The sequence below is a fragment of the Lepus europaeus genome, chromosome 4 (assembly GCF_033115175.1).
Source record: "Lepus europaeus isolate LE1 chromosome 4, mLepTim1.pri, whole genome shotgun sequence".
NCBI classification, from domain to species: Eukaryota; Metazoa; Chordata; class Mammalia; order Lagomorpha; family Leporidae; genus Lepus; species Lepus europaeus.
The window spans coordinates 64,355,710-64,427,798 of NC_084830.1; the positions used below are offsets into that span (position 1 = coordinate 64,355,710).

Below are 72,089 nucleotides of genomic sequence, written 5' to 3' on the forward strand. Positions count from 1 at the left end.
AGTGAAACCAATTAACAGGCTGGCTAGTGATCTGTGATGTGCATGTCATAGCTTGAAAAGATGTGCTGATAAAGTGCTGTGTGCTAGGAATCTGAGCCACAATTCCTCATAAATTTGCCAAAATGACTCTGAAATACAAAGGAAGTTGTTTAGTTTAATTAAGTTGAGCAATGGTAAGATAAAGGAGTGAGGAAAAAAAAGCTATATAGTGAGTGAAGGGACTGATGAGCTAAAAATCATGGAGGTTGACAGATGGGCCAATCCTTTGAGCTTCCTCAGGAACTAACCACTTTCCAGTTCTAAATCACATGTGTCTCATACAAAAACCCTATTTCTCAAGGTAACTTAGAGAGATCTCTATGCCTTACATATGAAAATGTTATTGAATTTATTTTACATGCATGAATGAGAAATGAGGAATAAAAAGCAAATGTGTTATGAACATTAGGCACTATTTTAAGAAAGTAAAATTAATGTGTAAACTTTGCCTCTGTGATCAAGACAAAGTAGTTGAGTCAAAAGCAAACAGGACTTTATTTCAAATAAATGGACCCACAGATTGGAGATTAGTGGCCAGGCGAGCAGTCTTCTGAAATGAGAAAACTGCTCCTTTTGTGTTAAACTCAGGTGAGGGAAAAAAGTCTGTTTGCTTCAACTCTAAATCATGTTGGCATGGTATAATACTTCTTTGAAAGCTGAATGCTAAAAAATACTTAATTTGGTGAGTGAGTTTATATGGCTTTCTCAGAGAGGAATGGGGTAAAACTATTATCTCTTGCTTTTATCTCTAACTTAGGAGCCAAATAATAAACAAGCATTCAGATTAGATGTGTAAATCAGACCATGTCATTCTCCTATTCAAATTGTAGTCTGAATAAGCCAAATAATCTAACAGAAAGCTCTAGAAGTTAAAGAGTATTCAATAAAAAATTAAGATCAATAAACCAAAAGGTGTGCTCATAGATCACTTTACCAATAAAATCATCTCTGTCTCTGAACACTCATCTAATATTGTAAGCCACTTCCAACCTCCATCTTGTCTACCTTCTAGCCACCCTCCCACTTTCTCTACATAGCACTGTCACAATTTAAGATAAAGTATATTTACTTACTTATTGCTCTTATTTTCAATCTTCTCCCACTGTAATATGAACTTCAAAATGGTAGACAATGTTGACTGCTTTGTTCACTGTATCTAGAAGACTGTCTAGCAGTACTTCATTTCATCAACATATAATTATAACATAATTATATAATATAAATAATATAACAATAAGATCTATATTATTATATAATAAGAAGTTATATCACTTAGAACCTGTAAGTATAAGGCATTGTGGCCTTCCGTTGGTTCACTCCCCAAATGGCTGCCACGGCCAGCGCTGCACCAATCTGAAGCCAGGATTCAGGTGCTTCTTCCTGGTCTCCCATGCGGGTGCAGGGGCCCAAGCACTTGGGCCATCCTCCACTGCCCTACCGGGCCACAGCAGAGCTAGACTGGAAGAGGAGCAACTGGGACTAGAACCCAGCGCCCATATGAGATGCTGGCACCTCAGGTGGAGGATTAACCAAGTGAGCCATGGCGCTGGCCCCTAGAATATCTTCTTGAGTGAAATTCAGGAAAAATAATTTCATTAAAATTTCACCTAGAGTTGACAGATCATTATCAGTAATAAAGTCATTATAAAAACTATCTTAACTCATTGAGTGGAAGTTTTCAAATTTGTGAATATTTTATTACAAATATTACAATATTTATGTTAATATAAATGGTATACTTAATGCTCCAATTAAGTCTTTATAGGTGTCCTATAAATTGGACAATACATTTGTGAATGTCAGAAAATAATGGAAGAAGTAGCGAGTTTAAATAAAGTATTGTCAGGGCCAACAACGTGGCATAACAGGGTTAAGCCACCACCTGCTGTGCCAGCATCCATATTGACACCAGTTCTGCTCTAACTGGCTGCTCCACTTCTGATCCAGCTTCCCTGCTAATGTACCTGGGAAAACAGCAGAAGATGGTCCAAGTGCTTGAGCCCCTGCCACCCATGTGGGAAACCCATAAAAAAGCTTCTGGCCCCTGGTTTCAGCCTGGCCCATCCCTGGCTGTTGCAGCCATTTGGGGAGTAAACCAGCGGATGGAAGATTTCTTCTCTGTCTCTCCTCTTTCAAATAAATACATACATATGGCTTCGTGCAAATGATTTTTTAAGAAAACCCTATTTACTTTTTAAAGATTATACAATAGCATTTAAAAATTGGCAGTATAAAAAATATTTTTAAAGCTTTACCAAATACCCTTCAAGTAAAAACAAGCATGATGTATTGAGGAATGTACTTCAAGTCTTTTATTTGTATAGTTTTTTATATAATTGGAATCATCCTTTATGCACATATGCTATTTTTAAACTGATTTTCTCTTAAAGTATATCTTTATATGTCAGTTATTTGAAAGTGCTTTAATACCTAATTTGCTAAATTTTCTTCAACTTTTATCACTATACAGTACTATAAGTCATGTCCAACATAAATATTTTTCTATACTTCAGAACACATCCCCATGAGGTATATCTTAGATACACAATTACTAGGTCATAAGGTATAAGTATTTAAAAGGTTTTAAAAGCAAACTTAGTCAACTTTTTCAAAAACCATTATCAATTTGTATTATTAAAAACAGTAGATAAGGGCTTTTTTTTTATTAATATCATTATTGAGAGGCAGGTAGATAGAGAGGACATGATAGCATTCCCATCCCTGGCTCATGCCCCCAATGTCCACTAATGGAAACTTAATTCAAGTCTCCTGGGTGGGTGACAAAGTGCTCAGCCCTCCTGGCCATCTGCTTTCCTCTAGTTTATGACTCCAAACTCTACCTAAGATTAGAAACAGAGTGCCTGGGCTGAAAGGAGGTGGGAGACTAAGTTATGTGCAATAAGACCAGTTTAACCTCTGTCCTCGAGCAGTAGAAACAGTTTATATTTTAGAAATCCAACAGGCCCCACCACATGCAGGCTTCCAAAGCCACTTACCTTTTCTCCACCAAAAAGTAATGCAGCTCTTGCTTATATTTTACTAGGTTTCATCCTAAGCAATGGACAGAAACAAAAAACAAAAACTATATATATAGTCAGTTGTATAATTTGTAGTGAGAAGAAGCTCTGTTTACCACTGCTGTAGAACTCTGTCGGCACCTTTATGATAAACAAGTTTTATTAAAGTGAATAAGGGAGTGGGCATTTGGCGCAGAGGTTAAAGGTTCTGCTTGAGATGCCCACATCCCATTTGCCTAGGTTTCAGTCTTGGCTCCACTCCCAATTCTAGTTTCCTGACAATATGGACCCCCGTGATATCGGAATATGGGGCGCCATATATCACCGTGTGCTTACTAATAAATTCCCAATATTAATAGGCCTGTGTGGGTTGTTGCTTAATATTCAGAGAAGAATTCTGAATACTGGCATAAATGAACAAAGAAGCATAGTAAGTTTTTAAGCTTTTTATTCAGCGAGAGGAATGCATAGGAGTGAGGGCCCTATCTAAAAGAGAGAGGGAAATCCGGATTCATACTGAGTACCAGGAGCCAGCCACGTGGAGGAGCATGCGGGCCAGGAAGCATGGAGCAGGTGGCCAGAAGGCCATGCGCTCTGGAGGCGCAAGGCAGCACAGGCCCACACTGGGAAAAGGCTAAAAAAAAGAAAGGGCTGTGCCCATTGTGTCCCAGGCCTTTTACCTACTACCAAAGGGGAGTGGTTAATTAACCTGATTGGCCAGTGGACACACAGGTGTGGTCAGGTCACACAGGGCATGGTGAAGGCACGGTCTTCCAGCTCACAAACCTGACCAATTTTATCTTGTATGCCTCCCTGCATCACCGGAAAGTCGCAGGCAATGGCTCAAGTATTTGTTTCCCTGCCACCTCTGTGGAAGATATGGTCTGGGTTCGTGGATCCCAGCTTTAGCAAAGTGAAGCCCCAGCCCTTTCAGGCCTAAGAGAAGTGAATCAAGAGGTGGGGGCTTTCTCTCTCAATTCAAAAAATAAGATTATTTTTTAAAAAGGAATCAATTATTTTTGCCCTAATTTGTAATCATTTGTTTACACATCAAGCTACTCCAGATATATCTCAACCTAAGAAAGATTTAATCTCATCAATTGATTCTCTTGATACACAGGATTTTATAGAATGAAGAGTACAAAAGGCACTTTTTAAATGTTTCTAAGCATAAAGCTTTAACTTAATGTATCCTATATTAATTGGCATAGCCACTACTTTACCAAGTATTATCTAAATAGATGCAACCTTCATATACTAGATAATGTTAATTTAGGCTAGTTGACTAGGAAAAGAGATCCTTATGTTAAAAGAGATGGTAAATTACTAAACTGCACTACAACACAGATGTAAGACTAATGCCACTATTTCAAGTATTTGGTATATCAATGAGTGATATGGTTGACATACATAATTTTGCTAAGACAATATTGTAAAGTATAAATGTTAACTGTTTCTATCAATTACAACAATCATTTCTATCAACTACTCCCAATCACTGGGACAGGGAAGAAAAAAATTGTCAAAAAATAAAAATATTGCTAAAGCCTTTAAGATAGAAATGTAGGCTAGCAATTACATTATCCACAAGCACCCTCTAGTGGCTGAAAAGCAACTCACACATTACCTTAAGCAAAAATGTATGCATTTACATTGGCATCCTGAGTATTTATCTAATTATTCTAAATGAAAATAAAAAGGAATATGGCTACCAATAACTTTTTGAAAAATAATTCTGTTCTTATATTCAATAATATAGTCAGCTGGCAAAAAAAAGAATCAACCTTAGGACTCAAAATACATTTACCATAAAAAATACATATACATGGAATCCAAAGAGTTTTGCTGATTTTTTTCTATGTACTGCTGGTATTGTTTCGATCCCTGAAACTTTACTCATACTTTTACTACAAATAGTCTCTAAATTTGTTAATACGGTCTAAATCATTAAATATTTATCACAAATGGTTTTTGCCATTAAATTATAGTAGTTAACTCTAAATATCTGCTCCCTATCAACTGTGACATCCCTAATGCTCTGAATTGTTAAATTTATTAAGTATGAAGATAATGTCTGCATACCTAAAAAAATTTTACAATGCTTTGAAGCCCTAAAAATAATGCAATAACTAGTAACAAAAGTTCTAAAAATACAAGGGCCTTAAAAAGCCAATAAAAACTACCTTCTTATTTTTAAAAATCTGTACCTTTTACTTCAAATATTTTATCTGTAATCAATGTTTTTATTTTTCTATTTATATAATGCTAAAAATCAATGAATGCCAAATAGCATTTTTAAGCTTCATGTCTTTATTGAAGTGACTCAAAAATGAAGACATTATTTGTAATAAAAACACATAAGAGACAACATAGCCACAATTATCTTACTTTTTCAAGCTAATGACTTTTGAATAATAGATAAGCAATTTTTACATTTTTAATTTAAGCTTATGATCATTTTTTTTCTACTACACAGTATAATACTGGTGAAAATAAATAAAATGGTGCATAGAAAGATGTCTCAAGAACCATTGCACAACAAATCAATGTGAGAATAAAATATGCAAGTAATATAAAATGCATTTAAATTGCCACAACATGTTTCATAAGTCATAAATATATTTCACCTACTAATTGTATATAACAATCTCTGAGGTCTGAATTGGATGATTTCTTACCAATTCATTTCCATGTAGTACACTACAACATTTACTTGCTACTGTAAAATTCAGTGTAAAATTCAAACACGTGCCAATTTATATAATTTAAATTCCTTTATCTACCCTTGCTTTAAGCACACGAAAAATTATGTCTTAAAAAAATATTTGAAAGAAAATAGTGTTCATTCCTAAGATAAAACAAGTGTTCAATGTTCTTCATGTGATTTTTAACAATTAGGACAGAATAAAAGTGACTGAAACGGAAATCTAACATGTACACTAGTCTTTTAAACACATTACTGCTTATTCTAGCTGATGGATATCTTCTATTTTTTTCTTTTATCAATATGATTGAATATGATAGCCAGGAAAATATTTAAAAATCAGGAAAAAGAAATAAGGTACATAAAATAACAACTCCTATGTCACTAAGTTTAAACTTCTGCCCAAAATTAAACAAAAAGCAGCTAACCAAAACCAAAAAAGTACATTTCAGAAAAATTACACACTACAATTTTCTACATTGAACCTTACAGTTGACCAGAACCATAAAGGAGCTAAAAATTACATAAATATAGATGTGCTTATGCCTTTATAAAAGCAAAGCTCACTTATGTTTGTCTGAACTGAAATTACTACAAAATTACTGATTCCCTTCTAAATACATTACATTGAAAGTGACAATGATTAAAAGCTCTCTTTTAGTGAAGTTGAAGAGAAAACATAAATTTCTGTATATGTTTAGTTACATAACAGGTCAGTTATGCGTAAGACATTTTCCATGACTTTCATTGAGATGTGAATAATGATTCAACACTAAACACTCAAGAAAATGAGTAGGAAAACTTTAATATTATTTTATCCTACTCATAACTACATTTAAGTATACATCAAGGAACTAATATTCAAATATTTTTGACCTGCATGCCCAGCACTAATGATTAATACTATGGTTATTACTTATTAAGTGAGGCGGTTTGTTTTAAAATGCATTAAAAATAACTTTGACTAAATTCAGTTACACAGAAACAAAATCTTTTTAAACATGTAGGATACAACAAGGAGTCTGTAAAAATGAAGTAGTTAAATTAAAACTAGACAGGTTACGGAAAAGAAAGAAAGTAAAATTTGGGAACATAATCAGAATGTAAGAAGACTATATATATGTTCAAATAATTCACACAGAAGTTAAAAAAGCTCATTCAGTTATAAGACATTTGTATTTTTATATTTGTGTTTCTGGAAAGGAAATGCATAATTACATTTTCACAGAATGAGTAAAGATCTTTATATAATTAATAATATACCAAGAGCAACATAAACATGGGGCTTTTTTCTGTATTTTTTTAAGATTTATAAAATTAGTTATTAAAGATCTCAATAGGAAAATGACCTCACAAACCTAAACAGTTAACAAAAACCATTATCCTCAAATACAAAATACCAAGTTTCCCATCCTACTACAACACCATATGAAGACAAGTACCAATGATAAAAATGTTCATTCTGATTTTTTGTTCGAAGTTATGGTTACCTTAAATTTGAAGAGCTAAGCATACAGTCTGAGAGTGTGTGTACATATGTACTTAACATGCTTTAACAACAAGAGAAATGTAATACCTAAGTTAATGATTCCATTTGAAATGATTTTCTGACAGATAAGTGAATATTTCCTTGAATGGCACAGTTCAGGGTATCAGGTATTTATTATATACAGTATATGTACACATTTATACAGATTATACAGCCTTAAGATTATGTGCTAAAAATTACTTAAAAATGTATTTTAAATATTTTTAGCACAAAGTAACTAGAGGAAGTGCTCTAGCTGTCTAAGCAGCAATAATCAGAGAATTCTGAACCTGGTTTTTTTTCTTTTGGGATGCTGTTCACAGAATCATTCTCCGAATGCCACATTCACAACAGAACTTTGCCCATTCTACAGGGTATTTAGTCCCACACTCATGGCAGAATTTTGGTAAATGTCCAGATGAATTTCCTTCAAGGCCTTTAATATTTCCACCATTAAGTGAAGATGTATAGTCTCCATCTGGCCTGAAGAAGTATAGAAAAAAACAGAAAGTTAGTTCACATCAAAAGCTTTCAATCTATAAGCCTTAAGAAACAGGATATGAGAAGTGTTATTAGTAACTTAATCTCATTTTTAACGGTCTTCTATTTCAAATTAAGAGAATTTCTGTAGGTAAATACTGCAATTCTGAATGTTTCCTTCAACATATTTATCACTGTCAGGAGAATTTATCTTGACCAAAGGCAGTCAAGCTTTCCATCCCTTTTCTGTGTAGGCATTTAGTACACAAAAACATCTATTTAAAAAAGGGGGAGAGGGGACCCAGCACTGTGGCATAGCGAGTAAAGCTGCCTGCAGTGTCAGCATCCCATATGGGCGCCGGTTTGAATTTTGGCTGCTCCAGTTCTCTGCTATGGCCTGGGAAAGCAGAAGAAGGTGGCCCAAGTCCTTAGGCCCCTGTAGCCCACGGAAGACCTGAAAGCAGCAGCTCCTGGCTCCTGGCTCAGATCACCCCAGCTCTAGCTATTGCAGCCAATTGCGGAGTGAACCAGTGATGGAAGACATCTCTCTCTCTCTCTCTCTCTCTCTGCCTTTCAAATAAATAAATAAATCTATTTGATTCCAACAAGAATGTCTTTACTTCCCTCTCTCTCTTTATGATGTTTATTTTAAAGCCACCATAAAGCAAACTTTTAGTCACTTGGAGATTATAAGCTTGATACCACTGGAAAATAAAACATTATTTTCCCACATAGGTATCCTAGGTGATTCACATTTTTGGTATGACTTTCATACATTTTAGAGGTAATAAAGAATCACTTTTTAAAAGGTGGAGGAGACAGGCATTGTGGCCCAACTGAGGTAAGCTGCTGCTTTTGGGATACACACATCCCGTTATCAGAGGGTCTGTGATCAAGTCCCAAGTCTGTTTACCATGCTGTTAATGTGTACCCTGGGAAGCAGTAGATGATGGCTCAAGTACTTAGGCCCCTGTCACCATGTGGGAGACTCTGATAAGAGTTCCAGGCATCTGGCTTCAGCCTGGACTAGCCACTGGCTGATGCAGGACATTTAGGGAGTGAACCAGCAGATGGAAACACTCTCCACTCACTCTCTCTCACTCTCTCTTTCTGTCTCTCAGATGAAAATAAATATTTTAAAAAAGAATCAATGTCTTTATAAATAAAGCAGTGGAGATCTAAAAGTCACAGAGATGAAAATCAAGTGAAATATCAGGATTTTATGTATTTGAATACTTTTTTCCCCTCTTTAAGCCCCACTCGAGAGAGGTAGGAAGAATTATTATCATCTCCTGCATTAAGAAGCATATTCCTTTTTTTTTTTTTTTTTTTGACAGGCAGAGTTAGACAGTGAGAGAGAGAGAGAGAAAGGTCTTCTTTCCATTGGTTCACCCCCCAAATGGCCGCTACGGCCGGCGTGCTGCGTCGATCTGAAGCCAGGAGCCAGGTGCCTCCTCCTGGTCTCCCATGCAGGTGCAGGGCCAAAGCACCTAGGCCATCCTCCACTGCACTCCCAGGCCACAGCAGAGAGCTGGAATGGAAGGGGTGCAACCGGGACAGAATCCGGCGCTCCGACCGGGACTAGAACCCGGAGTGCCAGCGCCGCAGGTGGAGGATTAGCCTAGTGAGCCGTGGCGCTGACCAAGAAGCATATTCTTATTGAGAGCAAACTTATAGCATCAGCATAATTCCTTTAAACCACAAAGAAAATATTAATGAATTAAAAGATGTAACTCCAGTCAAGGAAGAGAACCAATGTTAAATAGGCTAGCATTATTGTCAATAAAATATGTAAGAACTTCTTCAAAAGATAAAAGATTATTTCGATTCTGCAATAGGCACATTTAGGGAAATCAACACTTATAACACCAACATTAATAAATATCTGTCAAAATCTCAAAGCTTCTACTTAACCAGATATCGTCAAATTTCTCTACAGACCGGTTAGTAAAATTTATACTCTAGTGCCATAATGTTTCTCAATATCATAGTTTAACAAAATTTGTACTATGTCAAGAGTTTGATTTTTGCTAATCCAGTGGAGACGAAATGGTAGACTACTGTGGATGTCACATACTTTTTCCCAACTGCTTGTGGGGCTGATCATGTTTTTTTCATGATCATGTTTTTTTCATGTTTTCTTGCCACCTGAATTTCTGTTAATTGTCCATTTTTCCAATTCCCTATGCCCCAAAAATCCAGATATTTTTGTACTGTATAGGTTCAGTTAAAATCTTAAATGTAGAAATCACCCAAATATTCTTGACTTGCTATGTACACTGTTAATTTTCTTTTCCAATCCATCATGTTATTTCACTCCATCCATCCAGTCTTTTTCAGTATTAGTTTTTTACTTTAATTTGATCAAATACATCAATCCTTTGGACACTTGCTAAATTAACTAAGAAATCCTTTCTTAGCTCACAGTAAGATTTTTCTATATTTTAAAATATTGACAGCTTTCTTTCCACCTTAATTTACTAGTAATTGATTTTTCAGACCTTATATGGTGTATGTATAAAAAATTTTCTCTACATAACACATGTCCTATAGTCCTAGTACTTTTCAAATTTCCAAATATTCATTGCTACCTCTGAAATGTGACAAATTTCCAGTTATTTGTGGGACTGGGATCTTTTTACAAATGTCAATTCTGATTATTCCATTTGTCTATCCTTGAGGCAATATAACAAAGCTGTAATTATTGTAGTTTCATACATCAGTCACACATTATTCTCTTTAACTTCTCTGCTAATTTTGGTCTTTTGTTCTCCACTGATTTTGGAAAACAGCTTGTCAAGATACATGAATTTCGTTTGAAAATTGCACTGAAGTTGCGTGTTAATTTGGGAAAAGATGTGTTTATGAGTCAACTTTATGATATTAAACATTCTATTTTATGGAAAAGGCATGTCTTTTTTCTTGATGTTGTTGAGGTTTTATAATGTTCTTCATCAAATTTAAAATTCTTGCTTAGCTTTGTAACTGATTCCTAGGGACCTTACATTTATGTTTGTGTAAGAATCTAAACACCGTTTTAGGCAACAAAAACTTTTAATATACTGATCTGATATGCAGAAAATTTACTAAGATGTCATTATTATTTACTCAATAATTTATCTTTTTAACGGATATATATCTCATCCTATTTTTGGTAAATAATAGCTTTTTCTCTATCCAGCATTTTTAGGTGATTTTAGAACTTTTCAAAGACATGTATTCTACCATGTTTTAATAGAAGAAATCACTGAGATTTCTTCGTCTGTTATAACTAGATTTATTTCTATCTGGCTGGGGGTAAGGAGGTAAGTCCAGCAAGCAAGGGACAGGGGTCTAGGTTTCCCATTAGACATCAGTCACCTTTCAAAAAATATAAGAACCCAAATTTATTTCTTAATGTGATTTTTGCCTCTGTCTTTTGGATTTGTTTTGCCATCTTTTTGGAAAGATAAGATGACCCTTTTATTTAGGTAGATTATTGCATATATGCATACATATTTATCAAGTTTTCCATTTTCAAAAGAAAACTTTAGTCTTACTTAGATTAAAAAACAAGGCCATATTATGCAACATAATAGAACCATGATTCAGAACACAAGGTTCTCTCTCTCTCTCTCTCTCACACACACACACATACACACACAAACACAATATGACCATGCTCTAGGCCTCTAAGAAACTCACTTAAATTTTAATATTTAAGATGTATCAAAAGTAAAGAATCCAACTGGAAATAGAAATTTACACATTACTCTATGGTTCTCATCCTTTGTTATGCATAAGCATCACTCTCATAAAGCTTTTGAAGTGGCAGATGCCCAGATCCCCACTGTCCAAACAAAAGAAACCAAAATCTTTGGGAGGAGGGGTCTGGTGCTGTGGCTTAATGAGTAAAGCCACCACCTGAGGCGCCAGCATCTCATATGGATGCCTGTTGGAGTCTTAGCTACTCGACTTCAGATCTAGCTCTCTGCTAATGTGCCTGGGACAGCAGTGAAGGATAGCCCAAGTCCTTGGGTCCCTGTACCCATGTGGGAGACCCAGAAGAACCACTGGGCTCCTGGCTTCGGACATGCCTGGCTCTGGCAATTGCGACCATTTGGGGTATAAACCAGCAGATGGAAGATCTCTCTAACTCTGCCTTTCAAATAAATAAATAAAGGATCTCCGGGAGGGACCTGGAAGTGTTTTTTTTTTTTGTTTTTAAGATTTATTTATTTGAAAGTCAGAGTTACACAGAGAGAAGGAGAGGTAGAAGTAGAGGCAGAGGCAGAGGCAGAGGCAGGAAGGGAGGGAGGGAGGGGGAGGGGGGAGAGGGGGAGGGGGGGAGGGGGGAGAGGGGGAGAGGGGGAGAGGGGGAGAGAGAGAGAGAGAGAGAGAGAGAGGGAGGGAGGGAGGGAGGGAGGGGTTTTCCATCCTCTGGTTCACGCCCTAGTTGGCTGCAAAGGCTGGAGCTGCGCTGATCTGAAGCCAGGAGCCTCTTCTGGGCCTCCCACGTGGGTGCAGGAGCCCAAGGACTTGGGCCATCTTCTGCTGCTTTCCCAGGCCATAGCAGAGAGCTGGATTGGAAGTGGAGTGGCCGGGACTTTAACAAGTGCCCATATGGGATGCTGGCACGGCAGGTGGCAGCTTTACCTGCTATATCACAGCGCCAGCCCAGAAAGTGTTCATTTTTTTGGAAAACTATTCAAAAAGTTCTTATGGCCAAATAACAAACTAGTATTCTAAATTTTTGAAAACCTATCTCTGGATTAAATCAGAATAATGACTAGTCAGGTATGATGTATACTTTTGACAAAAGCAAGGATGTACATTGACATAGCACATACATCACAAGTGGCTCTGGTGAATCATAGGATACTGCATTATTGGCCTATATGGAGGGTATATTAAGAAAACACTACAGGCACAGGTGTTCAGTATAATGGTTAAGACTCCACTAGGGACATCCACATCCCATATTCAAAGTGCCTAGGTTCAAGTTGCAGTTCTGCTCCAGAGTCTAGCTTCCTGCTGATATCCCATTTAGGTGGCAGTAATCACAGCCAAAGTATTTGAGTCCCTGTCACTCATATGAAAGACCCAGATTGAGTTCTCAGCTCCCAGTCTCAGACTGGCCCAAACCTGGCTGCTTTAGGAATCTGGAGAGTGAACCATACATGGGAGGGCTTTGACTTTCTTTCAAATGAATTAAATTTTTAAAAAAATTTAAAAAGAAAACACTATGAAATTCATTTCCATACCTACAGTAGAATATTAACAAGCTTCCCATTACATGATTCAGTATGCTCTGTATGAGAATAATCTACAAAAGATCTTTTAAGGCCTCAGAAGCATCTACACTTTCTTTTTTTAAAGATTTATTTATTTGAAAGAGTTACACAGAGAGAGAGAGAGAGAGAGAGAGAGAGAGAGAAAGGTCTTCCATCCGAAGGTTCACTCCCCAGTTGGCCACAATGGCCGGACTGTGCTGATTCGAAGCCAGGAGCTTCCTCCAGGTTTCACACATGGGTGCAGGGGCCCAAGGACTTGGGCCATCTTCTTCTGCTTTCCCAGGCCATAGCAGAGAGCTGGTTTGGAAGTGGAGCAGCCAGGCCTCAAACCGGCACCCATATGGGATGCCGGTGCTTCAGGCCAGGGCTTTAACCTGCTGCACCACAGCACCGGCCCAGAAGCATCTACACTTTTCTAGAGAAACTGATTGTGTTTCACTTTTAGACATCACAAATCACGTAACTACACCTATCTTGTCCTATGTTTGGACTGCTACAAAGTTTAGACCCCAACTTGTAGCCAGGCATACAGGTTCTAGCTTATGAATAAGGTCTCATGACATTTTATAGATGAGTATCACTCATTTTCATTGTATCTTTTCTCATTTTCTCCCTATTCTTCCTAATTATAACGAATGCTGTATCTCATGGTACTTTACATATTTATGTACCTTTCCTTAAAAGCTTCTGGAAAAGGGTGAGAGAGATAAAAACAAATAGCTATAATTAAGATGAGTTCATTATGTTTAAAACAGTAATGTAAAAGATAAGTAAATATTACACATTAGAAAAGGAGGTATGTAAATAATCAGCTCAGAGGAGATTTACATATTAAAATGTTGCTGAAAATCATAATAGCAGTAGTTTGAAGGGTCTATTTCTCCATTTGTAGAAGTAAAAACCATGTTGCAGTTAGAATTAAAACATAAAAATGCAAATGAATTCAATAAAATGAATAAACTGAGCATTTATAACTACAGTTATAACAATGAGGTAGAGGAAAATTTTAAATTCAAACTATGTGTTTAGTGTACAATTTAAACCAAATAGCAAAGGAAAAAAATCATTCTATAAATAGCTTGTTATCTATTTTTGTATTTCTTCCTGGGAATCTAATCTCATTTTTATTTATCAGAATAGCAGGATGGATCGTACCTTGCATTGTAACTGTCAGCGTATGTCTTTCTTTTGCTTGTAAGCGCACCGGAGGCAGGGTTTCGTGCCAGACTAGGTGGTGTGGAATTTCGAGGTTTGATGTTAGTTCTAGAAGAAAAAAAGAGATGGCATAATGAAAAAGTCTTGAATAGTAAGCATTTATTTCTCAAATTGCCTATGTTTGACTACAAAAGTAATTAGCAGCTGCAGAGAAATTCAAAACATTAAAGCCCAATTATTTGAAATATGAAAACAAACAGTAGTTAATACCAAGGGTAAATGAACAAACATCTTGCACTACTAACATCATTCTCATAATATCTAAAATCGATTCAAATATGTACACATGCTTTATATGAAATTTATGTTAATCATCTTGAAAGGCTTCAAATTTTCTTTACAAATGTAAATTTATAGTATTCTCGAATAGGCAAATTCTATTTAATACCTAAGAATAGGTACAAATAATACATTAAACAAATTTTATCATTATCATAAGCATGTGAAATGTGGCTGATAAAATGAAACACTACTTATTTCAAAGGATAAAAATTCAATTTAGAAACTTAAAGGGGCTAATGTAATTTTTCCTTTAAGGATTTCATTTTCTCAATTGCACAATATAAATTATATGGCATTAGAGAAGGTTCTGGTTGGATCATCACTTAATTCTCACCTTGAAACTTCAGAAATTAGAGGAAGTTTACAAAGTTAAATGATGTAATTCTAAAGGCTTTGGGATTTAGATGATCCTAGATTCAAATCTGAACTACTATTAACTAGCTTTGTGACAGTGGTCAAGTTCTCTCCAAATGAGCTCCCTTATTTATAAAATGGTAACCCTGGAGCTGGCGCTGTGGTGTAAAGGTAAAGCTGCCACCTATAGTGCCGGCATCCCATATGGGTACCAGTTCGAGACCTGGCTGTTCCACTTCCAATCCAGCTCTGGGCTATCACTCCTGGTTCCTGGGTTCTGATTGGTACAGCTCTGGCCATTATGGCCATTTGGGAAGTGAATCAGCAGATAGAAGACTGGTTTCTCTCTCTCTTTCTCTGACTCTCTAACCAAAAAAAAAAAAAAAAAAAACCTTTATAAGGAAGGCTAAAAGATATAAATTATAATTTGTATAAAAATTTAGCATAATTGATGGTAATACTAATGTTATTGCTAATACTATAAGTTAGCATTTATATGCTCTTGTTTACTACATGCCAAACACATTTCAGGTTATCTTGCATATATAAGCTTATTTAATCTTAATAATCCTATGACATATATAACAACTAGTAATTCCATTTTATAAATGAAGCAACTGAGGCAAACAGCCCTTCAGTAACTTGTTCAAGGTAATACAGCTAGTATGCTGCAGTCAGGAATCAGATGTTCAGCAAAGCATTATTTAACCCTCTTCAAAGATTTAGTCAAATCTTTACATGCGTAAGTAAGCAATGTACTGTTATTATATGAACAAGGAGAATATTTTTAAAAATTCCTTTCACTTAGAACTTCAAACTTTTGCTAAAATTCTTCTGACTCTATTTATGTGACCAAGATAGAATGTTCTAAATTTTAAGTGGCTACTTCCAAAATACATGCAGGTAGTAACAACGTGGACAACTTGTCAAATATCCACTACATGCCAAATATGAACTGTATCTACCTCATTTTATTTATTTCTCCAAAATTTCAGAAGGTATCTTTCCATTTTAAAGTTGAATAAAGCTTGGGTTCAGAGAGATTATGTAGGTTGCAAAGCTCTTCTGTGATCAGAGTTGTATTTGAACTTTTACTTAAGTGGGTTGTATTACAAATCTCATATTCAGAATCCATGCCTTCCTTAAGAAAGCAGTTGCTTGGAGTAAATCCCTTCAATTACTTCTAAACTTCCACAAGCAAAGAATCACCTTTGTGCATGCATAGGATGTCCTGGAACTCTTCAAACTGTCACTCCTACTCCATCCATGTGAGTTAGTCTACTCTACTTTTGTAGATTCCTTCTATATTTTGCAGAACTGCTACTGTGCCTTTCTAGGAATTCAAGCTCTACAAAAATCATTGTCAAAGAATTGCATTTGAATGACAAGGGTGCTTTTTTCCCTTTGCTCTAGAATAGTCTTATTAGAAATCCTATCACCTTTATGTAAATATAATATAAACATGAGCTATGCAAGTGATACAAACATACTCATAAACATGATAATTTCATCAGATAAAGTTCAAAAGGTTTACATATAGAGGAAAATATAAGAAATTATCAACATTAACAGCACTCATATTAACTATCATTTATATTTAGTAATATCTTTTAAGAGGCAGAATTTGAATGTCAAGCATTATTCTTAGGAAATTGAAGAACTCTCTGTCCTGATTGATCAGTATTTGAAACATGTTGCTTTTTAGTATCAGTCATGCATTTTCTTCTTCCTGGCTAGAATCGGATCTGGAATCCGCCTATTATAGCTCAGATAAGTGATAAAAGAAGGTTTAACTTTAGAATTGTGCTTAATTTATCTTTCTACTAGTGTTTCTTAAAGGTCCACTTCAGAAGGTACAGAGTCGTAATCACAACAAAGAAAAATGGCTCAGAGCACAAAGTCTTCCTTCTAGTATTTACCAAGAATGTTTCAAGTAAATGAGTTACTGCCACCCACTGGGGGGTCCCTGATAGAGTTCCTGGCTCCCAGCTTCAGCCCCAATTGAGGGATACTGCAGATATCTAGTGAATGAACCAGCAGATGGAGTGCTTTCTCTACCTCTCAAATAAATTAAAACAAAACAAACAAAATGGCTGCTGTCATATCTTAAAGACTTCTCTCACCTTTATTTTACTGTGTGCTAATTTATTAATATTTTTCATACACACATAGTAGGCAAAATGTTGTAGCAGGAATTGGTTTAAGAGGTAACTGAGTATAATAATATGCTGTTAACAAGCAAATTAAGTTATTAGGCCCTAATTTCACCACTTAAGATAGGGGATAGATTTGACAGTGAGGTCCAAATTGTTAAGCCTTGAAGACTCATGCTATAGTTTTAAAATGACATCACTGGCACATTTTCTCAGTCAGCTAGGCCAGAAAAGAGTGTTTCTGTCTTTTGTGATATTTACAATCTACTAATAAAGAGTAAGGGTTGCTAGATTTAATGTGTTCTGAGATCTTTTGTTCAGGCAATCTATACTAATTCATCATTTGCTTCACTAAAAGGTAGTCTGGCAAGATAATACAATACATGAGAACACTTCAAAATGTTCATAGAAATGGAACTAAAAGACATTTATTTTGTTGCAGAAGTTTTTTAAACACCTGTATAGTTTTTCCATGATACACATTTTCTGTGAATATTTTGAAGACCCTTTGTATAGGAACATCACTTCCTATACTCTTCTGCTTAAAACTATTATTCTAAAAAAAAAAAAAAAAAAAAACACTTCATGAAAACAAGTATAGAAGATCGAAGGTGATGCTACTGAAATTCTCTATAAATTTATAGTTGAACGATTTTAAAGCAGTTTTATCTTATGACACTAGAAATGTTGATCAAAAATCACAGCTTTAAGTCCTATAAGATTATTTAGTGGTTTTTGACTTAAAAAAACTTAAATATAAAAGCTAAAAGTCATAGTATTCTATATAAATCCTTTAAAGAAATATCTGAAAATGATTAACCAAACTGAGTTACAAATACTTACTTGTAAATGGGTAATAACTCATGTCTTTTGTTGGCACTGTTTGATTTTGTATCACAGTCATACAACCTTTGCACATTTCTTCCAGTTCGAAGTGGAGGGCCTAACATGCCCATCTTACTATTAAAATATATAAAGGTGTACCCATAAGGAGATTGCTAATGTTTCTTTATATATAAAGAATTAAAAAAAAAAAAAAGACATACTGGTTTATCAGAAATCCACCCCCAACCCTTAATTATCTGACTGCCAGGTGAAACCTAATATTAAAAACTAATCAGAAAGTCACACACTGTTCATGATTAGATTTGAAAATTCTTACTATTTAGGCCACCCTGCCAGTTTGGTGCACATCCAAACAAATGCTACATTCATACATAGCAGGGGAATGGAATCAAAGGAAAGACAATTACTATTCCAAAATCAGAAGTGATCTACAATTTATGATTCATACGTAAATAAACTCTTCTTCCCTGAATTCTTTTTCTTCTCTATTGTTTTGTGATTTCCCTATATTTAAAATCCAAATATAAAATAAGAAATCCAAGACTGTTTATATCATTATCCCATCTGATTTTCTAACAAAGAGCTTACTTATTTCTGAAATTTACCTGGAGAAAAGTAAAATGACTTTATGTGAAAAAACATGGATGACAACTGTAAAATCCATATGTAAAAGTGTTAACTGACCATGCCATCTGAAACTTTCTATTTATTTATATTTTACCCAAGTGTATATGATCTCCCTCTAGAGGATAACAGGACAAACTGCACATTTGTAAGCTTTTGAATTGCTTTACAACAACCAAATAATTTAACCCCATATACATCATCAATCTATTCCCACTCATAGTATGGAGTAGGGAAAATTAGGAAACTAGAAACATTATCTTACATAACTACTGAATAATACATCATTGTTGTTAAATTGAAAAGTACATTATTTTTTAAAGGATGCTTAGTTTGCTCGTTCATTTTTTCCACTTACTCACTGACTTAATAAACCCTGAACATCTACTATGTGTCAGACACTGTGCTGATTTCTGTGGATATATAAAGGTATGCAAGATCTGATAGTGGACTTATTGAGATTAGTAATTAAAAAGAATTTGTTCATTTTTCTGGGGCATAAGGATCTCTGATGAGGGACTCATTATACTCATTTTTATGTTCTTTCAGTAGTCTACACGTAAAGGCATTTTGTTGTAGAAGGTGATATTACTATTCTGAAGGTGGTGGTATTTACATGAGTATTTAAGGTTCAAAAACTGCCTTATTATTAGATTATATTTTGACACATAGTTTCTAAAATGAGGTAAGTTTGTTTTTAATTTGTGAAAGATCACTGGAAAATCTTCTTATTTGGAATTTTTTGTTTTTGTTTTTGTTTTTGTTTTTTTTGACAGGCAGAGTGGACAGTGAGAGAGACAGAAATGTCTTCCTTTTTTTTCCCGTTGGTTCACCTCACAATGGCCGCCGTAGCCGGCACACCGCGCTGATCCGAAGCCAGGAGCCAGATGCTTCTCCTGGTCTCCCATGCAGGTGCAGGGCCCAAAGACCTGGGCCATTCTCCTCTGCACTCCTGGGCCACAGCAGAGAGCTGGCCTGGAAGAGGGGCAACCGGGATAGAATCCGGCGCCCCAACTGGGACTAGAAACTGGTGTGCCGGCACCGCAGGCGGAGGATTAGCCTATTGAGCCACACCGCCGGCCTTATTTGAAATTTTAATTAATCAGATTTTCTTTGGATCAGTATTAAAGTTATTAAACCACTATTTTTTCAAAGATTGGTTACCCTTAAATAAAGATATCTAAGGTTTTGTAAGATATCACTTTCTCAGAAAAAAAATTACTGAAATTAAAATTTACAAAATTTTAAACGATAATTTTAAAACAGATTTCTCTAATATGATGATATCCATGTTAAACAGCAGAGTTCAATTTGAGAAAGAAGATGTATAGAATCTGAAATTAATTGCCCAATGGAAATATTACATATATTATGTATACAAAAGCATCACCAATAATTTCAACTTTTAAAGCCTAATAGAAAAGTATCTTCCAATGATAATATATGCCATATAGCTGTGTTACAAAATGCAATCAATTTATATATGTGTGTATGTTCAAATCCTGTTAGTATATATTGTTCTTCGGCTAAAATTTTGTATTCTACTGTTATTTATTACTGTTAGGTTATATGTCAAAACTAGAATTTATAAAGCTCAATAATCAAGATTTTATATATGTATGTGTATGTATGCACTTTTGCAGGATTTCAAAATACTCATGGTGAAGTAAGAATTTTGAGTAGTATTTGATGATATTGAGGATTTTTCAAGCACCTGTTGGTCATCTGTTATGTCCTACTTTGAGAAATCATCAAGGAAATTCAATTCAAAACTATAATGAGCAATTACCTCATTTCAGTTAGATTGGCTATTATCAAAAAGACAAAAGATAACAAGGGTTGCTAAGAATGTGGAAAAAGGGAAACCCTTACAAACTGTCAGTGGGAATGTAAATTCATACAACTACTGTGGAAAACAATACAGAGATGCCTCAGAAAATTAAAAACAGAACCATCATCTTTTCTGGCTAGCCATACTACATATATATCCAAAGAAAATGAAATCAGATTGTTGAAAAGAAGTCTGCACTTCTATGTTTATTACAGCACTATGCACAAAGCCAAGAAATGGAAACAACTTTAATGCTATCAACTGATGGATACAGCAAATGTAGTACATATACACAATGAAATACTATTAAGCCATAAAAAATGAAATCCTGTCATTTGTCATAACATGATTGGAACTGAGGTGTTTATGGTAAATGAAGCAAGCCAGGTAGAGAAAGATAAGTACTACATGACTTTATCATTCACAGAAACTAAAAAACTAATCTCATAGAAGTTGAAAGTAAAATGATAGTGCTCAGAGGCTATGGCTAGTAGTAGAGAGGCAAGGAAGAAAGAGGAAAGTTTGGGGCCAGTGCTGTGGTGTAGCAGGTAAAGCTGCTGCCTGCAGTGTGGGCAACCCATATGGCTGCCAGTTCAAGTCCCAGCTGTTCCACTTCCCATCCAGCTCTCTGCTATGGCCTGGGAAAGCAGCAGAAGGTGGCCCAAGTCCTTGAGCCCCTGAACCTCCTTGGGAGACCTGGAAGAAAGCTCCTGGCTCCTGGCTTCGGATAGGCCCAGCCATTTGGGGAGTGAACCAGTGGATGGAAGACCTCTCTCCCACTCTCGCTGTGTCTCTCTCTGCCTCTGACTCTAACTCTGAATTCCAAATAAATAAATCTTTAAAAAAAAAAAAAAGAACCAGGAAAGGTTGATTAATGAGATTAAGTTACAGTTAGAAGAAAGAAGTTCTTATGCGCCATTGCACAGGTTGCGTGACTAAAGGCAACAACATATTGTATAGAACTGCTAAAAGGTAGAAGAAAGGACTTTTGAAAGTTGTCACCAAAAATAACTACTTGAGATCAGTATATGTATCCTGATTTAAACATTATACAACATACACATATATGAAATAAATGTTAACCTATGAAAGGTTCTCATTTAATGCTGAGACCATGAGAGTGAATTCACTTAGGAAATAAAGACGATAGTTGTAGCAAGCATAGTAAATTAAGATGCAATTAGAAGATGACTTCTAAAATATTACTGGGGAAATTTTTATCAGGTTTTATTTTGCATCTTTGTGGACTTCTGTAGTTATGACTTTCCGAGGCATTCCAAGTTTTGAAATGTGTCATACATCTACTTCTGATCATAAATTCATGAGTGCTACATAGATAATTTACTAACTTGATTCCATGGCAAAATTAACTCCATAATCCAATATCTTCAATTATTTTTATCTACATAACAGTCAAGACTCTGTTATCTTAGGTTGTCTAAGGAACTTCTAGATCCATAAGAAAAGACAGAAAAATTCACAAAAATCTAAATAATGTTCTACACATATTCAGTTCACACATAGTAAAAGACAGGCTTACCAAAGCCAAAAAACCCAGTAAAAACAAACAGGTTCCATCATATTAAAATGTAGTTAAATATCTATAGGTATTTTATTTCCTATTGGTTTTAATAGTATTAAGTATGAAATAACTTTAGTTTTTTAATTAAGTAAGTGTACCATACATGTATTCTGTGGCTCTGATTTTACCATATCTATTATATTCAAACTAAACGTGTTTTTCATAGTAATTGAACAGAAGTAAATCTTTGACATGCAATGCTTTAGCTATTGAAAATTATCTGCCAAAATATCCATTTGTACTGGCAATTAACCATTAAGAAATGCATTTATTTGGGTGGGAATTTAGTGCAGCAGTAAGATGCTGCTTGAGATGCCCATGTACCATATTCGAGTGCCTGGGTTCAAGTCCTGCTTTGCTGCCAATTCTAGCAACCTACTAATCTACACCCTGGGAGGCAGTACGAGATGGCTGAAGTAGTTGTGTCTCTGCCACCCATATGGGAAACCTGGTGTAACTTTGTAAAGTTATCCAGACTTGGCTGTTGCAGGCATTTGGGAAGAGAACTAGCAGACAGGATATCTCTATCATCCTTTCAAACCAATCAAATAAACAATTTTTATAACCTATTAAAAAAAACCCACAATTCTCAAGGCACAACTGTGTAAATTCTTTGACAAAATTTAAATGTTGCCATATTTATATAAAAGTTCTGTGCCTCATATTTCTAAAATTTCTTAGGATTAAAGGTAATTGTTTAATAAGGAAAGCTTTTCCACTAAGGTGTGCTTATTTAAAAAAAAAATTAGTTACAGCTGATCCACAGGTTGTCTACATGCTAACTACCAAACATGAACACTTTTTTCTAGTACAAAGATAAATTTTTCTATGCAAGTATGATAAATATTTCAGATCACTACCATGCTTGATTAAAGTGAACCATAACAAATATTATGAATATCAGACTGTTAATAATTACAAGAGAATGAGAAATTATATCATTTACTGATCTCAGCAGATACTTAATTTCTTGAACTTGACAGCTAACTAGATACCTTAATTCTACTTTCAATCAACCTTGAATCAACTGTGTAAATGGAAAAAATGGTTGCTATACAAACTTCAAGTAAACCAAGACCACAATTCTATGATGTGCCAACAGATTTACAGATGAGAGATTTAATTTACTAGTTCCTTATTTTTCACTTATTCACCAAAAATGTATTGCTGACTACATATACGATTCTCTAGTTATTTCTGTAAAGCAAGGCAGACATTCTCTCGGCCATCATGGAATATTTATCCAGCAAGGAAAACAAATAAATCATTAACTCAAGAATTCTGACAAAGGAATGAACTCTGCCACTAACAAGTCAGCTAAGTTTCCAATATGCTATAATAACATTACAGTTAATATAGCAAATATGTAGGCCAGTGACAAACACTATCAATCTCCTTTCAGCAGTTAGAAACCCTCCTGAACAATACTGGCTTTTAATTCATAATCAACTGTAAACTAAGACAATAAACAACACCTCAAAAAATCTTATAATCTAACAGAAGGCAATTCTCTCTGATATGGCAAAACATCTTTGTAAAGTAAATTGCAATATTTATATTCCACTTTGGTCCAATGAGTTAACTTAGAGAAGCAAAGAAATAGCAATTTTGTTTACCACTGGAAGATATGATTCTATTTTTATTTTTAAACTACTTATTCTACCCATAATGAACCTCTCTTGCAGACAGCCTATCTCTTCTTTTTCGAGGAACACACAAACAAAAAAACATTTAACTCATCCAGTCTTGTTATTTTTTCAACAATGATAATTACATTAAACTCCTTGTAGGTCTTGCCTTTTCTGTTTGATATGCATTGAAAAATGAAAGGTAATTATCCTATTTGATAAATATCCTTGCATGAGTATAAATTTTCTACATAAAACCAAAGTGAATGAAAGCCACAGATAATTGATATATCCTCAAAAATAACATGGGGCTATATTTACTTAGTTAACTGTACCAGTATATGTAAAAATAGGCATAAGCTTTCATTATAATAGGTTTGTGACGATCTCAATTGTCTGATTTACCAAAATGGAAGTGCAAGTGAGTTCTAAAAATAGACGGTCATCTATGACAAACCTAGGGCTACTAACAATCTTTCCCATATTAAACGGATTACTAAAGTTTAATTATGTGACTTCATTAAAAACCATGTGTACTTAACTGGAGAAAGTATTAAACAGCATAAAAAATCATCTACTGTTAATATTTCAGCAAATTCTTTTTTGTGTATACACATACATTTATATTTTCCATCACAGTATATAAAGTCTTTTTTATCCTACATTTTTCTCTTACTATAGTAGGATTACACTGTTAAAATATACAAATATACATACATATTTGTAGATTTTTGTAATATTCAAACAAAGCTAGACATTTAGGCAATTTTTTTATTATAACAGAACATGTGAATAGTCCAATATTTGAAGCAAAATAGATTTCAATTTGTATCCTGCTTCTAACTCTTAAAAGCTTTGTAGATGTCAATAAATTATTGTTTTTCTGATTCTTTTTCCCTATGGACATGGGATAGTTTCAACAATATATGCAAAATGTCTAGCACAGTGCCTGATACATAGCGCTTAATAAATTACAGTTATTACAAAATCCATCTATATTTCAATTACTACTTTTAAACTAGAGCCACAGAAATAAAATCCATTAAAATTTGAGCTCTTGATAAATGTCAGATTGTTTACAAAATGGTTATATGAATTTGAATGCTCAACAGCAGCAGTGAGCTCCTGACTAGCAATGTGCTAAAAAACAAAATTAAGTTTAATTTAAAACCAATTACCTTAACAAAATAAAAGTTTAATATGATTTAAATATAGCCCACAAATAAATTATTCAGTGTAGACTTACCCTGCATGAGGGGCTGCTATCCCTTTATGAGAGGGAGATAGGGTCTGAAGTTTGTTTCCCAAAGAGCTGTTAACTGAAGACACTTTACCTGAAGGCATACCTTATAATAAAAAGGGCATTAATTTTAACAATACTCTAAAGAAAATAAACAGAAAATATAAAGCAGAGCATCTGACAAGGAAATAATTCTTCAGTACTACTTTTTGTGGCTATAATCAAGAGTAATTGACTAACAAAATTCTTATAAAAATGGTATTTCCAAGGAACAAAATGCAGCATCATTCATTTATAATGTCTAAAAAATTTTTTAGAATTACACAGAAATGAAAGTATATTTTAGTGGTCAATAACTTCTCCAAACATCACAAGCATTAAATGTTTATTAATATAAATTGTCAAGTGCATAAAGGTATGAGGAACTGAGGTAGAAATGAGGGGAAAATATCGTGGTCAAAGAATTAAAAAAAACCATGTGATTGGGGCTGGAATTGTGCCACTGGGGGTTAATCTGCCACTTACAATATTAGCCTCCCATACTGGAGTGCTGGTTCAAATCTGGGATGACCCCCTTCCCATCCAGTTACACACTGATGCATGTGGAAAGGCAGTGGAAGATCGCCCAAGTACTTGGGCTCTTGCTACCCAGATTGGGCAGCAGAATGGAGATGGCTCCTGGCTCCTGGTTATGGCCTTGCCCAGAACTGGCTGTTGCAACCACTTGCAGAGTGAACCAGTGAATGTAAGATCTCTGTTTCTCTGCCTTTCAAATAAATAACTAAATAAATCTTAAAAACAACAACAAACATGGCTGACTATTCGGAACAGATAATACCCCAATAATAGCATCAGAGATAGATGTTTAAGCTAAAATAATGATAAAATACCTAAAATAGAAACTCTATTAAAAGGTAGTTTACTTTCACTCAAATAGAATTATTTTTTCTCTGTCTTTTAATTATAAATTTAGTAATCCAGAATAGACTATTATCTTCATTTCCTTCTCTACCAACATAGGTCTTAAAAACAGCAAGTCAAATTACAGAGCTTATTACCTACAACAGCTTTGCTAGTGCCACTTGGTTGCGGTAATCTTGAAGATCCTGATGATGTGGTTCCAGGAGAATTTGACTTTTTAACTGCAGGTGGCTTATACTAAAATAAAGAGAAGAAAATATTTCATTAATATAATTTGATTATGGACTGTAAACTAGTAGATAAAAGCTCACATATCCTGAATACGAAACTTTAGTTTTTCAAAATAAAAATTTATAGAAATGGATGGTGATTATGGTTTTGCAAAATATTACAAATTTATCTAATGCCACAGAACTGTACTTTTAAAAATGGTTAAGGGTAAAGTGTTTGTTTTTAATAGTTAAGATGCTTGCATTCTATTGGAAATACTTGTGTTTGACATCTGGCTTCTGATAACGCATACTTTCAGAGGCAGAGATGAGGCTAAGTATGTTGGTCCCTGCCACCCATGTGGGAGATCTTGATTGAGTTCCTGGCTCCAAGTTTCAGCCTGGCCAATCCTGGCCATTACTGGCATTTGGGGAGTGAATCAGCAGATGGAAGCTATCTTTCTATCTCTATCTCTTTCTCTCTCTCTGCCTCTCAAATGAATATAAATTTCTGAAATAATAGTTATGATGGTAAATTTTATGTCAAGTATTTCACAATAAAAAATTGGAAAGAAAAACATTTACACTTTCTTAAACAACATTTTTATTAGTTACTGAATTATTCAAATTGAAAAAGTCTAAACTAAAATATGCTGCATCAAAGAGAGGTTTTCTAAAATATGTTCTTTTTTAAAACTGGAATACTAAAAGTTTCAGAATTTGTACAGCTAAAACAAACTAAGAGCAACCTTTCTCAGTTCAAAAACAGCAGAAAAACTTAGAAACACCTAATGATGTTCACTTGATGGTCTAGCTTTAAAGGTCAAGATTCTTAGATGGTCCTGGGTGTGATTTCATTTCAAATACTTAATCCAGTTGTACTTCCTACTATAAAAAATTTCAGAAGATTACCTATCAGTCTGGACAAATTTCATAGTAACTGCATTATGGGTTTCCTCAATGTGAATAAAAAGAGCTAAGTCTGGCTTCAGTAACCTTACCAGATTACATTAGATGAATGGTTTATATAAGATTGGATATTTCAGCTTATTCTGTTATTTTTTCTTTCTATATTTTCTAGAGGTACATCACTATTAATTTTATTTTCACATCTGGCACAAAAAGATATCAAAAAAAGGACTGTGGCTGTCACTAATCTTGTATAAAGACATTTTAAAGATATCAGCATTATCTTTTTGAGTCAAGTTTTTGCTTAGTTCACTAAATATAAAAATGTTATTGATCACCTTTTCCAAAATTAAGAAATGACCAGGTTACCCACCTTAACTGCAGAGCAAGAGTTTAACTAATGCCACCTCGCTGCAGCCAGTGCTTCAAATATAAAGTGATAAGGATACCTGCATGTGTGATTGAGTGTAATACATCAGAATGTTTAGGACTCTACAGGAAAACTGGTTTTGTTCAATTTTTAAAGTCAAAGCATTTTTTAATCAGTGAGTAGTATAAAATTTAAGATATCAACTACCAAAAATAACTAACAATAATTCTGAAGTAAAATATTTTTCAAAATGAAAACTTTTAAAAACTAAATTTTGCTAAAGGTCATAAAAATGACTGCATGCACATTTTGCAATAGTTTGTTAGAAATGAAAACCTTCTAAGTCACTTGTCAAATAGAAAACCAAAACTTCAGTAAATGTCTGTTAAATGAGCTAATAATTAGGAGACTTTGGGAGATGAGCCACATGGAGATATGGTTTCTTTGTTCCCAGATTAAAACAACATCTGATTAATATCAGTCCCATTAAAATACCAATGAAGAAATTGGGAAAGGTTTAAAACAGCAATAAAGAAAAAAGAACTAACAAAGACTTGTCAAACTATCAAAAGTATGTCTACTTAAAATAGAGACAATAAAATTAGATTAAGGAACCAAATTAGACTGGTTATCCACTTATATTGAGCTAACAACCAAAACAGAGCAAAACAATTAGCATACACATAGAATGTATGTGTGATATATTGCAGATTAAGAGACCCAGCTTTCAGGCAGGGCACAGGCTGAAAGGAGGCTCGTGACATTACATAACTGGGACTGAAGACTTTTATGCACATAGCAGAAATTGTTGTTAACTTAATGGCTTATAGATACCTCAAAAAATGGCAAAATATTTCTTTCAAAAGGTGTTTTGTCCTCCTCTCTTCATTAGGCCTCTTACCACTTTTTTAAAAGATTTATTTATTTATTTGAAAGAGTTACATGGGGGGAGGAGGGGTCTTCCATCCAATGGTTCACTCCCCAATTGGCCACAACAGCTGGAACTGTGCTGAACCAAAGCCAGGAGCCAGGAGCTTCCTCCGGGTCTCCCATGTGGGTGCAGGGGCCCAAGGGCCCGGGCCATCCTCCACTGATCTCCCAGGCCACAGCAGAGAGCTGGACTGGAAGTGGAGCAGCTGGGTCTCGAACCAGCACCCATATGGGATGCTGACACTTCAGGTCAGGGAGTTAACCTGCTGCACCACAGCGCTGGCCCCACCTCTTACCATTTTAATTCAAGTAATTTTACTGTTTTCTGAGCTAGAACCTAACCCCAAGTTATTTATATCCTGTAACATTTCCTATGACTTTCAACAAGAACAAGTGAGGTTAGTTTTTCTGCTGAATAAGCTCTTGTTTAAAATGTATTCACCTGCCTCTCAATATCTTGCCGCTTCCCTGACCCAAATAATCTGATTTGTTCCTTTCTGAGCTGTGTTCTAGCCATTCCATGGCATCCAGTTGAAATTCTACCAGTATTATAAGGACTTATAGAATGACTCTGGCTGTCAACAATTTTGTATAAGTACATTTTAATGATCAGAAAACAAGATCATTTTATTCTTAAACACTTACATTCAATATTATATTTTCATTCATTAAATTATTTATCATTTTTGTTTTTATACAGTTCACAAATCTAACAAATTTCCCTGGTAAAATATTAACATTACAAAGATCAGATCGGTCACAGGAATTGGAAAAATTTAAAGAATGTGGAGAACATCCATTTTTGGTAAAATGGTAGAAAAGACTACTTGGGCCAACCCTTCAATTAAAACTTAAAAATGCTCAAGAAAGCTTAAAAAATCATTGAGTGTCAGATGAAAGGAGAAACAAATTACCACCAGAACACAATATAATAAGGCTGAATAACACATATATTTGCTATTCAAGCAAATTAAAGCCAATATTTTAATTTTAAATTTTTCCTTACTGATAATAATCTTACATACCTGGACGTTACAAGCACAAACCTTCTCTGGAAGAAGGCACTTCATACAAATAACCATCATGAATTAGCTTTTAAAAGTCATGAAGAGCAAAGAGTCAACTGTAATCATGGATTTAAGTATATAGGCAACTATAAATTAGGAAACAAAATAGCAGGAACATAGCCATCAGGGTCACCTCACACAATTATCATATGCATATACATATTACAGAACAATTATGTAAGCTAGATTTCTTTTTCTTTTTATTTGAAAGAGAAACAGAGATAGAGATCTCCCCATCCACTGGTTCACTCCTCAAAGCCCACAACAGCTGGGGTTGGGTCAGTTGAAGCCAGATGCCCAGAACTCAATCCAAGTCTCCCACATAAGTGGCAGGGATCCAAGGACCTTAGCCACCATTTGCTCCCTCCCAGGAGCAAATCAAGAGGAAGTTGAAATTGAAAGCAGACCTGGGACTCAAACCTAAATACTGTGATTTGGGATGCAGTCGTCCCAAGCAGCATATTAACCCAAAATGCCCTTCCCACCAACTACAATGAATGGAATAAAAAACAACTTTGAAAACATTAACAGGGAATTAGAAACTACAAGATAAGAAGTAGAAAATTAGGGGCCAGGAACTGTGACATAGCTGATAAAGCTATTGCCTACAATGCTGGCATCTCATATTGGAGCACTGTCTTGAGTCTCAGCTGCTCCGCTTCTGACCCAGCTCCCTGCTAATTTGCCTGAGAAAGCAGCGGAAAATGACCCAGGTGGCCTCTGCCATCCACATTGGAGACCTGGATGGAGTTCCAGGCTCCTGGCTTTGACCTGGCCTAGTCCCAGCCATTTTGGCTATTCAGGGAGGCAACAAGCAAAGAACAAATAGATCTCTCTCTCTCTTTCTCTCAATCTCTCTTTCTCTCTCTCTCTCTGTTTGTACCACTCTGCCTTTCAAATAAATAAATTTTTGTAAAAGGTAGAAAATTAGAGAAACAGCCAATTCCAAAAGCTTAAAAATAACAAATTATAAACTCAATGGTGAAGGACAGAAACGGCTGCATAACTCTCATACATAAAACAATCATAAGAGGTTTTAAAAGGGCGGCGCCGTGGCTTAACAGGCTAATCCTCTGCCTTGAGGTGCCGGCACACTGGGTTCTATTCCCTGTTGGGGCGCCGGATTCTATCCCCGTTGCCCCTCTTCCAGGCCAGCTCTCTGCTATGGCCCGGGAAGGCAGTGGAGGATGGCCCAAGTCCCTGGGCCCTGCACCCCATGGGAGACCAGGAGAAGCACCTGGCTCCTGGCTTCGGATCAGCGAGATGCGCCGGCCACAGGGGCAATTGGATGGTGAACCAACGGCAAAAAGGAAGACCTTTCTCTCTGTCTCTCTCTTTCTCACTATCCACTCTGCCTGTCAAAAAATAAATAAATAAATAAAGTTTAAGGAAAAAAAAAAAGAGGTTTTAAAAGAAAAAAAGATTAAGAAACTGGAACCCAGGCAAAAACGCATACTGCCTAAGGTATCTGCTCACCTCCCCCAAATAAAGAAAAAAGAAATAATATTTCAAAGCAAGAAAACAAAATCTACATTTGATACATTATCTACAATATCCAGTTTTTCAGCCCAAAATTACTGGCAAACAAACAGGAAAATATAGCCTCTATTGAGCAAAACTAATCAACAGAACTAACTTCAAGTGGGAATGAGTGTTAGATTTGGTAGTCAAGGACTTCAAAATAGTTATCACAAATATGTTCAAAAAGGAATACACATACACACACACACACGAGAAATAAAGGGAAACATGGTAAATGTGGTAACAGTGAATAAATAGGGAACTGAACAGAGAAATGAAAGCAAAATATAGGTATTTTCAGGCAACCGAAATTAGAATTCATAGCCAGCAGATCTACAATATTACAAGATTAAACAGAGTTCTTCAGGCTCAAGGGAGATGACAAGTGACAGCAACTTAGAAACAAGAAATAATGAAAAGGTCTGGAAATGATAAAGACATGAATAAATATAAATCACAAAGTATAGGCATGTATCATAAATATATGTGTACATAAACATATAAAATATATTTATTTTATTCCCCAAATTTAAAAGATGAATTTTTTAAAAGTATAACGCTATATAAAAATATACATAAGGAATTCTTATAGGCTTATAATGTCTACACAGGACACATATATTTAAAACTATAGCAGTAAGGATGGTGAGAGGTAAATGGAAATATCCACAGATAGAGTAAGTTAAAATTCAATTTTGTTATCCCTAAAGCAACTTTTAAAAAAATTCAAAAGGTTAGAAAGTCAATAGAAAAAATATCTATCATTCTGACATTAAGAAAAACAAGAAAAAGTAACAGAAAAATCATAAATGACAAAGAAGACAGACAACAACATGGCAAACCTAAACACAATCACACCAAAATGAATTACATTAAATATAAATGATTAAACACTTTGACCAACGAGCTATGGTTGCCAGATAAGATTAAAAAACAAAAACAAGAGCTAATTACGTTGCCTAGAAGCAACACAAAAACAAATATTTAAATTAAAGTATAAAAACAAACTAAGTGAACATAATTTAGCTGAAATTAGGTTATATTCTTGTCAAGTAAAATATACTTCAACAAAAGGAATGTGGATGTAGTAAAAAAGGGATACTTCATAACAATTAATGATTAAAGGAACAATGCATAGGACACACATAACAAATCATAAACACAACTAATGAGAGAAACTCAAAATACTTAAATAAAAGCTGACAAAACTAACAAGAGTTATAGAAAAGACAATCAAAGTTGAAGATTTTAGTACAAAATTTCCCTCAATAAGTGATGGACCATGTAGAGAAAGTCAACAACATCACAGAAGATCTCAATGACCAGTAACCTTAACCTAACTGACATTTATAACTGACATTTATATTGCAATGACTGCAAAACATACATTTGATTTTCACATTCATCTAACACTCTCCTCAAAGAGAAATGTTCAATATCATAAAATAAATCTCAAAAAGATGGATCTTGTCAAGGAGGTTCCCAAATCAAACAGAACTAAATTAAATAATATAATATTTAGAAAAGCCCCAAATATCTGGGAGGCAATGACTCCCTATTAAATAAACTGAGTGAAAGAAGAAATTACCCAATCAGAGAGTGGCTTAAGTTGGATAATTAAAAAACACACTAATACTCATGAAATATGGGCAGACCAATGCTGGAGCAATGAAGTCAATGATCTTTGAGAACATGTAATAATATTCATAAATCTCTGGTTAGACTGATTAAGGAAAGGAAAAAAATCAGAAAAAAAAAAAAAAACAAACAAACAAACAATACATACCAGTATCAACACAGGATAAGAGAATATTAATATAAATTGTACATTCATTAAAAAGATAAACCATTAGGTCAATAAATTTAACAACATGGATGAAATGATTATTAGGAAAATGTAAATTGCCAAAAATGATATCAAAATAGAAAATCTTAACAGAAATATATCAACAAAAGAAATTTATGCAGTCATCACAAACCTCAGACCAAAGAAATTCTATGCCTACAAAGCTTCACTGATAAATTCCTGCAAACACATATAAAAAAGAAATACTGGGCTGGTGCTGTATTGTAGCGGGTAAAGCCACCGCCTGCAGTGCTGGTATCCCATATGGGCGTCGGTTAAAGTCCTGGCTGCTCCACTACCAATCCAGCTCTCTGCTATGGCCTGAGAAAGCAGTGGAAGATGGCCCAAGTGCTAGGGCCCCTGCATCTGCCTGGGAGACTGGGAAAAAGCTTGTCTCTTGGCTTTGGACCAACACAGCTCCGGCCATGCAGTCAACTGGGGAGTGAACCAGCGGATGGAAGACCTCTCTCTTTCTCTCTGCCTCTCCTCTCTTTGTGTAACTCTTTCAAATAAATAAAAATAAATGTTAAAAAAAAAAAAGAATGTAATCATCAGAATATCACATTTTACAAAAAAAGTAATATCAATATTACAAAAGCTCATCCACAAAATAGAATTGTAAATCCATTATCAGACTAGTATTCCTGTTATATCAAAATCAAACTACATAATATCAGTCATGAACATGGATGTAAAAATTCTTAATAGAATTTGAGCATATCAAATCTAAAAATTTGTAAGAATAATTTATAATTATAATTTATTCATAGAATACAAAATTGGCTTACCATCTGAAATCAGCGCAACTTATCATATCAGAATAATGGAAAAATATATTATCATTTAAATACATACGGACAGAGCATTCAACAAAATTCAAAATCTGTTTATGATATTTAAAAAAAAAAAATCTTAGAATAGAGCTTTGTCAGACGACAAAAACCAAAGATGAAAACTCTTAGCTAACCTCACATTCAATAGTATGTGTTCACAAAAGAACACGAACAAGGAAAGAATGTCTTCTCTCACAACTTATATCCAATAATGAATAGAAAGTTCTAGCCAGTACTATAAATCACGCACACATAGAAAAGGCATACAGTTAGGAGAGGAGGAAGCAAAACTGTCCTTATTTACAGGGGACATAACCCTATTAAAAATACAAAGCAGCCCTTATAAGCGAATTGAGCAAGATACCAGGTTTAACATATTTATATTTAGATAGATATTATAGAATATAGCCACACACACACATCTATCCTAGCAATAAACGAATGAAAATTAAATAAGACACAACTGCATTTATAAGAGAATTCAAAAATACTGAATACTAAAGGAATCCTATAAAAAATGTGCATGACCTATTTTTTACCTAAATACTGAAAACCACAAGACATCACTGAAATAAAGAAAACTCAATTAAAAGGAAATATAACAAGTCCATGGATTGGAAAATGAATATATTTAAAATGTCGATCCTCCCCAAACTGATGTATAGATTTAATGTAATCTCAAATAGGAGCACCTATTTTGTAGAATCTAACAAGTCAACTGTAAAATTTATACACAAATTTAAACAACCTAGACTCCAAACCAATTTTGAATAATAAGAAATAAGAGAATTCAGACTATCTGATTTTAATAGTTATTAAGATAGTATATTCAGCATAGGAATAATGTGCTATTAAAGGATAGATATATAAAAACATTACAGCTTATACTGAAATAAACCCATGTACATATATTCACTTGATTTTCCAGTAAGGTGCTCAGGCAATTAATTCACTGAGAAAAAAAAAAATCTTTTCAACAAATAGTACTTTCACCACAAAGATGATGCTAATAATGATATATTCAATAATATCTATATTCAATATATACTATATTGTAAAAATTCAATATATTCAATATATAAATTCAATACTAGGATAACACTTTAATCATAAATAACAAGACAAATAGTCTACTGTCGGCTAGATTTACAACACTCAAAAAACAGATCCCAAGTGAAATTTTTTATGAAAATTAAAATTTGCTTAAAAGTCTAACATTATCAATGCTTCTGCATAACAGTTAGCTTAATGAAAACAACAGTACTGTAAAAATTCATTTCTTATAACAAAACTTTTTATAGTATGTGGTTTATAAGTATTTTTATATACTTTATTTCATTCACTTCTTGTAAATATCATGAAAAGTAGGTTACTACTTCACAGATGAAAAATAAGACTTACATAAAATTTTAATTGTTCAGAAGTTCACAAGCAGCAATTACAACCTGAACCCAGAGTTTCCTTTCCTCGTGTACATTACTCACATATCACTGGAAACATTAAGTATTTACATGATTTACAAACTGACATGTATTGCCATTTTCTCACTTCCTGGCCCTCCTGCTTTCCTGACTCAGATTCACCTATCTTTCACTTATTTTCTTACTTTTTTTCCTCTTTAAGTCAGTCTCTCTTCAAGTCCCTATTAACTCAAGTCCTTTTCAAATCAGGTGGGAAGAATCATGATGTTTCTTTCTTTCTTTTTTTTTTTTTTTTGGACAGGCAGAGTTAGACAGTGAGAGAGAGACAGAGAGAAAGGTCTTCCTTTCCATTGGTTCACCACCCAAATGGCTGCTACGGCCGACACGCTGCACCGATCCAAAGCCAGGAGCCAGGTGCTTCCTCCTGGTCTCCCATGCGGGTGCAGGGCCCAAGCACTTGGGCCATCCTCCACTGCACTCCTGGGCCACAGCAGAGAGCTGGACTGGACAAGGACAAACCGGGACAGAACCCAGCGCCCCAACCAGGACTAGAACCCAGGGTACAGGTGCCACAGGTGGAGGATTAGCCTAGTGAGCCGCGGCGCCGGCCAGAATCATTATGTTTCTAAAGTTGTATGTATGAAATGCATGAAGTTTCTACTCCTTACATTAAAGGATTCTGAGTAAAAAATTTTTCTCAATTAACTATTCAAATACTTTACTAACTCTCTTAAAGAAATATATTTCCTTTAAGTAGTTGAGTAGACTATAGTTTAATGTTCTGTAAAGTGTAAATACAAAACTATGAATCTGAAGCAGGAGCCACTTTCTCACTTATCTGTAGATATTATTAAAATTGAGCATCTCACCTGTGTCCGAGAAGCTGGTTTTCCTTTGGTATCTGTAGAAAATTTCCCTTTATTACTAATACGTGCTGCTTGTTCTTTACAGAAATTTATATGTCTATCAGCTGCATTTTCATTGAATCTCCTCTGGCAATATGGGCATTGAATGTAATCTAAAACAGATTTAAAAAGGAAGAGATTAATCATATGAAATGAAAAATAAGAATCATTAACTTTTATAAATAGTAATTAAAGATGTATCACATAAATATAATAAGCAAATATGGTAAATGTGATAAGAAAAAGCATCTATTTTTTCCCATTATTTCTTTTTATTCAAACAAAACCAAATGATGGATATAATTAGACAATTGTCAAATTTTTTGTATGAAGTACAGTGCCTCACATTTGTTTCATTCTTTTTTTTTAAACTTTTAATAAATAAAAATTTCAAAAGTACAACTTTTGGGTTATAGAGGCTTTTTCCCCCAATAACCACCCTCCCACCCACAACCATTCATTCTCCCCCTCCCTCTCCCATCCCATTATTCATCAAGATTCATTTTCAATTACAGAACAATTTAGTACATACTAAGTAAAGATTTCAAAAGTTTGCACCCACACAGAAACACAAAGTGTGAAGTACTGTTTGAGTACTAGTTATACCTTTAATTCACATAGTACAACACATTAAAGACCGAGATCTTACATGGGGAGTAAGTGCACAGTGACTCTCATTGTTGATTTAACAATTGACACTCTTATTTATGACGTCAGGAATCAGGAACTCTGATCTTATTTAGACAAGGCCATAGTCAAAGTGGAAGTTCTCTCCTCCCTTCAGAGAAAGGTATCTCCTTCTTTGATGGCCTGTTCTTTCTGCTGGGATCTCATTCACAGAGATCTTTCATTTAGGTTTTTTTTTTTTTTTCTTGCCACAGTGTCTTGGCTTTCCATGTCTGAAATGGGCTTTTTAGCCAGAGCTGAATGCCTTAAGGGCTGATTCTGAGGCCAGAAAAATCGCCTCTTTCTTTATAAAAGCTTAACATGACTTATCCAGGAGCCGGCACTGTGGCACAGCGGGTGAAAGCCCAGGTCTGCAGTGCTGGCATCCCATGTAGGCGCCGGTTCAAGTCCCAGCTGCTCCACATCCAATTCAGCTCTCTGCTGTTGCCTGGGAAAGCAGTAGAGGATGGCCCAAGTCCTTGGGCCCCTGCACCCACGTGGGAGACCCGGAGGAAGCTCTTGGCTCCTGGCTTTGGATTGGTGCAGCTCCAGCCATTGTGGCCAACTGGGGAGTGAACCAGAGGATGGAAGACCTCTCTCTCTGCCTCTCCTTCTCTCTCTGTGTAACTCTGACTTCCAAATAAAAAAAAAAAAAAAAAAAAAAAAAATTTTAAATTACTTATCTAAAGTTAGCAAAGACTCTTAAGCAAAAAAATCATCTGCGGCCGGCTCTGTGGTGCAGCAGGTTAAAGCCCTGGCCTGAAACGCCGGCATCCCATATGGGTGCCGGTTCTAGTCCCGGCTGCTCCTCTTCTGATCCCGCTCTCTGCTATAGCCTGGGATAGCAGTAGAAGATGGCCCAACTCCTTGGGTCCCTGCACCCACGTGGGAGATGTGGAAGAAGTTCTTGGCTTCGGATCAGTGACGCTCCAGCCGTTGTGGCCATCTGGGGAGTGAACCAGCGGATGGAAGACCTCTCTCTGTCAACTCTTTCAAATAAATAAAATAAATCTTAAAAAAAATCTAATATTAGCATATAATAAATTAGAATTTTTTTCTAGCTGAGGAGGAAAGAAAATAAAAGATAACTCCTCTCAAACATTATTTTTCACTTTGTTTCTATGTGGGTGCAAACTGTTGAAATCTTTACTTAATATATACTAAATTGATCTTTTGTATATAAAGAGAATTGAAAATGAATATTGATGTGAATGGAAGGGGAGAGGGGGCAGGAGAGGGGAGGGGTGCGAGTGGGAGGGAAGTTATGGGGGGGGAAGCCATTGTAATCCATAAGCTATACTTTGGAAATTTATATTCATTAAATAAAAGTTAAAAAAAAAAAGTATGGACATAAACTTGAAAAAAAAGATAAATCCTCTTAACAAAAGGATAAGTATAATAAATTGTTATTTCTTTTTATCAAAAGAATATCATGTTTTTATCTGGATGCTTATCTTATATGATAGATTAGTTGAACAATAATAACATAACAATGCAAATGTAACATTAAAATATGTTTCAAAAAAAGTGAGTACAACTATAAAATCTTTTATTTCAATTAAATGATGAAGAAACAGTTTAATGGACTTAAAACAGCTGTATCTTACCGTATCTTACAAGACTAAGCAGATGGAATGACTTTTAAAAAAACTTCATTAACATAATTAATTCAAATTTAAGATACAACAAATGTTTCTGAAATAAAAATATGCTCCCAAAATGCAAAGTATATTGTAAATAAAATATCTTTTAAAATTAAATCTAGAAATTGTCACAGAGCCAACTGTAAAAGATCTCAACCCTGGGAACAGACATAAAAATTTAACAGCATCAAAAAAATCTTTTTTTTTTTTTTTTGACAGGCAGAGTGGATAGTGAGAGAGAGAGAGACAGAGAGAAACATCTTCCTTTTTGCCATTGGTTCACCCTCCAATGGCGGCCGCGGCCAGCGCATCTCGCTGATCCGAAACCAGGAGCTTCTCCTGGTCTGCCATGCGGGTGCAGGGCCCAAGCACTTGGGCCATCCTCCACTGCCTTCCCTGGCCATAGCAGAGAGCTGGCCTGGAAGAGGGGCAACCGGGATAGAATCCGGCGCCCCAACTGGGACTAGAACCCGGTGTGACGGCGCCGCAAGGTGGAGGATTAGCCTGTTAAGCCATGGCGCCGGCCCAAAAAAATCTTAATTTGCTTGAACAGGTTTACTTTTGTATACGGAGCTTGCTATTTATAATTTATACACATTTAAGGCTCAGAAATCTTTCTTGGTTACTAATGAAATAAGAAAAAAATCTTTAGTCACAATGTAGTTATTTTTGCCAATCCCCCAAAATTAAAAAATTTCAAAAGTCAAAATTATCCTTAAGAACTGATATTTTCTCTTACTTATTTAGACAAGAAAATATAGGTATGTAAAGTAAGATATAATACTAAATACCTTCAAAGCAGAGAGAACTCAACTTCATGGAGAAAATCACAGTAGAATTATAAGAGATATAAGTTAAACTCAAGTATAGTTAATTACCAATCCTCTAAAACAAAAATTGGCAAATTATGGCATGTGCCAAATCCAGCCTGTCAGTTGCCTGTTTTTGTAAAGACAGTTTTATTGGAACACAGCTATGCCCACTCATTGACATTTTACCTATGACTCATTTGTTGCAACAGTGACAAAGTTATTACAACAGAGACATTATGGTTTGCAAAGCATCAAATACCATCTGACCGTTTATGGAAATAGTTTGAAAACTTGCTCTACAATAAAATATTAAAAATAAACCCATCAAGATTTGATAACAATTTTCTCATCACTAGGAAATAAATCCCTGTCCAAAGCATGAACTGAACTTTAATGTAACTAACCTGTTACATAAAATAACAACCTCTCTAGGCTGTACTGACCAATGTCAAAAAATGGTGGTATCCTAAGTTTTTCAGTATCTCAGTAGTTCATACTGGGTTACCAGAATCCTACTTTACTTTCAGTAACAATGAATAAAGAAAATCTTAGCCGCTAATGAAAAAAATGAACTTAGGGCATCATTGATGTAGCCAATCTACATAGTAGTTTCCCCACATGAATGGTATAAACAAGTAATATGGTTCTTTTTTCTTCCCAGAGGAGAAAGTACCAAAGTAACAGAACTATCTGGATCATACCTACTGAATGACAACATCTGAACAGCAAGCATGATTAGATTATATCCTGGCATATTAACATTTACTAGTTGCTATAATTTTTAAAATACTACAATGCTTTATGCTTAACTACAAGTATGAAGATAAAAAGGTCAAGGATTGCTATGTTCTACACTGGTGTTTCTTTATAATCTCAGATGCCTGGATTGTCACCATTGTTTAGCAAAACATTTAGAGATAATGCTACATTAAGGTTCCATTATTATAAGTATAATAACACATAAAATTTATAAAAATCTTATCAATATTATCTGTCCAGATTAGTATTTCTGTCAATAATATCTCATATACCAGGATCGTAGGAAGGTGGAGGAGGAGGAGGAAGTTTTCCACCCTCTTTCAGTGCCTGATCAAGGCCTTTAGCTGCTCGTATGGTGGCAATGAATTCTTCATGTTTTCTTCTCCAATTAGATGGTTTCTTTGGTGGTTCTGGCTATTAAAAAAAAAAAAAGTATCAAAAATTATTTTAGTAAACCAAAATAAAACAAGGTAATAAAATATTTTAAATGTTCTATTATCAGAAATCCTTAATCTGAAATCTAAAAATTTCAAAAGAAACTTCATGCAGTAACATTGTATTTTATGCCATTTTTAACACAACTCTAATTGTAACAGACTAAGTATTACACCCACTTATGCTCCTTGTAAGACTGTATGTCTGTTTTCCCATAGTAAAGGTATGTTATAAAACTCTGGCGTTTTTAAATGACTGATAGAGTGAAAAACAGTATTCTCTATGTAGATTCTGTAGATTTAACCCAATTTTATCTTATGGATGATATCAAGCACCTTTTCATATTGTTGAAAATCATTTGTATTGCCTGTTCTATGAAGTGTTTATAATTCTAGTCAATTTATTTGGTGTATTACCAGGCATTTTTGTAACAATTTCTTATAACTCTTAAGAGGAGACTATCTTGTCCAAACAATGTGTTTGTCTTTTGACTTTGCTAGTAGATACTTTGATATGCAAAATTATTTTTCAAATTTAATTTAGTGATCTTTTTTTGGCCTCTGGATTTGCTGTTACAGTTAGGTAGCCAAGGCCAATCTCATACTAAGGTAAAACAAAAATTGTAAATCTTGTAATCATTTGGAAGTATCGCAGTATATGGCACAACATACATCTACACAGTTGTCCCAGAATCCTTTATTGAATCTTCTCTACACAGAATCCGGACAGCACCTATATCATACCATTAGCCCTTTTGGAGTTGGACCCATTTCTAAACTTCAGTTCCACTGTTCAGACCATCTTATGCCAAGTGATAGTGTTTTTTTTTAAGTATTCAGATTTTATAACATATTTAAATATATGAGAAAGTATTATTCCTTTATTCCCCTTTTTCAATGTCTCCTGGTTAGGGATAAATTTCTTACCCTTACAGTGGCAGATTACCAGAATCAAAGCCACAGATCTCCCAAAAACTTTTGAATTTTGTCTTATGGATAGATTAGCCTAAATCTCTCAAGAGCTTTAGGCAGCCCATACATATATACATAATCTATAGGTTATCCATACCTTTTCAAAAATGGAGTTTTCACAGTTGTTTTTCCTTACTCTACCTGATATTTGGTAGGATTTCTTGATATAGGATATAGGTAAATATATTATGAACTACACAATGCTCAATCTTCTAAGACACTGCTTCTTAAACTTAATGTACATGCGACTCACCCAGGACTTAGTCCCATTCACATCCTAAGTATGTTTGGGTGGGACCTAAGAGTCTACATTTCTAGTAAGTCCCAAAATAATGTTGCTATTACCACTCATGGACCACACTTTAGGTAGGGACACAAATAACTACTATTGTAAAGCAATGGTCTTTAACTTGGCTTTTTCCAAAGAGTACTAAGTATAACTTACCAAAGAAATAGGATAACTAACATTTATTGAGATTATCATGGATAATCTTATAATTTCCACAACATCCCCAAAAGTTAGACACCATTATTATCACTAATGCATAGATAAACAGAAGCATAAACAAATTAAGTAACTTTCCCAAAACAACATAATATGTGGCACAGCCAGGTAGGCTGACTCTTATGGCAGTTCCCATACCCACTTTGTTACATTTCCCTTACAGATTTCGTTACTTTATCTACCTTAGCTAATACAATCACACATCTGGCAGGTTAAAAGATAAAACTTCAAAAACTCTACTTTATTCAGACTTCACCATCCTTCCCATTAATATTCATAATTGAAGGAGATGAACATCCAATTTCCCTTTTAACAAATAACTTTTTATTAGTAAGATGAATTCCACCTCAGGGGAATGTTCCTTCTGTACCCCTGGAAAGCCAGGGTTTTATTCTAAAAAATCTGTTCAATTGGATACTTAGCTTCACCTTTTCACTGAAATGACTTGTTGAAATTATGTCAAAATATTCAAGTGATTTATTTATTCTTCACAAAAAATGAGAGATATTAAGGAGAGATTATCACAGCAGAGTCACTGCCTTGGTTCCAAGAAAGAAAATAAGCTGACAATAGCTATACGTGGTCAACTCAACTGATAGAATTCTCCCCGCAGAAGTATGATGCAGATTACAAATACCCCAGAGACTCAAACAAGATAATAAATTTCTATCAAGCTAATATACCTGTGAATAACTGCTTTACTTTCTGTATACAGAATTAAGAGGTTATACTGCTGCCCAGAAACAGTAACAGTTGAAACCTTAATTTATATCTGAAATAACTAGCAATGACTCAGAAAGAATGTGTGAAAACTTTTAAACTACTTCCAGCCTATGGCTGGCAACTGGCTCTCAATGTTAAACAAAACTTCACTCTAAATGAAATTTGAGACAGTACCATGGTCTCCCTTTTGCAGTTTAAAATTTTATTTGAAATAAAGTGTTCCATTTTATCCATTTCTAACAATTTCTAAACTGAACACATACCATAAAATTTTGTTCACTTTTTAGCCTAACAGATAATTATCAATTTTTCAACATACATAACAACAAAATTCACAGTATCCCAAAGATTATATAATTACCCTAGGTTTCAGAGGTTTAACTGTTGGAATATCCGTTCCTTCAGCTCTTTGTCTGCTTGAATCAAAAGTCTTCCGTTTTTTAGTGGCAGTTTTCTGGCAAATAGGCCCATGTTTTTTCTGTAAAGATGAAGAAATGCAGTGTGTTTTTTTTTTTGTAAAAAGGCAGACTACAAAATTTTATTTAACTGAGATCAGTTTAAAAATCAGTCCAAAAAATCTTAGCTCAACTTAAAGACCTGATGATATTTTAAATAATAAGATATAATTTGCCTTAACCATAATTGTTTTAAAACATATATACAAAATGCTATTATCTTTCTCATGATATGAAATAATATAGAAATACTCTTCCAAAAATTTTAGAGTTTTTAAAAATATTCTTCTACTTTTCACATTATTAAGAATAAGAAAAACAATGTAACCAAGTCAGAGCTACTTAAGTGAAAAAAAAGTCTTCACCAAATATCTGAACAGATAATGGAAAAAGAATGTTAAATGGAGAACCCATCAGTGTTAGGATTACAAACTTTAACAGGAGTACTTTTGAATAACCACAATTGAAACAGCACAGGAGTTGGTTAATATACTATTCCTTCTTTTCTAGAACTCAAACTTTCTACATCTCTTCACTAAGGATTTTTCTTGGGCTATCAAATGTGCCACTCTTGTAGGTTCTTAAAAATATATATATGGTTATATATAGTTGTTAACTCATTTATTTAAGTACATTACAATGCAAACTGTCTTAACAGACTTCCAATTAATCAATAAACATTCTGTCTCCACTATACAAAGTATGTTGATAGACCATATCTGCTCCTCTAAAAACACTTTTTTTTTTGTACTTTGATCAACATTGCAGAAGCTGGAACTGTTAAACCTTATTTGGGGAAAAAGGAAAATTTCAGACAGATTTATTTGGTGTCATGGAGGCTCTTATGTTTTCAGTACACAATTAGTAACCCAATGTTTTATATACTTATTATCAGTTTTCATTATAATTACAGCTATTAGAATAAAATATCTAAGTAATAAAAATGAAGCTAGCAGTACTTTCTAGTAGACTCAGCCATGTCTGTTGTCATAAATTTAGTTGTATGTCAAGTACATGCATGGTTTCCAAACTTGATTATACAAACTATAGTTGTTACAGTGACAACATCACTTACATAAATATTAGATAAATAAATGGGATTTAAAAGAGCACTTCTATCTGTGAAAACTCATGGAAAATAATGACAGGGCTGGTGCTGTGGTACAGTATGGGTTAACACCCTGGCCTGAAGCACTGGCATCCCATTAGGCCACCAGTTCGAGACCCGGCTGCTCCACTTTTGATCCAGCTCTCTGCTATAGCCTGGGAAAGCAGCAGAAGATGGCCCAAGTGCTTGGACCCCTGCACCCATGTGGGAGACCTGAAGAAGCTTCTGGCTCCTGGCGTCAGATTGGGCCAGCTTGGGCTGTTGCAGCCAACTGGAGAGTGAACCAGCCAGTGGAAGACCTCTCTGTCTCTCTGTCTCTCTGTCTCTGCCTCTCCTTCTCTCTGTGTAACTCTGACTTTCAAATAAATAAATCAATCTTTAAAAAAAAGAAAAATAATGAAATGATAAAAAATTACTGAACCTGAATGTGTAGGCAAGATGTTTTTAAGGGGTTACAAAAAGCCATCATTAATTTAAAGATGCCTAAAAGCAAAGAGACACTTTAGATCATAAATTCCTCACTTTGTTTTTAAGAAACAAACTGGAAATAGTAAAAGAATGCACAGTATATTGTTGCAGATCCATATGTAGCAGATCCATACTCAAAGAAATATTTTTATCCTACATAAAAGTGTATGTGGCACAAGGACATGATTTTTATTATTCCCTATTTAGCTGGTATTTATTAAAATCAGTTAAAATTGCTTCTATTAGTATATACTAAATACCTAAAAGTATCTAATGAATGAATAAGATACTTTAGGAGCACTTTTATGCAGAAAAAAATATTTTTCTTTGTAATATTTGAAGCATAATGGAGTTGAGAGTATAATGACCTCCCATTTACTTATCACCGCTCATTAAACACAATTTAGCAATGCATTTCATTTGCCCCTGCTTTCTGAAGTACTTGAAAGCAAATCCCAGACATCATATCATTTTCTATCAGTAAACATATTATCATATTTTTAAAAAGATTTATTTATTTTATTTGAAAGGCAGAGTTATAGAGAGAAACTAGAGAGTGAGCTTCCCTCAGTTGGTTCACTCCCCAAATGTCTGCAACAGCTGAGATTGGGCCAGGCTAAAGCCAAGAGCTAAGAGCTTCAGCTGAGTCTCCCAACTGGAGGCAGGTGGTAGGGGCCCAAAGCCCTTGGGTCATTTTCCACTATTTTCCCAGACCATCTGCAGTGAGCTGGGTAAGAAGTGGAGCAGACAGGCTTCAAATCAGCGCCCCATGAAATGCCAGTGTCAGAGTCGGCAGCTTAACTGGCTGTGCCACAATGCTGGCCCCAAGCATATATTTCTAAAGTGTTTTTTTCTGTTTTTGGTAATATCCACACAGAAGTAGGAATAATTTAACACTTTAATAGAGGAGTTCTAAAGATCAAAGTCTGCAGAGTAAGCTGAAAGAATGGCATGGATAGAACTGAGACTCTTGAAAAAGGATGTTCTCCAATATCTCTTCAAAAATATTCCATATAATTTTTTCCATGAGGGTTGCTATAAGAATGGAATAGTTACAACTCTACTAAACCTCAAAAGAAGAACAAATCAGTTTACTCACTAATGCTACTGGAAAAAATGTTCTTCCACAAATCTTGCAAGGTAACAATTCTCCAACTTGGACAACACTTCCATTCTCTAGAACAGAAAAGAACTTATTACTTCCCATTGTTCAAATTCTGAAACTCAAATATTAATGTTGTCTTAGTTTTATTGGTAGGCTGTCAGCTCTTTTGAAAAATGCTTCGATTCATTTTGAAATAAGCAAAATTATCAATTAAAATGGGCAAAAGACTTATCAGTGATCAAAACAGGCTTTGGTAAATACAGAATAAGGGTAAGTTAAGGACAACTAAACATACTATTGTAAATATTTAATTTTAAGTATTTTAACGAAATCAATTTATTATATTTTCTTAACAGATTATCTCTGTTATAAATTAGTAAATATAAAACCACATTTATCTTATTAATCTCCAAGGCATGAAAAAATTTCATTGATGCCCAATTAAATTGCTTCCTGAGATATCCAGGGAGTTTAGAATAAAAAATAAATAACACTGATTCTGTGTAATACCAGACAATGCAAAGTACAATGCTCTAAAGATAATACATTTATGCAAACTGTATAGCCTTATTATGTCAAACCTTCATAAATTTACACATATAATATTAAGACTCATCACATTAGTTATTGGAGATATTTTGATCTCATGAGCCACTAAATAAGCCCCTAAATAATGAAGAGGTAGTTATAAATTTCCCTCCATTAAAATTAATATACCGGGCCGGCGCTGTGGCTTAACAGGCTAATCCTCCGCCTTGTGGCACCAGCACACTGGGTTCTAGTCCCGGTTGGGGCGCCGGATTCTATCCCGGTTGCCCCTCTTCCAGGCCAGCTCTCTGCTATGGCCCGGGAAGGCAGAGGAGGATGGCCCAAGTCCTTGGGCCCTGCACCCGCATGGGAGACCAGGAGAAGCACCTGGCTCCTGGCTTCGGATCAGCGAGATGCGCTGGCCGCAGCGGCCATTGGAGGGTGAACCAACGGCAAAAGGAAGACCTTTCTCTCTGTCTCTCTCTCTCACTATCCACTCTGCCTGTCAAAAAAAAGAAAAAAAAAAAATCCCCCTTTTAAAAAAAAAAAAAAATTAATATACCAAGATATCACAAATTTTAACATGAAAATAATCAAAAGAACTAACATTTTGGGGGGAATTCTACACAACTGAGTCAACTTGTCATTTTATTTTCTAATTAAATTTCAAGTCTAATTTATTTCCATAATTTATAATTATTAAAATGACACCTGAATCTGTAACATCTTTCCCATATTTTCAGTTGAATATTTTACTGGTTTTTAAAATTTTTTATCACATGAAAGACAATCAGAAAAATTCTTTTTAAAGTAACATAAACAAGCTTACAAATATGACTCCTTATAATTTGTTCCAATACATTTGGTGAGTGCACAGAAAACTAACTAGGTGACCCAAACAGACAGCAGTGAGAATATATTTAAACACAGTAGCAGAAGATCTTTGTTCTTTCATTCTTCTAGTACTCCACTGCCCTATTTTACTGGTAGAGAGGTAATGTCTTTATAGTGGCAGTGAAGCAGGGGAAAAAAAAAGAAAGATTTGTCTGATTTGTCCTTCTCCAATAGCAGACACTAGGTTATTTAGGGAGAGCAATCTTATTATCTGTATCACTTAACCCACTAACAAGCCAGAAAGTTGAGGCAGGTGCTAGATAGACTCCATTAGGTTCACTGAGAATGTGTTAAAAATGATGATCAAAGTGATGCCACATGGTGGATAACCTATTAAGCTTGCTTGTAGTATTCCTTTAAATAACTAAGCAGTGATTTAAAAACTGATCAACACAAGTTGTTAAAAAGTATTACATATTCTAGTTGCTTTAAATTATATTTCCATATATATTTATGAAATAGATGACAAAACAAAATCATTTAAAAATTAACTACTGGGAACAAATAGCTCAGGCCTTGGAATCAGTCACATTTTGTTCTAACAGTATACATTAAAAGACTTAACAGTGTAGTAGAAAAACCACTGGTATTTGGGGGCTGGCATTGTGATGCAATGGGTAAAGCCACCACCCATGATGACACCATCCCATGTGGGCACTGGTTGGCATTTAGGTTCCTCTACTCCTGATCCACCTCTCCGATAATGGCTAGGGAAAAGCTGCTGAAGATGGCCCAAATGCTTGGGCCCCTTTAGACACATGGGAGACCAGATGAAACTCCTGGCTCCTGGCTGCAGCTTGGCCCAGCTCTGGCTGCTGTAGCCATCTGGGGAGTGACCCAGCAAATGGAAGATCTCTCTCTGGTTCTCCCTCTCTTTCTAACTCTGACTTTAAAATAAATACATAAATTTTAATTTTAAAAAGGGAAGGAAGAAAAAGCCCTGGAATTTGTCTTATATTATCTAACTTCAACTCCCAGCTCTTTCACTGAGAATTGAGTCTCTGGGCAAAATGCAAGTATTCAACCTAAGGTTCAGATTTCTCTTTTATAAAAACAAGGAAGTTCGATTAAATGATATATGTGACTGCCATCTCTCTGTAACATGTAATTTAACAAAACCTACATTATAATCACATTAGCAAGAAACTACAAGGATAACAAGATACCTTTCTTACTGGTGTTACATACAAAAAAAAAAAAAAGGAAGCTCATCATCTATAAAAATGATTAAATTGGAGCTGGCGCTGTGGCATAATGGGCTGAAACTCTGCCTGCAGCGCTGGCATCCCACATGGGTGCTGACTCGTGTCCCAACTGCTCCACTTCTGATCCAGCTCTCTGCTATAGCCTGGGAAAGCAGTCGAAGATGGCCCAAGTGCTGGGACTCCTGCACCTGCACAGGACACCCGGAGAAAGCTCTTGGCTCCAGGCTTCGGACTGCCTCAGTTCTGGCCGTTGCAGCCATTTGGGATGGAACCAGCAGATGGAAGTTCCTTCTTTCTGGTCTCTCCCTCTGTTAACTCTTACCCCTCAAATAAATAAAATCTTAAAAAAAAAAAAAAAAAAGAAAAGAAAAGAAACCATTTGTGGATGGTAAAATATATGCTTCAAGAACCATGTACTAGGGGCTGGTGCTGTGGTAAAGCCACCGCCTACAATGCTGGCATCCTATATGGTCGCTGGTTTGAGACCTGGCTGCTCCACTTCTGGTCCTGCTCTCTTTAGTTTTGTTTTTTGTTTTTTTTTTTTTTGACAGGCAGAGTGGATAGTGAGAGAGAGACAGAGAGGAAGGTCTTCCTTTTTGCCATTGGTTCACCCTCCAATGGCCGCTGTGGCCGGCGCATCACGCTGATCCGAAACCAGGAGCCAGGTGCTTCTCCTGGTCTCCCATGGGGTGCAGGGCCCAAGCACTTGGGCCATCCTCCACTGCCTTCCCGGGCCATAGCAGAGAGCTGGCCTGGAAGAGGGGCAACCGGGATAGAATCCGGCGCCCCAACCGGGACTAGAACCCAGTGTGCCGGCGCCACAAGGCGGAGGATTAGCCTGTTGAGCCATGGCGCAGGCCGGTCCTGCTGTCTAATATAGCCTGGGAAAGCAGGCCCCTACACCCACATGGGAGACCCAGAAGAAGCTCCTGGATCCTGGCTTCGGATCAGCCTAGCTCCAGCCATTGCAGCCATTTGGGGAATGAACCAGTAGATGGAAGACTCCTCTCTCTCTGCCTTGCCTTCTCTAACTCTTTCAAAATAAATTAATAAATCTTTAAATAAAAAACAAGAACCATGTACTAATGATGAGAAAACCATCTCACGTGCCTACACAGGAAACTGAGAAACAGGAAAGACCTATACCAAAACACATGATTATCTCTCTCCTTGCAAGAAGTCTTCACTACATGAAGGAAATGTGTATGTAATCATACGGAATCAGTTTAACATCTGTCAAATAAGGACATCTACTCAATCTGCCTTAAAAGTTAAGGTTACATATAAAAACATATAAAAAAGCTTCACAGCCTGTAAAAATGAAAAATACTATTTTCAAAAATGAAAAATACTATTTTCAAAACTCCAATAATTTCTCAGAGATGGGTAAAGCTAGCAAATTTTTCAGCTTATAAAATATAAGAGAGAGATGATATTAAGAGAAAAGAGTAATCTACAGAGAGGAAACATTGTCAAATGAAGCATTCAAACTAGATGGATAGATCGAGTTAACAAAGTACTTTACTAAAACTCTCAAGAAGTCAGACTCTCCTCAAAAAGCTTATTTAGTACACCTTGTTGCTTCTGTTATGAGTTGTCATATTTAACAACTTTCATCTGACAAGGCTGGAAATCATATCTTCGTATATTATATAGATGATGTGACACTATGCTGTTATTTCAAATAGTTGTGACATGTTTTCAAAAGCAATCTTGGAAATTAATAACAATTCTGGAATCTGTTGCTGTATGACTTATTTCTGCAATGATGGTAAGTCTTATACCCTATCATGGCACATCTGAATCCAACCTTCAACACTATATAAACCTCTTTTGAAGCATACAACATCTATTATACCAGTTTCTTTCCAAAATCTAATTACGTTCAGGTAACAATATCCAATACCTCACAAAATTTTCTTTTCAGCTCATCCTAGGAGACTTCAATATTCAAACTTAATGTATTCAACAAACACACTCATCTTCTACTTTACCTTAATCACCTGCACTCTAATTCATCAAACAACTTAGAAAATCTGCCTCTGAACTCTCAAAATACTCAAGCTCTCTCTAACCATAGATTTCTACGTGCTACCTCTAAGTCACCTTCTTTTTCTTCCTTCATTTTTTTAAAAATTATTTAAGAGGCAGATAAATAGAGACAGAGAGAGAGAGAGAGAGAGAGAGAGAGAGAGAGAGAGAATCCCCATGTGCTGCTAGTTCACTCCCCAAATGCCCACGATGAACTGGGCTGCACTGAGGCTGAAACCAGGAGCCAAAGTTTCCCACATGGGTGAGAGGAATCCAAATACTTGAGCCATCACTGCTTGCTTCCCGGGGCCCACCTTGGTGGGAAGCAAGAGTAAGTAGCTGCAGATAGAAATCAAATCATACATTGAAATGTGGGACATGGGTGTCTTAAATGTCAGGGTTAATGCCCACTCCTAAACTTCTTTCTTCATCTTAGAGTGACTTGCATTTTTTTTTTTTTTTAATAAACTCATTCCTACATTCCTAGTTTCACTACACTTCCTACCAAGTCTGAACTCTGAACGTGACCAGTCATTTCTGCTACTGTCACTAATAACCCTTAAATCCCTTGTACCATGATTAAATGTTTGGAAATTGCTAGATTAAACAAAGTTAAATGTGTTCTCTTCCTCAGTCTTAAAAAAAAGATATGTAGTATGCTGTTACGTCCCTAAGCTTGTTCCATCAAGAATCTTTTCTACCCCCAAAAGATATTTAAGATCAATGTCCTGAGTAGCACAGTTTTTGAAATGCCAACTTAGCTTTTCTGGTCAGCTCCCTCCTTTCCTCTCATTAATTCCTATCTGAATTGTAGATTTTATCAGGCCTAAACACTACACTGAAAATGATCCACTGATTTGTTGAACACCAAATATAAGACAGGAATTGTTCTAAGAGTTAAGGATACAGGAGTGAAAATAATCAAAGACTGACCTTCAGAGTGTCTACTTTTCTAATAGAGGAAATATAATTAAAACAATTATTCCTCTAAAAATGTCAGACAGTGACATAACAAGAAAAACAGAACCAAAGGATGCTCTTTGGGAAGTGGGGACAATCAGGAAAGCCCCTTTAATAAGGAGGCATTAGAGTTAAGCCTTTAAAGAATGTATGTCACTGATCACCAACAATCTACTAATTGTCAAATCTGAAACCCTCCTTCAAATCCTCATCCTACTGGATCTTTCTACAACCTGGGTACTGCTGTATTTCTCAGCTTCAGTGGTATTTCTTTCTCCTAAGCCCAGGTTTTCCAGATCTCACAAGCTAAGCAGTTTAATCAAGGCAGTATTTAAGAATAAGTGCTTTGGGGCCAGTACTGTGGTGCAGTAGGTTAATCCTCCGCCTGCTTGCCGGCATCCCATATGGGCGCCAGTTCTAGTCCTGGCTGCTCCTCTTCCCGTCCAGCTCTCTGCTATGGCCTGGGAAAGCAGAAGATGGCCCAAGTGCTTGGGCCCCTGCACCCGCATGGGAGATTGGGAAGAAGCACCTGGGTCCAGGCTTTGGATGGGCGCAGCTCCGGGTGTTGCTGCCATTTGGGGAGTGAACCAATGGAAAGAAGACTTTCTCTCTGTCTCTCCCTTTCACTGTCTGTAACTCTACCTCTCAAATAAATAATAAAATCGTTAAAAAAAAAAAAAAAGGTGCTTTAGGCTTTTTCTGACACATATTTTCTATTCAATAAATATTAGTTTTTTTCCCCACTTTCCTTACTTGAGAAATTTTAAACCTCTTTAGAGACTCCCTCTCACTCCAATTTTCTTTGCTGTTCAACCCCCAAAATATTAAATTCTCTACGGTTTGTTTCCTTACTTATCAAATATGGTTTGCCTTGGGGATTGCATCCATTTGATAGCATATATGTTCTGATAAGTACTAAACTAAAAGCTCCAGGTAGATATTTCCAAATACTGAACTAGACTTTCCCACCAGATATCCTCAAGTACTGCACAAATACATTTCAAAACCAAGCTCATTACTTTATCCCTCTATGTTGGTTAAAGACAGTAACTCCTAGTACAAGCTAGAAAGCTTATGTCTTTGATTCCTTTCCCCTCTCACGTCCAGCAGTCATACCTCACTTTTCCATCTGAGATATCTTCCTTCTTCCCTTTTAAACCACTGCTACCTTTGCCTCAGTTCAAATTCTCATTACATCAGAGTATTTCTAGCCTCTCCTTTCTCCAGTCTATCTTCCTGCAATAGTTATCTAGGGAGAAAGAAGACAGTCCCTTTCATGCATGCTGTATTTTTACCTACATGTGCCACTTTTAAGCCTGCAATATGGCTTCTGTAATTTCATCCATCCAATAAGCATATGTTAAGGGGGCCTCCTATGTACTTAATATGCTACATCATTTAACACCCAACATACTTCAACTAGTTTATATTAAATAGCTCCATTTTATATATATATATATATATATATATATATATATATATGGCTGAGAAACTAAGGTTAAGATTAAGTGAATTGCCCAAAACACAGAGCTGAAAAAGGAAAGTCCCTCCAACATACTATTAAGATACCTGGCATCCAATTCAGTACCAAAAAATAATTAATGTGGGATAAATTAATAGAGATGAACTACTCAGTAAACTAGTAAAGGTTTATACTAAGAAAAAGCAAAACAAATCAGAAACCTTAATGGAACATGATTGTTGTCTTCAGCTATCAGAGTTGGGGAATCTTTTTTCTGCCATGGGCCACTTGGATTTTTTTTTTTTTTTTTTTTTGACAGAGTTAGACAGTGAGAGAGACAGAGAGAAAGGTTTTCCTTCCATTGGTTCACCCCCCAAATGGCCGCTATGGCTGGAGCTACGCCGATCCAAAGCCAGGAGCCTCCTCCTGGTCTCCCATGCAGGTGTAGGGGTCCAAGCACCTGGGCCATCCTCCACTGCCTTCCTGGGCCACAGCAGAGAGCTGGACGGGAAGAGGAGCAGCCCAGATTAGAGCCCGGCGCCCATATGGGATGCTGGCGCCGCAGGTGGAGGATTAACCAAGTGAGCCACCGCGCCGGCCCCCACTTGGATGTTTATAACATCATTCATGGGTCATACAAAATTACCAACTTAAAAATTAGCCTGCTACAGATATACTGAATTTAGAATCCCATCTGTGGTTGCCTTGGTAAGGCCAGATCAAATCACTTCCTAGGCCCACCATTCCCCCACCTGATTATTAGACCAAAAGTTACAACAAAGAGGAGTGAGACTTCTCAAATTCTACAGGGCAGTGCCAAAGCCTAATAATTTGAGAAGTTTAAAAGATGATGGGCAGGGGGCAGCACTGTGGCATAACAGGTAAAGCCACTGCTTACAATGCCGGCAACAATATGGATGCTGATTCAAGTTCCAGCAGCTCCACTTCCAATCCAGCTCCCTGCTAATGTGTCTGAGAAAAGCAGGGGAAGATGGCCCAGGTCCCTGGGCCCCTGCCACCCATGTGGGAGACCTGAAAGAAGTTCCTGGCTCCAGTTTTTGGCCTGGCCCAACCCTGGCTGTTGCGGCCATTTGGGGAATGAACCAACAAGTAGATGGAAGATCTTTCTGTCTACTCTTTGCTGTCACTCTGCCTTTCAAATAAATCTTTAAAAAAAAAAAAAAAAAAAAGAGAAAACAAAGTTTAAAAAGGGGGGGAGGACATCCTGATCTCCACTGAAACTATTACAAAAATCTGCAAGCCCTTCTAAAGCATTATGTCTGTAGAGGATAACCTTATAAAAGAATGCTCCTACCACTTTACTGTAATACCACCAGGTATTTTAAATAAAAAAGGTGAAAGGGGGCAGTATTATGGCTTGGCAGGTTAAGCCAATATCCTATACTTGCATGTCAGTTCCAGACCTAGCTAGTCCACTTCCCATCCAGCTTTCTACTAAAGTGCCAAGGAAGGCAGAAGACGGCCCATGTAGGGGACCAGGATGGAGTTGCTGGCTTCTGGTTTTGACCTGGCTCAGACATGGTTGATGCGGCCATTTGTGGAGTGAATCAGAGGATGGAAGATTTCCCTCTCTGTTGCTCTGCCTTTCAAATAAATAGATAAATCTTTTAACAGATAAAGTAAAAACAGAGGGTTGTTTGGCTTAATGGTTAAAAATGCTGGTTGGAACTCTCATGTTCCACAGGAATGCCTGGGTTGGACTCCTGGGTCCAGCTTCTTATTATCTGAACCCTGGAGGTGAGTGATGATGGCTCAAGTAATAGGATTCCTGCCCCCTATCTTGGAGACCTGGATTGAGTTCCCAGCTCCCAGCTTTGGTCCAGGTGGGGTTGGGAGATGCAAGCATTTTGGAGAGTAAACCAGAGGACTGGAACCATCTCTCTCCCTCTCAACTATTTTTTTAAAATAATTAATAATTTTAAAATAATTACAAGGCAAAAACAAAAGCTGCCTTCAGAGGAACTCGAAGAAAAGATTTTTAAAATAAGGAGCACTTCCTTTACAATCCTTTATTTCATGCAAACGATAATAATTATAAATCAAATTAAGCAAAGAACAAAACCTTCACAGGTTATAGCATAACTGGAGCTGCCTACAAATGGAAAATTATCAGAACTGTGATTATTTATCATCCTCAAGGTGTTTACTTGCGAGCGCTTTACCTCACAGCAAAAGTATGAGATAGACTCACACTCAGGTTATGACACTTGCATGCTGGTGTGCATACATCACTGAAAAAGTTATCTGTGTCCACTTTTTAACCTATAACTCAATCTGAAATATCTTACTCTATGGCATGTAATGTCACTGCTCATTCTTAGTTGCACCCGAATCCATGTAAATTAAGAGGGGAAACAAGAGCTAAATCAAGACAACAGGATCAATTCTAAATGCTTCCTCTTCATCAGACGGATAAACAGTAATTTAAAAAAAAAAAAATCTTGAAACTTGTTGCCAATGACGGCTGGTTGTTTTTCCTCATGTTTTTCGGCGAACGCAGTCATTACTCAGGATACAATGAGTACAGAGAATAGAGAAAAAGTGGGAGAACGGAGAACAAAGCAACATCTGGAGTCACGGTTACAACTCAAGGTTAAACCCAAAATAAGGAACAAATGCTGGCTCTTCCTTACACAGACCCCGTGAATAAGCCATTAAATCCTTTTGGACATCTATTGTCTCGGCTCTAAAGCTGGCCAGCGACACTTCCTTCGGGGGTGCTCTGGCATCCCCGATTAAAGACGCCTTACAAATAGAAAAACGGTTACTTTGAGAAACTGGCTAAGGAGAGTATCAGGAGCTCGAGGCTGCAGACACACCCAGGGGCCCCGGCGGACTGGTGGTGAGGACGCCGTGCACATTAACGGAGTCCAGGTTGCAAGCAAAATAAAATCCGGCCAGACACTGTGATTACCAAGCGGAAACTCGGGAGTCAGCCAAGATCGAAAGAACGTGCAAGCGGGTGCCAGAGGCGGGCTGGGGCTCGGGCTTGGGGCGGGGAAGCCCAGCTGAAGACCATCTGAGGCGGGGCAGCCTGGGAGCCAAACGCTCCACCGCGCCGGGGGCTGTCCGCCGGCTCCCGCTTGGCCCCGGCCCCCATCAGGAGCTGCGGGCTCCGCCGCTCCGAACTCGCCCTCTGCTGCCCGGACCTGGCGTCCAAAGTCCCCTCAAGCCTCCAAGAGCGCTCTAGCCACCCGGCTCGCATCCCCTCACCTCCTCACCTTCCAGTCCCTCCATTGCGCCACCGCCTCAGAATCGGATTGACTCCTCCCGCTGCGCCCGCCGCCGCCCAGCTCTGGCTGTAGCAACGCGGCCGCACCTCCCACCCGCTAACATCCCGGGCTCCCATTGGTCCGCCTCCTCAGGGGGGTGGGGCTGCGTAGAGGCGGGACCGCGGCGGCGGCGCGCCGCCTGCTGTCTCTCCCCGGCTACCTCCCGGCTCGCGGCTCTCCCTGTCACCCTCCTGGGAAGCCTGAACCGCCTCAGATTGCATTCTGCTCCCCAACGGCGCCTTTGTTCGACTCCGGCCTTGTTTGCTCTCACACCGTGTCCTTCTGTTCAGAGTGTCTCAGCACCTCAGGGCTCCCTGTCACCGCTCAATGTTAGTCTGTCTCCTCGCCCGTCCTCTCGGCGGATTCTTTAGACGCGTATGAGCAAAACCAAACAAGTGTCCTACGCCGTTGGAAGCGGCACACGCTCCATTTTCGGCCTTTGGTCACAGGACTTCACCTGGGTGTATCCCCTAGACTACATTCCGGGGGGCTCCTGTCTTAAGACGTCGTTTTCCTTGAGAGATTACTTTCTGGGATTGTGGAACTGAGATTGCTGTAAACCCTTGAAAACAGTTTCCTCAGCATGAAAGCTTGGGCCAAAAATTAGAAGTGAAACCTAGCCTTTCTACCATCTTCCTCTACTCTTGGCCTCCCCGGCTCCATTGTTTATCGTCAGAAGTAAAATAGTCGGCTGACCTGATAACTAAAGCGGTAACATAAAATCCGTATTTGATGAGGGAGTTTAAATTGGGGGACTAACACCTGTGACAGAGGCCAGTTTCCATCAGACAAAACCTCCTGCAGGAGGACAAGTTCAAAAGGAACTCAAAGCACTTTAGTGGTTCTGCTTAACCTAACAGTTCATTGGAACTACATTTTCTTGAAACTTTGATTTAGCAGTGATAATAAGCCCTACCTACTGTTTATTGACTGGTAAGTTATCCGTATTAATGTATTATCCATAACAAAACATATTTTCTTATGAATTAATGTCATGAAATATTTTGATATGCCTAACCTTTTCTACGGTTGGAAGGACCCTTCTGACAAACCCATAACCCTAAAGTTTCCTCCTCTATTCAAATGAAGTAGTATTGTGTAAACAAATTAACAAATGTTTGTGGGGACATCATCTCTCATTGGGAAGTATTCTAAGGGCATATGAATGTGGTATAGTCCCTCTTTTGTATGAAATCATGTGAAGAGAACTTAAACCATGGCTGAATGACCTTCTTCTGCCCTTCCCCAGGGATTCTATCCTGGCTCTTCTGGTGCTCTGAGATCCTGGTCCTGGTTGTCCATACCACAGTCACACAGGAAATTTAGCTATCCTGGACAGAGTAGGGGAAATTCATTTCTCCTCCTGAGTGCTGCTAAAATGAAATTAGAATTTAGGGATTTGGGATAGGGAGTTGAAAGAACGGTAGGTAGGGGAAAAGCACACATAGAAGAAAATACAAAAGTAAAGAATCTATTAATGTCACACATTACAAGTTCTTGGCTGAAAACACAAATATTGAGCTCCCTGACACCTTATTGGACAGAAAGTTTACAGTAACAGTAAAGTAATAATGACAATATCTATAAAGAATAAATCATGTGTAGGCATGTCCTAGGTTCTTTTCATATATCATTTAATTTTTAAAGCAGTTCTGCAAAGTAGATACTCCACTTTTCATTTTTCAGAATTACTATCTTCATTTTCTCAATGTCTTGCAGAGATGATTGTCTTTTTAGTACTTTTACCATTAGCAAGTGGCGAGCTTGGATTTAAACTCTGCCTGTCTTATCCTAAAACCTAAGAGGATTTCATTTGGCTTCTCACTCCCTTTGTTTGCCTTGCCTTCTGGCTGCCTCAAGTGGTAACCCAATTGTACATACATATTTAATGTATGTGTCAGTAAGTGCTTCTATGAATCTTAATTCTCTGAAACATGTTGCTGGTGTTCTTTACAGAAATTAGATGCCCAACATGTTTATGCTACGGATAGTATGGATCTTGCATCTTTTCCCTGGTACTGACCCTTGTGTAAAGAGTACATCTTCCTATCTGCCTTTGTAAATTTCTTCCTCTGCCTTCTATATGCCTTGCTTGAGAATCTCTCCTGTTTTGATGACTTCTTCTGACTTTATTTTCTCTGTAGTTTGTTCCATGTTCTGATACATTTGTTCAACAAATATTTGTTAGTTATATTTTAAAAAAAATATTTATTTATTTGAGAGACAGAGTTATAGACAGAGAGAGGTCTTCCATCCACTGGCACACTCCCCAAATAGCCACAATGGCCAGAGCTGGGCCAATCTGAAAACAGTAGCAGGAGCTTCCTCTGGGACTCCCACATGGGTGCATGGGGACAAGCACTTTGTCCATCCTCCACCGCTTTCCCAGGCCATTGGCAGAGTGCTGGATTAGAAGTGGAGCATCTAGGACTTGACCCAGCATCCACATGGGATACTAGCACTACAGGCATAGGCTTAACCTGCTATATCACGGCACTGGTCCTTGTTAATTACCCTCTAAACTTCAAATCCATGTCATCACTAACTAGTTACTGAAATGAATAAAGTTCAACTACTTCCCTTACATTCTTAAGTTCTAATCTATCTATCTACCTACATATTTATCTATCTATATCTTCTTTTGCCTGCTAAGTGATCATGCTAGCTGATGATAACATTCATGGATGAATATGAATTCAACATGTTCCCACCTCCTTATAATATAAAAAAGAGTTTCAGAAATATTTTTGTATTAGCCCAGATCACAAAACTAGGAAAAAGCTAAAATAATGTACATTTGTCTTATTATGTGATATCCATAATTCTTTCCACTTTACATTACGTTTCCTTCAACCACTGTTCCCTGAAGCCAATCTACATCTCCTATGCTCTATAAAAAGAACTTGACAAGCTACATATCTTTTTGTTTCAAAACTTCAACTTCCTGTTGGATCTCATACAAAATTCAGGTTCCCTTTCAGAAAGAAATGGTTCTCATTCATCATTTGCAGAGGTCAGCAAAATGAGATTGTGAATCTCAGTGAGAATACAGCTCAGTTTATCAACTCTACCATCAAGGCCATCTCTTCCCTCACAGTCACCAGAACGACCTATTATAACTTAGCATATTCAAATTAATTATATATTGAGTAGTCATCCAAAATAATAGTTTGCATCAAAAGCAAAAGACACATTTCCCTTAAGAGATTGAGGAAGTGCATTCTGAGTTGATTCTTACTAGTTTTGTTTTTTAGATTGAAGGAAAAGCAGCATTCTTTAAGTATTTGGGAAAAAATAGCAGTGGTTTGTCATGGTCTAGGACAATCAGAGAAAAGATAAGTAGCCTTTTAGATGTGGAGATTTCTTTTGACAAGGATGTCCTAGACAAGAAGAAACCACAAAAAGGAAAGGAGGCCTTGAAAAAAGAAGAACCTAAGCAAACTGTATCTTCCTCATTGATTGGAGGAAAACTCTATTAACAGTATGGTCCTGATTATCCTATATCTGACAGCTAGTTCTAAAAGAAACTCCATTTCCAAAAAGAAGCTTTATTCAACTCCACTTTCAAAACTACTTTCCAGCTGTAAAACAATAATTTTTAAAGCCTTAGTTATGATCGCATTTATCTATTTGTTTTTTTTTTAAATTTTTATCTCCCAAAGCTTTTTTTAAGATTTATTTATTTATTTATTTATCTGAGAGGCAGAGTTACAAAGAGAGGGATAGACAGAAAGAGAGGAAGATCTTCCAACCGCTGGTTCACTCCCTAAATGGTTGCAATGGCCAGAAGTGGGCCAATTTGAAGCCAGGAACCAGGAGCTTCTTTCAGATCTCTTATGTGGGTGCAGGGACCAAAGCACTTGGGCTATTTTCCACGGCTTTCCCAGGCCATTAGCAGGGAGCTGGATTGGAAGTAGAGCAGCCCAGACTTGAACCAGTGCCAATATGGGATGACAGCGCCATAGGCAGAGGCTTTATCTACTACACGACAGCACCAGCCCCCACAATTCCATCTTAACTGAGAATTTATTGATCAACATATTGATTGATATATTTCCATGTGCACAGCACCATTCTAGATACAAAAGGAAGCTTCAGGCCAGCACCGCGGTTCACTAGGCTAATCCTCTGCCTGCGGCGCCGGCACCCCGGGTTCTAGTCCTGGTTGGGGCGCCGGATTCTGTCCCGGTTGCTCCTCTTTCAGTCCAGCTCTCTGCTGTGGCCTGGGAGTGCAGTGGAGGATGGCCTAAGTGCTTGGGCCCTGCACCCACATGGGAGACCAGGACGAAGCACCTGGCTCCTGGCTTCGGATTGGCACAGCGAGCCGGCCGTAGCGGCCATTTGGGGGATGAACCCACGGAAGGAAGACCTTCTCTCTGTCTCTCTCTCTCAATATCTAACTCTGCCTGTCAAAAAAAAAAAAAAAAAAAAAGGAAGCTTCAAAGTCTCCCAGACCTCTAAGAAGTTAACATCAAATGAAAGGAAACCTGAGTAAAGCATAATATAGAACAATAGAAGGTTATTTAATTACTAAGTCTTACATACTATGGTACAGCTTACGGCAAAAATTTGTTTCAGGAAGTCATTCATATAAATAAAATGATCGCAAAGACTTTATAGAAATTCAGATGTGTCTATAGGAGTATCTTTGGATGGGTACAGTGGTCTGAGGGGTGGTCTGATGCAGGAGCAATGATATGTGCCTCCTTAAAAAAACAGTGCAAGCTTTACATGTTTTGAGACAGTGAAAAAGCAAGGAGAGAATTTGTATATATTTTTGTTCATGTCTAACTTTTTTTTCTGTTTAAATTACAGACTTTAGGCATTATAGATTATATGATTTATATATTTTTATCTCAGGTGAAGGGTATGGATCTAATATTTCCTAGTGCTTCACATTTCAATATCCAGGCAAAGTCATCTCTTTATTTTGTCATTTTGCTATTCATCTTCCTTTTTAACTCTACTTAGCAACCTCTTCACTGTAAACATCATTCTATTGCATTTATGTTCCATGACAGTATATATCTTTAGATATGTATCATTCTTTGAAGCATATATGTTGCTATTTTATATATGTATCTGATTTTAATATCTATAAATAGTATTATACTATGGTGCTCACTGCAATTTTTAAAAATTTTTATTTGAATTTAAAATTTAATGTTAACTTTCAAGCATTTAATCAAAGATATACCTGTGCTGCTATACGTAACATTAGTTTTTTGCTCCTTAATGCTGGATAGTCTTTTCTTGTGTCTACATACCACATTTTACATTCCTGTAGTGATGGGCACTCAGTTTGTCAGTAACCTGATGGTACAATGAACATCTTTGTGCTTGTCCTCTTATGAACCTATGCTCAAGTTTCTCTGGGATGCATCCCTAGAAGAGATTTCTGGATCACATTCATTTCCACTAAGATGCCCAGATTGTTCTCTACAATGGATATACCTATATCACTCACATCTACAGTACACCAAGCACCCATCTTCCTAGTCTTATTAATAGCTGGCTTATCTCTAATTTTTGCCAATCTGTTGCAGGTCAGGAGTTAGTCACTTTGTATAACATGCTAATTCATATTTATTTTCAATGAATTCCCTAATTTTATCACTTTGTATTGAAATTTTCATCTTCTTCTAATGGATTTATAAGTTCCTTGTATATTCTAGATATTATCCTCTTGCTAATTTCAATTATTTAAAAAAAACTTTAATAATTTTTCTATGATGTTTTTCATTGAACAGAATATTAACTTTAATTCTGTCAAATCCATTATTATATTCTCCTCATGGCTTGTGCATTTACATTTTTATTAAAGTTCCTTCACCTCGAGGTATGAGGATATTTGCTGACATATTTTTCTATTAGTGTTCAACTTTTTATCTTTCATAATTAACCTTTTTATGATTTATTTATTTATTTTTTGAAAGGCAGAGTTACAGAAAGACAGAGGCAGAGAGAGAGAGAGGTCTTCCATCTGCTGGTTCACTCCCTAAATGGCCACAATTGCCGGACCTGAGCTGTACCAAAGCCAGGAACCAGGAGCTTCCTTTGAACCTCCCAAGCAGGTGCAGAGGCCCAAGGACTTGGGCCATCTTCCGCTACTTTCCCAGGCCATAGCAGGAAAGCTGCATTGAAAGTGAAGCAACTGGGACTTGAACCAGCAGCCATATGGGATGCCCAGCACTCTTTAATCCATCAAGAGATCACCTTTAGGGGCCAGCACAGTGGTATAGTGGGTAAAGCCGCCGCCTGAAGTGCAGCCATCCATATGGGCACCAGTTTGAGTCGTGACTGCTCCACTTCCAATTCAGCTCTCTGCTATGGCCTGGGAAAGCAGTAGAAGATGGCCCAAGTCCTTGGGCCCCTACACCCACGTGGGAGACCTGGAAGAAGCTCCTTGCTCCAGATTGGGCCAGCTTGGGCTGTTGCAGCCAATTGGGGAATGAACCAGCCAGTGGAAGACTTCTCTGTCTGTCTCTTTCTCTCTGCCTCTCCTTCTCTCTATGTGCAACTCTGACTTTCAAATAAATAAATACATTTTTTTAAAAAGAAAAAAAGAGACCACCTTTGTATATGACATGCACTGGGAATCCAATCTTACTTTTTTGTGTAAAGTGAGCCACTTTTTCCAAAACTCACCTCTAAACAGAGAGTGTAATTCAAGTACAGCAAATTTACAAACAAGATATAATTAAAAGATTTCTTTTCATGAATGTAAAAGCTGAGAGGTAATAGATATGTTTCTGAATAAAATTAAAAATTGGAATAAGAAGAAACTTGAGTAAAGTGAAAAATTTTAATTGAAAAGGTAAAGACATCTCTCTGCTTTACTATCCCAGATGGGAAAAGATTTACAAATGACTTCTGCCTAGTGTTCGAGACAGAGGTCGTCTATCAAGTTCAAGTTGTTCCATAATTCAATTCAAGCTGTTCCATAAATTATAAAAGAGGAAAATCTCACTCTGATTTTCTAAGATTCATGTAAACATAATTGAAAGCAGTATAAAGGCAATAATTGAAACAATTATAAGATTGTATCCACTTAAATTAATATGTGCAAAAGTCCTAAATAAAATATTAGTCAGCCAAATTCAACCAAATCATTCATAAGGTTTATTACAGAAATACAGGTGTACCTTAATAATAGAGAAGATATCAGTATAAATTTTTACTTTTCGGCCTGCGCCGTGGCTCACTAGGCTAATCCTCTGCCTGTGGCGCCGGCACCCCGGGCTCTAGTCCCGGTCGGGGCACCAGATTCTGTCCCAGTTGCTCCTCTTCCAGTCCAGCTCTCTGCTGGGAAGGCAGCGGAGAATGGCCCAAGTGCTTAGGCCCTGCAACCACATGGGAGACCAGGAGGAAGCACCTGGCTCCTGGCTTCAGATCGGCGCAGCGCACTGGCCATAGCAGCCATTTGGGGGTGAACCAATGGAAGGAAGCCCTTTTTCTATGTTTCTCTCTCTCTCACTAACTCTGCCTGTCAAAAAAAAAAATTATTTTACTTTTCTTTTGTTTTCTGTTTTGCCTATCAGAACAGTTCAAAATTAATTCAGCACTTGAAAACATTAAGATACGTTCTGGTGACAAATTTTGTTACTCTTTGCATTACTGAAACTACCAAAGATAAGTATGATTAGTGATGGTGTATGGAAGAGATTTGATGTTGAGGACAGAAGGCTTTTTCTAGAGATTTTATAGTAATGCCATTTTATTAATTGTACTTCTGTTAGAAAATTAACCACTTAAGATGGGGAATGGGTAGACAAAGGATAAAATGTTTGTAGTTTGAAACACCTTATTCTCCCTTGGATGATTCCACATATTTGGGCTTTCATATCCTGATTTGAAACACATTCGTCTGTTAATTAGATTAATGATACAGCTGGTACCTGAAGAGCTAAGTTTTTTGATTGACATCTAGACTGGAGGAAAGAGTGCGGATAGGTTGGAAGGGGAAAATAAAAGCTTTCATTTTCATAACCAGGCCACAGTATGATTCCAGTGGAGGACTGGACAGTAGGGAACACATGGCAGAAATAGGAGGGTAGACAGAGACTGCTGGGTGTTGTGTAATATGCCTCTTCCATTTCTATCTTAAGACTATCATAAGACTGTTTCCTAACCTCAAATGCAGCTAGTACTCCACATCACTACATATTAGCAACTTCCAGGTGGATAATTTTTAATTTTTTTTTTTTAGAAAACCACCAGATTAATGATAATTCTACCTTTTGCTTTCTCCTATTGGCTTGCATATGGGTAAGAATGCTAGAGCTAGAATAACCATCTGTAATAGGACTTTAGGACTAGAGTTTGTTCAAAGGAGAGCTAATGTTAAAGGAAACCTAGGTCTCTCGCATTTGGATCATCACTCTCCAGATTTACATATGACACAGAATAATTTTGCCTCAGGCAGTTTGTTTTGAGAGGATAGAGAAAAGGTAGAGAGGATTGATTTGTATTTGCAGCCAAACCTAATTCTAAGAAAACAGAGATGGTATAGACAAATGGGGAAGAGGATAACAAAAACCCTTTTCCCAGTGTGTTTTATGTTGCAGTAAAAATTTGAAGAGGTGCTAATACCCATAACTGTTTGGAGAATTTGTGAGCCAATTTTTCCTGTGGTTTATAAGAAATTCACTTATTTCCAGATGCTTCTTTTTCTACCTGGAAGAAGAGAAATAGGAAAGGAAAAGAAAAGCATCAAGAATCCTTTCACTCTTGCTGTATTATGTATCATAGCAGCTTCCAAGGGCCTTTAAAATACTGTATTTACTGTAAATACTGTAAAATACAGTATTTACTGTTGATGATGTCAGGGTGTTTATACCGAGGACAAAGAAGAAAAGTGCTACTGTTACAGATCATCTAAATGAGTATCTTGGCACTTCTTCATGATTTTAAAAGCCTGTGATTCCTCCACTTAAGATAATTATTAGATCCTATAGTTTCTGCAGCTGCCTTTTAATGGAAATAACTTTAAGAGTTTCCACACTTTAGGTATATGGTGATAACTAATATAATTATTTACTTATAAAGGTTTTACCATATGAACAAATAGGTAAAAGTCAAAAAACTAAAGCTCTAATTTTTATGTAATTAGATTTAACTTCCATTAACTATTTATACAAATGTTCCTTGTTTGCAAATATTTTTGTTATAGAGAAGCTGCTTGCTTGAATTAATATTAAAACAGTTGCATTCCACTTACCTATCAACTTCTTACTTAGAATGTGTACCAAAAGTATGTACTTGGTATATTGTTTAATTTTATCACATGAATCCTGTAAGTGTTTACTGGCTGTTTCTAAGAGACATTGAGTTTCTTAAGCCTGTGTACATTTATGTTTCTTAGCAGCTAATGGATAATCAACTAAACAGAAATAAGGATCTCTTCTGGCTATATTTTCAAAACATAATATGTTTTTTTTTTAATTTTATTGAATGAACATAAATTTCCAAAGTACAGCTTATGGATTACAATAGCTTCCCCCCCCCATAACTTCCCTCCCACCCACAACACTCCCCCCTCCCACTCCCTCTCCCCTTCCATTCACATCAAGATTAATTTTCAATTCTCTTTATATACAGAAGATCAATTTAGTATATATTAAGTAAAGATTTCAATAGTTTGCACCCACACAGATACACAAAGTGTAAAATACTATTTGAGTACTAGTTATAGCATTAATTCACAATGTACAACACATTAAGGACAGAGATCATACATGAGGAGTAAGAGCACAGTGACTCCTGTTGTTGATTTAACAGAGATCACTTTTCAGTTAAATTTAAACACCTAAGAATAATTGTGTATTAATTACAGAGTTCAACCAATAGTTTTAAGTAGAACATAAAAAAATACTAAAAGGGTAAAGTATTAAGTTCTTTTTGTTTGTTATATAGTTATTTTTTTTATTTAATAAATGTGAATTTACAAAGTGCAACTTTTGTATTGTTGTGGCTTCCCCCCTCCCCAACCTCCCTCCCTCCCGCGGCCCTCCCCTCTCCCTCTCCCTCTCCCATCCCACCCTTCATCGAGTCAAAACATAATATGTTTATTTTTCATCATAAACAAAAATTCTAGATAATAAATATTAGTTTCACAAAAACTATTTACACTTTTTTTTAAGAAACACAGCTTTTCAAAGAATTTGACTAATGTAAATGATTATAGTGGATGTCAGTTTTTCTTTGAAAATTATTAGAAATTTCTTTGAAAATTAGAGAACTCTTAAACTTTTGCAGTGACTCAGCTATTATTATGAACCTCAGTGACCCTTCATAGTGAAGACTATAGTTGCCTATTCAGAATTCCATTTACTAGAAGGTATATCCACCCCCCACTGTTGATAATATCAACTGATGATCTGGAAATTTAAATTAAGTCCAAGCTATAGAGGAGCATGAATACTAGGCCTCCAGATTAAAATTTATTTCATAGACAGTGGAGTGTTTAACCATGATGATTTTTGAACAGTTAAATATTTGTCTTTTTTGGCCAGCACCACGGCTCACTTGGCTAATCCTCCGCCTGCGGCGCTGGCACCCTGGGTTCTAGTCCCGGTTGGGGCACCAGATTCTGTCCCGGTTGCTCCTCTTCCAGTCCAGCTCTCTGCTGTGGCCTGGGAAGGCAGTGGAGGATGGCCTAAGTGCTTGGGCCCTGCACCCGCATAGGAGACCAGGAAGAAGCACCTGACTCTTGGCTTCGGATCGGTGTAGCGCGCAGGCCGTAGTGGCCATTTGGGGGGTGAACCAACAGAAGGAAGACCTTCCTCTCTGTCTCTCTCTCTCACTGTCTAACTCTGCCTGTCAAAAAAAATATTTGTTTTTGTTATTTAAAAATTATTTTCATTTTATTTGAAAGGCAGAGAGATTAGAGAGATACAGAGAGACAGAAAGTGATCTTCCATCCACTGACCACTCCCCAAATGCCTGTAATAGCCAACAAAGGACCAGGCCAAAGCCAGAAGCCCGGAACTCCATCTGTGTCTCTCACATGGGTGGCATGGGCTCAAGCCATCACCTATTGCCTCTGAGAGTTCACATAAGAAGGATGCAGGATGTTGCTGAGTGAATTAAGCGAGTCCCAAAGAGACAAATATCATTTGTTTTCCCTGATAGGCGACAACTGAGCACCAAAGGGGAAACCTGTTGAAGTGAAATGGACACTGTAAGAAACAATGACCTGATCAGCTCTTGTCCTGACTCTAGATGTACAATGTAATACTTTATCCTTTTTAGTATTTGTTGTTGTTGTTGTTGTTCTAGTACTAGTGGTTGACCTCTGTAATTAACACACAATTATTCTTAGGTGTTTAAATTTTAACTGAAAAGTGATCCCTGTTAAATTTAAGAGTGGAAAAAGAGAGGGAGGAGATGTACAGTTTGGGACATGCACAATCAGACTTGCCCCAAATGATGGAGTTAGAAATGTGCCAGGGGATTCCAATACAATCCCATCAAGGTGGCATGTACCAATGCCATCTCACTAGTCCAAGTGATCAATTTCAGTTCTCAATTGATCACACTGATAGGTCTAAGAATCAAAGGGATCACACAAACAAGACAAGTGTCTGCTAATACTAACTGATAGAATCAAAAAGGGAGAGAAAGATCCAACATGGGAAGTGGGATACACAGCAGACTCATAGAATGGCAGACGTCCTAAACAACACTCTGGCCTCAGAATCAGCCCTTAAGGCATTCGGATCTGGCTGAAGAGCCCATGAGAGTATTGTAGGCATGGAAAGCCAAGATACCATGGAAAAAAAAAAAAAGACCTAAATGAAAGATCTCTGTGAGTGAGATCCCAGTGGAAAGAACGGGGCCATCAAAGAAGGAGGTATCTTTCTCTGAAGGGAGGAGAGAACTTCCACTTTGACTATGACCCTATTGGAATAAGTTCAAAGTCAGCGAACTCTAAAGGCTTCCATAGCCCTGGCAACTCATGACTAGAGCCTAGGGAGATTACTGACGCCATGAACAGGAGTGTCAAATTGTTAAGTCAACAACAGGAGTCACTGTGTACTTACATCTCATGTGGGATCTGTCCTTAATGTGTTGTCTCATGTGCAGTGATGCTATAACTAGTACTGAAACAGTATTTTTACACTTTGTGTTTCTGTGTGGGTACAAACTGATGAGATCTTTACTAATTATATACTGAAGTGATCTTCTGTATATAAAGAGAATTGGAAATGAAAAAAAAAACCTGGTGTTAAATTGGAAATTGCATAGAAAATTAATTAATTTTTTTAAAAAAATATTATGTAGGATCTCTGTCTTTAATGTGCTGTACACTGTTATTTAATGCTATAACTAGTACTCCAACAGTATTTTTTTTTACTTTGTGTTGCTATGTGGGGGCAAACTGTTGAAATCGTTACCTAATATATACTAAACTGATCTTGTGTATATAAAGAGAATTGAAAATGAATCATGATGTGATTGGAGGGGAAGAGGGAGCGGGAAAGGAGAGGGTTGTGGGTGGGAGGGAAGTTTTGGGAGGGGGAAGCCATTGTAACCCATAAGCTGTACTTTGGAAATTTATATTCATTAAATAAAAGTTTAATTAAAGAAAAAAAAAGAAGGATGCAGGATGGGAAAAGAAAGAACCAAGACTTGACCAAGACACTCTAATATAGGAGGGTGGTATCACAAATGGCATCTTTAACTGCATCACCAATAGCCTGTCCCTGAAATATTTTTTTAAAGTATGATTTGAGATGGCTGTATCTGGTAGAGATAATGAGCAGGATGACTATTTAAAGGAGACTGAAATGACCTAATCCTGACAAGATGACCTGTCCCTTTGGTGACAGATTTGGTAGACCCAAGAGTATAGTTCTATAATATAATATTTGATATTATCATTTTCCAGAACATAAGCAAGCAATCTCTCCTTGTCATTTAGTTTAGCCACCAATGGAGTATTTTTAAGGTTACTCCTGAAAATTGGTAGCAAAATATAAAAACTGCCGTTTTATTATTGGTTGTTCTAAAGTTTATTGGAATCCATAGCATAAGCATTGCATTATATTAGCTTTGGCTGCCACCACAGTATGCCATGGAAGGGGTGGCTTAAATGACAAAAATTTATTTTCTCACAGTTCGAGTGACTGTAAGTGTGAGATCAGGGTGAAGATATGGTCAGTTTCTGATGAGGGTTGTCTTATTGGCTTGCCGAAGACTATCTTCTCACGTTGTCACTACGTAGTGGAAAGTGAGAGAGAGACAGCTTCATCTTATGAGGCAACCAATCCTATTGGACTCCACCTTTATGATCTCAAGTAAACACAATTACCTCTTAAAGGCCCTATCTCCAAATACAATTACAGTAGGGTTAAGGACTTCAATATTTGAATACGAGGAGGGAACTTAATTCAATCCACAACAGAACTTACTTAGCCACCCTATTTGAGAATTAAAAGGTGATATATAATGTATTTGGCATTAAAATCCGTAATGACTTCTTTTGCTATTCAGTGTCATCCAAAAAGAACGTGTGGAAAGGAGAGAGAGATGGAGTCTGTCCTTCATAAGAATTAGTAAAACTTGTCAATGGCTTATTTGCATTTTTTCATGTTGTCTTTATGAAATTATTTACTTCCAGAAGTATTTGAGTCAATTTCTAATAACATCATTAAAATATAGTTTTACCATTAAAAATGTCAGATACAGAAATAAAATTATAGTTACAAATTAGGTTTAATCAACCACATATAATACATACTCAATAGATATTTGTTCCATGTTTATCTACTTATTTTATCCAGCCTAGGATAAAAGACTGTAATAAGTGATGTTTAATCATGGTCTGTGCTTTTTGGCAATTAATATTACTGTAATTGAGAAGAAACACAGAATCACAAAATCTCTAACAGATATGAAGTTTTCTAATTCTTAAGGAAATATTTTCCTAAAACTAAGTTATAAAAATAATTTATGCTGAGACATAGTATTTAATTGTAAGCCAATAAGAAAAGATGACTTCATATTTTCCAGTTTAGAAGAGCAAAATAATGTCAGTGCTCCTGGGAGAAACAGGAAAATTGCCAAATAAATTCATTTGAAACAATAATATACAATTGATAATTTATAAGGATGAGAAGCCTTACAAAATGAACCATAAAGCTAAATTTTTATGTTATTTTCAATAATATATGAAATATTATATGACAAGCAAAACTGATTTGTGTTGCTTTTTAGAAATGGATTATTTAAAAAGCATTGGGTGTTTTTTTTTAAAGATTTATTTTATCTTGAAAGACAGAGTTACAGAGAGAAGTATAGACAGAGAGAGAGGTCTTCCATCCGGTGGTTCACTCCCCAGGTGGCTGCAACAACTGGAGCTGTGCCGATTGTAAGAGGAGCAGCCAGGAGTAGAACCAGCGCCCATATGGTATGCCGGCACTTCAGACCAGGGCTTTAACCTGCTGTGCCACTGCGCTGGCCCCAAATCATTGTTTGTTTGTTTGTTTGTTTGTTTGTTTTTACAGGCAGAGTTAGACAGTGAGAGAGAGACAGACAGAGAGAGAAAGGTCTTCCTTCCGTTAGTTCACCCCTCAAATGGCCACTACAGCTGGCGCTGCGCTGATTCGAAAGCCAGGAGCCAGGTGCTTCTCCTGGTCTCCCATGTGGGTGCAGGGCCCAAGCACTTGGGCCATCCTCCACTGCCTTCCCTGGCCACAGAGAGAGCTGGACTGGAAGAGGAACGACCGGGACAGTATCTGGCACCCCAACCAGGACTAGAACCTGGGGTACTGGCGCCGCAGGCGGAGCATTAGCCAAGTGAGCTGAGGAGCCGGCCCCAAATCATTGGTTTTTTAGTTATTTCTGGAGGGATAGATGAAGAACTAACATTTTTTTTAAAAGATTTATTTATTTATTTTAAAGTCAGAGTTACACAGAGAGAGAAAGAGAGACAGAGGCGGGGGAGGGGAGGTCTTCCATCCGATGGTTCACTCTCTAGATGGCCTCTCTGTCCAGAGCTGCGCTGATCCAAAGCCAGGAGCCAGGAGCTTCTTCCAGGTCTCCCACACGGGTGCAGGGGTCCAAGGACTTGGGCTATCTTCTACTGCTTTCCCAGGCCATAGCAGAGAGCTGGATCTGAAGTGGAGAAGCCAGGGCTCGAACCGGCACCTATATAGGATGCCAGCACTGCAGGCAGCGGCTTTACCTGCTACGCCACAGTGCTGTCCCGAGAACTAAAATTTTTTATTCTTTCTACAAATCAAACCACTTGTGAATAGGAAATTATGCAACAAGATTTGCAGGTAAACTTAATTATCTTTTGCAATATAGTATCCAACTTTAAATGAAATATGGTTTTCCAAAACAAAACATTTTCCGATAACAAATAGTCATTGCTTTAAATTTACAAGTGAAAACTTTCTAGAACTGTGAATAATATTTTCACTATTCTTTGAAATCTTTTTGACTTTCCTAGTAAATAAAGACATTCACATTGAACTTTATGATGATAAAGGTTTTCCTTGGTTTGAGTATGTAAATATCCAATAAAGTTTTTCTTATCTATCTAGCAAAATATAGTGGTTAACTGAAGGATCTTTTTTTCAAAAATATCCGTGGCAATTATCTCTCTTTGTGATTTGTCATTAAATTTCTAACTGAAGCTTGAAGATTCTTGCTTAAGAAATATTTCTGCATCAAAAGTTGAAATAATTGCTATAGCACTTATACTTTCAGTTTCCACATAGTAAAAAAGTAAACGTGATTGGAACTAGACTTGAGCATATAAAATACACATCTAGAGTGTAAATATTAAGTGGTTCAAATACTGTTTTTACTACCTTTATTTCCAAAGATATCTAGAACTTCAAAGTTAACCAAGAAATTTAAATTAAATTAAATTTTATTTTTTTAATTGAAAATGAGGTTTAAATGACTTGTCCTTTTCAAATGGACACTAGAGATGGAAAGGAACATTTGAGGTTTTTGTTAGAGTTTTTGCTCATTTTTTGTTTTTAAGTAGGGCAAATCATCTTCATAATAACTACTTTATAGTTCTTCCTTGGAAATAACAACAGAAGGAATTTCAAAACAATTTTTGGGCTCCAACTAAAAAATCAGGATTTTACCCAATAATTCTGTTAAATCTGGATGAAAATTGCAATGTCATCAGAGCTTTTACACAATTCTAAACAAAATTGACCCATCTGCGGTCAATCTGTCCTTTGGGAGTTTATTAAATTGAAACACTTTCTTCTGTGGGGAGTCCAAGATGTTTTCCAATTTTCAGATTTTATGTTTTTTTGAGCATGTCTGACTCCTGCTGAATTATCAACTTTACTCATGCCCCATGAT

General features: G+C 36.5%; 1 protein-coding gene across 2 annotated transcripts; it reads right to left on the reverse strand.

Moving 5' to 3' along the window:
* Nucleotides 1-6,892: 6,892 nt before the first annotated feature.
* On the reverse strand, nucleotides 6,893-55,779 carry ZC2HC1A (zinc finger C2HC-type containing 1A). 2 transcript variants are annotated; one of them, XM_062188324.1, is made up of 10 exons: nucleotides 55,701-55,779; nucleotides 45,373-45,449; nucleotides 42,604-42,720; nucleotides 39,881-40,022; nucleotides 35,693-35,841; nucleotides 25,855-25,954; nucleotides 24,803-24,902; nucleotides 17,889-18,005; nucleotides 14,197-14,304; nucleotides 6,893-7,771 (listed from the first exon to the last, which is right to left on the reverse strand). In XM_062188324.1, the coding sequence occupies exons 1-10, from the start codon at nucleotides 55,714-55,716 to the stop codon at nucleotides 7,606-7,608; spliced, it is 1,092 nt and encodes a 363-aa protein (XP_062044308.1). In that variant the 5' UTR covers nucleotides 55,717-55,779; the 3' UTR covers nucleotides 6,893-7,605. The 2 variants fall into 2 exon arrangements, with proteins under 2 accessions (XP_062044308.1, XP_062044307.1); XM_062188323.1 differs by lacking the exon at nucleotides 17,889-18,005 and having other exon boundaries at nucleotides 6,900-7,771.
* Nucleotides 55,780-72,089: the final 16,310 nt, after the last annotated feature.

What these genes read in the sequence shown, in the direction of transcription:
- ZC2HC1A (XM_062188324.1), bottom strand. An exon ending in CACTAGCAAAGCTGTTGTAG is followed by an intron (nt 24,903 to 25,854) that starts GTAATAAGCTCT and finishes TTTTATTATAAG; the next exon opens with GTATGCCTTCAGGTAAAGTG. An exon ending in ATAGCAGCCCCTCATGCAGG is followed by an intron (nt 18,006 to 24,802) that starts GTAAGTCTACAC and finishes ATATTTTAATAG; the next exon opens with TAAGATGGGCATGTTAGGCC.